General features: G+C 36.8%; 2 protein-coding genes across 2 annotated transcripts; one reads left to right on the top strand and one right to left on the bottom strand.

Moving 5' to 3' along the window:
* Positions 1-13,146: 13,146 nt before the first annotated feature.
* ahr1a (aryl hydrocarbon receptor 1a) lies at positions 13,147-36,007 on the bottom strand. The gene is made up of 11 exons (XM_067402329.1): positions 35,536-36,007; positions 33,536-33,720; positions 25,478-25,566; positions 25,245-25,334; positions 23,834-23,957; positions 22,919-23,049; positions 20,893-21,095; positions 20,551-20,660; positions 19,796-19,937; positions 18,207-19,524; positions 13,147-15,912 (listed from the first exon to the last, which is right to left on the bottom strand). Exons 1-11 carry the CDS (start codon positions 35,589-35,591, stop codon positions 15,787-15,789), a joined length of 2,574 nt encoding a protein of 857 aa, XP_067258430.1. The 5' UTR covers positions 35,592-36,007; the 3' UTR covers positions 13,147-15,786.
* Positions 36,008-38,232: 2,225 nt separating this feature from the next.
* Positions 38,233-68,217, top strand: ankrd28b (ankyrin repeat domain 28b). The gene is made up of 28 exons (XM_067402316.1): positions 38,233-38,442; positions 44,575-44,658; positions 44,761-44,839; positions 44,991-45,061; positions 48,221-48,421; positions 48,568-48,655; positions 48,766-48,908; positions 52,244-52,456; positions 52,588-52,666; positions 52,749-52,863; positions 53,067-53,149; positions 53,253-53,316; positions 55,735-55,803; positions 55,899-56,039; positions 56,126-56,237; positions 56,315-56,341; positions 56,435-56,509; positions 56,625-56,826; positions 59,579-59,666; positions 59,754-59,871; positions 59,984-60,203; positions 62,120-62,207; positions 62,298-62,381; positions 62,813-62,958; positions 63,065-63,147; positions 63,306-63,388; positions 63,477-63,568; positions 66,113-68,217. The coding sequence occupies exons 1-28, from the start codon at positions 38,416-38,418 to the stop codon at positions 66,394-66,396; spliced, it is 3,159 nt and encodes a 1,052-aa protein (XP_067258417.1). The 5' UTR covers positions 38,233-38,415; the 3' UTR covers positions 66,397-68,217.
* Positions 68,218-72,089: the final 3,872 nt, after the last annotated feature.

Below are 72,089 nucleotides of genomic sequence, written 5' to 3'. Positions count from 1 at the left end.
ATCACAACATTACAAACTTGATTTAAAGCAAAAAAAAAAAAAGTATATGAAAATCAGACAAAAAGACAAAGTTGCAAGACTTAACAGCATTAGTGAGAGAAAGAACTACAATCCCAATTTCTATACACTACATATATATATATATATATATAGAGAGAGAGAGAGAGAGAATATATATAGAGCTGGGTAGTAACGGATTACATGTAATCTGGATTATGTAGTCAGATTCCAAAAGTACTTTTAAAATACTGGTAATCAGACCACAGTTACTTTTTATGGATTACATGAGTACATATTATTTACACAATGGCAGTAAGTTGTTCACAATTTATTGATTCTCATAATGTTTCATTTTTTTAACATTTATATATTTTTTTCATAATAAACCTGCTTCTCATATGTACGTTCTTCGAGTTTTTCCGGCACTGAGGGTGAAATATATATATATATATATATATATATTAAAATCATAAGATGTGATATTGTTTTATTCAGTGTTACAATCAGCAAACACTAACAGGTACATAGTATTTTGAAGTATTAACTGTCCATGCACTTTAAAAGAATCTGTTGAGGCTCTTGTTGGTGAATAGAATATATTTTTTGGAATATATTTTTTCTTTGTATCTATCAAAATAGTACAAGATTGTCCTACAATATATGTGACGTCAAATAAGGGTTAGCACAAGAGTTATCTAAATGTAATCCAAAAGTAGTCAGATTACGTTACTCTAAATGTGTAATCTAAGAGATTATATTACTGATTACAAATTTTGTCATGTAATTTGTAATCAGTAACTGATTACAATTCATAAGTAATCTACCCAGATCTGTATGTATAATATGTACACACACTAAAGTGTTTTGTGTCTTTTTAGTTTCGATTCTCAGATTTTCAGAGATTTCTCAGCAGAGATTTTTCAGATTTTTTTACTGCTGAGCATGGTTATTAAAAAAATAATAACCTTAAATAAAGTGGACTGATGGCTTCAACAGAGGCATATAACATTTATTAAAGGTGCAGTGTGTAAATTTTAAATATAAAGTTGTATAAGTTATTATTAAAAATGTGGGATTTTTCCAACTGTTGCAAACGTTTCACACTTTTCAAACTATTTCTGCAAGTTATATTGTTCAGACAGTAGGTGCTGGCAAATGACCATCTTTATGAATTAGGAACTGAATCATTTACTCAAGCAATTCATTCAAAACACTGATTTATTCAGGAACGAAATGAAACTGTTGCTTAGAAGTCCGTGACGGGAGATTTTTTTTAAGTTGTAAGCTACATGTGATGCACAGTTTGAACCAGTAATGTAAATCTCAGCATTGTCATGAAATGGAAAAGTACGTTGTTGCTACTCTGAAAGCTTTCAGTTCTCGCTTCTTCACAGAGAAATACCTTCAAGTAATAATAAGGAATACCCAAGAATGAAAATGAATCAACATACTCCCCCATGTCATTTCCAAATCCTTTTTTTTATTCTGTAGAACACAAAATATTTTTTAAAGAATCTCATTGCAGCTCTTTGACATAGAACAACAGTTCCCTGTCCACATTTACCACATTAAGTGCTGTTATAAATAGCACTTATGTTTTGACATTCTGATACACAATCGTAAGAATGAGTCATTTGAATTGCCATTGTATATCCAAAGAAAATTCTAGACTTGCTGGAATATGTTGTTCTTACATTTCCAACTCACGCAAATCTGTGGTGAGAATGATCCTGGGTTCACAAGGACTTTAGTTGGCAGTATGGCGATGACACTGCCCCCTCAAGCCATCTGACTGGAGAATCATACACCTGCTGGGCTTCAACAGGCAAAAGCTGCTCTATGCCGGGCACGCTACACATTGTACAGAAAATGTTATGTTTAATGAGAGTCAACAGAACCACAGACCTTCTGACTATGTATGCATTAGCGGTATTAAAATACACTACCCAGGGAAATTTTTAGCCATATGTCTCACCTGTTTTAGTCATCCGTCCCACTGAGCTGTCCCTGTGATATCTTTTAGTTACCAATAATTTCTTGACTTTCATCACACGTTCTGTCAGAACTGCTGAAACATGATTAATTATCATCCAAACACTATGAGTGTGACTATGTCGATCTGGGGACCGAAAGTGTGAGATTTTTTTTTTTTTTTTTTTTTTACAAAAAAATGTACTTCTTACTCATCTCTTAACAAATTTGACAAGCTGTAATGCTTTTCATTTAAATATATGCATTTACTGAGGTTTTTAATGTGATCCAACATAACTAATTAGACTTTATTCATAGATGTGAATTGCTGTATATGCATTTATAATATAGTTAATCACAGGACAAACTTCAACCAAAGAGTAGCTAACTACAGTAAAACCAAAATTTATTCAGACACCTTGAACATTTCATTCATTAATTCAGTTTATTCACTATAGTTTAAAAAAATAATGGTAATAAAATTTGACAAGATCTCAGAGTTAAACTGTGTCAGAAAAAAATAATCTTAATTATGTCAGATAACACATGGTCAGGTCAAAGTTTTACTGGTAGTCCACTCTATGAAGAATTTTTTGGGTATAATATTTCACAGTTTACTTTATTTTGCTATTCTCACTTACATAAATGAACTATAGTGTCCTGCACCCACTAGTAAAAAAAAATATAAAAAATTATATCTAGTTTCTGAATAATTTTTGGTTTGACTGTATATTGGAGTAATTAAGGCTTAAAAGCAAATTAATAATTTAATCAGAACAGCAGCTATTTTCATTGGTATAAAAAAAAAAAAAAAATACAATGAAGGGTTTTGAATAAATGAACAAACTCTGACAGTTGGCCTTTCTATGTAAGCTTTTTTCTGCCATGGGATAAAAAAAAGTAATAAACTTCAGAATTGTGAGTTATGAACTCACAATTGTGAGAAATAAATTCAGAACTGAGAGTTTATATCTCACAGTTACAGTAAATAAAGTCAGGCTGGCAAGTTTATTTCTAACAGTTACAAAAAATAAAGTCAGAATTGCAACTAGCAGTTGTGAGACATAAACTCACAATTCTGACTTTATTTCTTGTGAGATACAAGCTTGCAGTTGCTTGTTATAAAGCCAGAAATGCAAGATATAAACTTTTTCCTCAGAATTACAAGCAATAAAGTTTATATCTCACAGTTGCAACTCACAATTCTGACTTTATTTCTCGTAATTGTGAGATATTAATTGCGAGGGAAAAAGTCATAATTGTGAGATAAAAAGTCTTACTTTAAGTCTTAAAAAGTATTACTTTTTTTTATTCAGTGGTAGAAACAAGCTTCCATATCTTTCAAACTTGAACAGATAAATTCCTTGTACAACTACAAACTTTGTTTACATATAGCCAAGTCAAAAACATATGAATTTGATTTGTGAATCATATGTTTAATCAGTTCATTTACATGAACCAATTCACGAATGAATCAGACTTTCCAATACTAAACATGAGAAAGGACTGTTTAGGACAGGGGTGTCCAAACCTAGTCCTGGAGGGCCACTGTCCTGCAGAATTCAGCTCCAAAACACACCTGAACCAGCTAATCAGGGTCTACAGACTCCCTAGAAACTTCCAGGCAAGTGTGTTGGAGCTGGATGGAGCTAAACTCTGCAGGACGTTGGCCCTGCAGGAGCAGGATTGGACACCCCTGGTTTAGCTGTACGAAAGAGGAAACCGTTTAGAGTAGACAAACCAATTCACAATAATGAATTGGGTTTTCCAATGCTAGACATAAGAGAGAACCATTTAGAACAAACCAATTACGATGATAAAAAATTCCAGTGCTACATAATGAGAGAGAGGGCGGGTGCTAATTAATGCAGTTTTTATTTTTTACATAATTTTAAAATTGATTATTAAAATCTATCTGCGTACACATATTAAGAAAGCAAGAGAGAATGAGAATAAATAAAGGTGTGTGTTTGTGTGTCGTTAAGTCAAATGTGTGTGTGCATGGATGGGTGTGGGGGATATGGGTGAAAAGAAATCTGATTGTCTAGTTTAGTTTCATCGCTTTTTCCCAAGCATGCCACACGAGTCCTGAAAAGTGAAGCCAAAGCGTCTCGATCATCCCCAGGTGGGTGGAAGCAGTATAGGTCATACACTTCATCCTCTCCTTGTATTCCAATGGGACGTGAGACAACTAAACAATTAAATTACATTTCAAATATTTTTTTTAAAGACTGTGGCGACCAGGGCAGGCAAGAGCCGCGAGGGAACGGCGCAAGGCCGGTGACGCGAGGGTTAACGAGCTCCACCTGTGAGGCGCACCGGCCTTGAGTCTCTCACGGAGGAGCTCCGGGAGCATAAAAGGAGGAGCGACGACAGTGAAGGACGAGAGAGGACCGGGCCTGGACTTTATTTTATGTTTTATTATGTTTGTGTGGCCGGCAGACATCCGCGAAGGTCTGCCGGCATTACTTTCATTTTGTATTTGTTTATTTTGAATTAAAGTTTTGTTGAACGTTCGCCAGTTCCCACCTCCTTCTTCCCATACTTACGAACAGTGTTACATTGGTGACCGAAACCCGGGAGGGAGGAGGGACATGCTGTCGGAGAGCCCTCGCTGCTGAGGGGGATCGCGGTGCTGCGGAGTTCGGCTGCCCGAGGCGGTGGTGCAGGAGCCTTGTGACATGTGGTACTGAGACCCCGTTGCCGTGCTCCTGGGACAAGGTGGGGTGGCTGCCATCCAGGAGGGAGCGGAAGAGTTGCCGTGGGCCGGAGCCTGCTACCGTCCGCTGTGAAGGGGAGGAGCAGGGAACGGCAGACTTGCTGCCAGCTGCCCTCAGCCGGAAGAGCCATCGCCGCCTGCCAGGAGGCGGTCGAGGATCGGGCCGTCCACCGAGCGTCCAGTGCCATCACATGGCACCGTGAGGAAGCAGGCTGTGGACCGAGCGGCAGTGTGTCTGGGAAATAGACCAAGAATTTTTTTTTTCCTCTTTTTCCTCTCTCCCCTCTCTCGTTCTGTCGCTCTCCTTGCTTCTGTCTCCTTTCTCTCGTCTCGTCTGTCCTTACCCCCAGGTGCTGCGGCCGCCAAGACAGGCCTTGGGGGAGAGTAGAGCGCAGTCTCGGGAGTACCCCCGGCCTGCGAGGGGCGATGGGGGTATGTGGCGAGCAGGGCGGGCGAGAGCTGTGAGGGAATGGCGCGAGGCCGGTCATGCGAGAGTTAACGAGCTCCACCTGTGAGGCACACCGGCCTTGAGTCTCTCACGGATTAGCTCCGGAAGCATAAAAGGAGGACCGACGACAGCGAAGGACGAGAGAGGACCAGGCCTGGACTTTATTTTATGTTTTATTATGTTTGTGTGTTTTTGTCTGCCGGCATTACTTTTGTTTTGTATTTGTTTATTTTGAATTAAAGTTTTGCCATTTCCCGCCTCCTTCTTCCCATACTTATGAACAGTGTTACAAAGACAATTTCTTTTTATCACGATGGTGTTAGTTCAAGTGTTTGTTCTTTAAAAAAAACATTTAGTTTTAGTTAGTTATTCAATGCTATAAAAATGGGGGTGTGACGTCATGATTGACAGCTGAGATTGACAGCTTTTCTGATTGAAGTAGTCACTGAGGTGCCAACAGATTGTTTTTCAGGACCTTTGTAAGGGGAATGGAGCTTTAACTTTAATTTCTACATTTCTATAACTGTTTATTTCATACTGACACACTGCCACATCAGAGCCTGTTCATAACATGAACGCCACGTCAGAGCCTCCAGCTGTCATGGATGCCACGCCAGACACATCTTAACACATCTTAATACTGGGGGGTATTACAGAAAGCAAGGTTAACTTACCGTCACATATACCCTGAACTCTCGGTTGATTAACCCAAACCTTGCTTACTCGAGGTATGCTGGTTCCAAAAACACGTCCGGGAGTAAGTTCAGCCAACCCAGAGTATGTTCCCAGTTAACACACAAGACATTCTCAACAGAGACGAATCAATGATTCACCATGAAAACAGATGCTAAGAAGTAGTGCCATTCTACTTCCTTCTTCTTCTTTTGTTTAATGGCGATTTATATAACCTACTTAGTGCACATCGCCACATATTTGGTGGTTGTACAATCATTTTTTCAATCTTTTCATTTAATTAATGAATTCTGGAGCAGGTTATGTTCAGACCCCAGTTGCCTCAGTTTTTGGAACCAAAAGTTGAGGTTATACACTTACTTACTCTTAAACATACCCAGGTACGCACAAGTCACCTCTCGATGCATCCTCGATTAAGGGGTAGTCAATGGGGCTCATCAACTGTTTGGTTACCCAAATTCTTCAAAATATCTTCTTTTGTCTTCAGCAGAAGAAAGAATTTCTTACAAGAAAATTAAGACAGAATTAATACACTATTCCTTTAAGTTAGAAGTCACTCTTTGTAGTTACTCTCTAACACTGATGATAAGCAGGTTAATGCAAAGACCTCAAAATAACAGCTTATGGTTGAGTTATTTTCGTACAGGAGCATCTTGTAAAATTATAGAGCAGTGCTTTTTTTTTTTTTTTTGAGCTTGCTTCTCCATTTGCACTGTTCTCTGTTCTTCTTTCAAAAACAAGTTTTATGTTCTTATGGCCTTGTTTGACGGAATTTCTGGCCTAGTGTATCTAGCGCAGGTGTCGAATTAATACGTGTGTTAGATTTATTCTGGTGTGTAACCTCAAGTGTTGGTCTCCAGCCAGGAGCACTGCGCTGATTCACGTGTCAACATGACATTACATTTTCTCAAGCTGAGAGGTTTTTCCCCCTGCTACCTTTGTAAATCCATCATCACGTTTGTTTGCAGGCCTTGCACATCAACAGAAATCCTAAATCTCCCAGGATCCATCTACACATATTCCCAATTCCATCTTCTCTCCCTACTTTTGTCTGATGATGAAGAGATGCAGTGGGGAGTTTCTCTGTGATGGATGACGTAGTTTATTGTGCTGCAGACGAGTGTTTGCGGTATGAGGGAGAAAGAGCTGGTTTGTGCAGGTGTACGGCTGCCACAGTAGTGTTTATCCTGGCTCTGTATTGTGTCTGGGAACGGGGGCTCTGACGGAGGTTAAATGTCCCCTGCGGCCTCAAAAACACTCTAGAACATGAGGCAAAGGAGGAGTCCAAGAAGGGAGAAGCTTAGCTGGTCCTCTCTTAGAGTGTTTCTTGTGAACGTGTGCAGGTCTTTTTTTAAGGAACTTTGCTTTTAAAAATGTTTGATATTTGAGCTCAGTTAAACAACAAGTGTTGTCTACAGTCTAAAAAAATTAAGTTCTTTATTGCCATTGATGGGTCCATGAAGAACATTTAAAGGGTTAGTTCACCCAAAAATGAAAATTCTGTCATTTATTACTCACCTTCATGCCGTTCCACATCCGTAAGACTTTTGTTAATCTTCGGAACGCAAATTAAGATATTTTTGTTGAAATCCGATGGCTCAGTGAGGCCTTCATAGGGAGCAATGACATTTCCTCTCTCAAAATCCATAAAGGTACTAAAAACATATTTAAATCAATTGATGTGAGTACAGTGGTTCAATATTAATATTATAAAGCGACAAGAATATTTTTGGTGCGCCCAAAAAACAAAATAACGACATATATAGTGATGGCCGATTTCAAGCTCTATGAATCAGCGTGTCGAATCAGCGGTTTCGGAGCGCCAAAGTCACGCGATTTTAGCAGTTTGGTGGTTTGACACGCGATCCGAATCATGATTCGGCACAGAAGAATCATAATACTCCGAAGCTTCCTGAAGCAGTGTTTTGAAATCAGTCATCACTAAATAAGTCGTTATTTTGTTTTTTTGGCGCACCAAAAATATTCTCGTCGCTTTATAATATTAATATTGAACCACTGTACTCACATGAACTGATTTAAATATGTTTTAGTACATTAATGGACCCTAAGAGAGGAAATGTCATTGCTAGCTATGCAGGCCTCACTGAGCCATCGGATTTCAACAAAAAAATCTTAATTTGTGTTCTGAAGATGAACGAATGTCCTTCTTGTGTAAATCTCATTTGTTTAAAAGACCTCCGAAGAACAGGCGAATCTCAATATGTTACGTAACAGTCGGGATCATTAATATGTACGCCCCCAATATTTGCATGTGCCAGCCCATGTTCAAGCATTAGACAAGGGCAGAATGTCTGGATGTGCACAGCTGAATCATCAGACTAGGTAAGCAAGCAAGAACAATAGCGAAAAATGGCAGATGGAGCAATAATAACTGACATGATCCATGATATCATGATATTTTTGTGATATTTGTAAATTGTCTTTATAAATGTTAAATGTCGTTAGCATGTTGCTAATGTACTGTTAAATGTGGTTAAAGTTACCATTGTTTCTTACTGTATTCACGGAGACAAGACTGTCGTTATTTTCATTTTTTAAACACTTGCTGTCTGTATAATTCATAAACACAACTTCATTCTTTATAAATCTCTCCAACAGTGTGTAATGTTAGCTTTAGCCACGGAGCACTATCAAACTCATTCAGAATCAAATGTAAACATCCAAATAAATACTATACTTACGCGATTAGACATGTTGCATGATGAACACTTTGTAAAGATCCATTTTGAGGGTTATACTAGCTGTGTGAACTTTGTTTATGCACTGTTTAAGGCAGTCGCGAGCTCCGTGGGTGGGGAGCGTGAGCATTTAAAGGGGCCGTGGCCTAAATCGGCTCATATTTAATGATGCCCCAAAATAGGCAGTTAAAAAAATTAATTTAAAATAAAATCTATGGGGTATTTTGAGCTGAAACTTCACAGACACATTCAGGGGACACCTTAGACTTATATTACATCTTTTAAAAAGACATTCTACGGCACTTTTAAACTGGATATTTTAAACGTTCAGAAAACATTCAGAAATAATGTTTTCATAACTTGACGGGAATGTTACAGAATATCTAAAATGCATCTGATAGGATTTTTTTATTATTGTTTTTTAAAAGGTGTCATTAATGTGAAATGATAAATGAATGAAATTCTGTGTAAATATATGTTGACAAATAATACATTTGAATAATTAAATAATGACAATCCCACTCAATGAGATACATTTGAATTAGTATATTTCTATGAATTATATACAATACTTTTAACTGAAGTGATATCATAATAGCATTAGACTCAATTCATATACAATTCTGCTCAACTGGCCTATGGGTTATAATGAATAATGAAGGTGTTTAAAATGTATTTAAATGTAATTCATGCAATTATTAAACCTCTCAATGAATTATAATAATTATTAATTATATATATATATATATATATATATATATATATATATATATATATATATATATATATATATATATATATATATATATATATATATATATCTTAACTAGTTAACTGTTCCCTTACTAGTCTAAAGTAAAATATTGTTAAATACAATTTTTTGCAAGTAAAAAAAAAAAAAAAAAAATATATATATATATATATATATATATATATATATATATATATATATATATATATATATATATATTATTATTATTATTATTATTATTATTATTATTATTTATAACTAAATAAATAAATATACATCTTCAGGAAGTACTCTGTCCCCCATTATATTGAAACATTTTTTTTTAAATTAATGCCATGGCTTGAATTTTCTTATTTAATGCAGTGACACTCATACATTTTTACATGTGGCTTCGGAGTTCAAATAATTTTGGAGCATGTTTATTATGTCTGACATAGTGGGAAGTTCATTCTGCACAGAAGTATTTAGGCTATACACCTGCTGCTTTTCTTTCTCTACGATTTGAGGAAGAGGAAGACTGCCACCTTCTGACAATAACTGAACATTAACCTGTAAAAAAAAACTTCTGTATGATTTCAGAGTCTGCAGCCAGTATGACTTTAAAGACATGAATGATCAGTTATGCCTCATAACACGAAGGTCTTTCCCACTCCTACCGTCTGTCACTGATGACTGTTGGGAACGCAGTAGGACAGGGACCCTTTCATCCCTCCTGAGGATGGGTGGAGGATGCGATTAGCACCGATTATGTACAGATTTGTCATCGTCATAAATCCACAGCTGCCAGGGGATTCACATTTTTACATGTCACTTCAAACGCATTCCTGTCTGTCTCCGCCTGCTTTACAGCTTCTGTCCAACTACTGACTGCTGCAGAGGAGGGTCAACCTTCTCCTGCACTTCTCCACCGAGATGTCACGTTTCACGTCATGCTGCCTGAATGCTTGTTATAGGAGCAAATTGGAAGGCCAGCAGTCCTCCGTACAAGGTGTTGTCTGAACCTTTTTCATCCCTCAGAATAGGACTATCCCTCTTCTTCTAGTGTTCATATCCTTTCTCCACGTCAAGCAGCTGGATATGTGAGAGTGTTTGTGTATTTGTGTGTGTGTGTGTGGTACAGGAATACCCTATGATGGGGATAAAATGTCCCGACAGAGATTGAGCAACTAGAGCAACAAATATCCGAAATCCTTGTCCTTGTTGGTCCCCCAGAGCAAAACAGCTTATAAATCATACAGAATTATGTTTTTTGAAAAAATAAAAATGCAGAAAGTCTTCTGTGATGGGTAGGTTAAGGAGATAGAATATACAGTTTGTACTGCATAAAAATCATTATGTCTACAGAAAGTCCCCATAAAATGTGTGCGTGTGTGTGTGTGTGTGTCCTCTTAGCAGCTGTTGGCTATTCCTCATGCTGACTGCCTGGGAGTCTCCCTTGACCCAGTGTCCCCATCCTTTCACAGATCTGCCTTGAGCTGCACTAATGAGACAATATTAATTTATTCACAATAGCTACATTAACAGGCATTTTATTACACATATTATACTGACTGTAAAAATATATTCATTTTACCTGTAAAAGACTGTAAAAATGCTATACAGTAAAAAAAACTCTTAACTAGTTAACTGTTCCCTTACTAGCCTAAAGTAAAATATTGTTAAATAAAAATTTTTGCAAGTAAAAAAGAACAAATTTACAGAAAAATGTAAATGGACATTCCCAGTGTGTTATACTTTGGTTGTTCTGTAAATATGTTTACATTTGTTACTGTATTTTTACAGTATTATTTCGGTAACCACAGCTGCCAGTTGTGTTGTTGTTGTTTCTGTAAAAACGACATTGTTCGGTTCAGGCAGCCTATTCATTCTTTATTACTTTTTTTCCACATTTTAAAGCGATGGTAAAGTTCTAAAACATAACAAAAATAACACAAATGTATGTATTAGAATTATGTAAGCATGGGTAGTGCCCAATTTTTTTTTATTCTTCACCCTTTGACTAGATAAGTATTGTCACAGCCATATAAAAGGATACAAAAGACCTGCCTGTTCTGTAATCTAAGTGAGACCCTTTTGTTTTAGACAAAGATGGTAATGATGATCACACATGTTCATCACCACAATGAACCAAACCTCACGGGAAGTGTAAAGTTCAAAGGTCAGCAGGTCTCAAACAGGACTGGAATACAGTGGCAGATCAGGGGCAGAGTGGGCTTGACCTGCCCTGTGCCCTCTGACCTCCCTTAGCTGACTGTCTACTAATTCAATTTGTGGGAACCTTCAGCCAAATTCCATCTGGTGTTAGTGGGGTATTATGGGGCTTAAGGAGCCCAATCCATTGGGATTATCCTGCTCTGAGTGGGTTGGTCCCACCAGCTATGACACTATAAGCTGTAAAACAAAACATACATATATACACACTCATTGGTACACCTTGCTAGTATTGGGTTGGACCACCTTTTGCCTTCAGAATTGCCTTAATTCTTCATGTTTCAACAAGGTGCTGGAAACATTCCTCAGAGATTTTGGTCCATATTGACATGATATCATCAGGCAGTTGCTGCAGATTTGTCGGCTGCACATCCATGATTCCACGTTCGAACACACCCTAAAGGTGCTATTGGACTGAGATCTGATGACTGTGGAAGCCATTTGAGTTTGAGTTTAGTGAACTCTTGAGCTTTGTGACATGGCACGTTATATGCTGCTGGAAGTAGCCATCAGAAGATAGGTACACTGAAGGGATAGAGAGCAACAATATAAATATATTTGGGCACTACATAACACTATATTTACACTTAATAATACTTTATATTTTCATTTAATATAAATATTTATCTAATATAATAGACATTAAAATAAGCATTTTATGTATAATAAGTATTTCTATGGAATATATATTCTATTATATGTCAATATCAATATAATTGGTTTAATAGAAAAATATGATAATAAAAAAAGTTTTATTATAGGCTAATTTTCAAATCGCCAACGTTACCAATACTGTTTCAAACAACAGAGGGCACTATTGCACAATCAGAGAATAGAAAAACAACGGGGAAAAGTACTGAACTACAGGAAATGTCCGATACAGACTCAGTAATTAAATCTTAAAAATAACAAAATAATTATAATTCATGTATTTCATGCAAAAATCCCACCAGGATGCCACATTCATAGTCATTTGTTGATCCAAAAAGCTGAAATGATCCAATCAGATCATTGCATTGTAAAAGCTTTATTGAACTGTTCATTACACAAAAAAAGGTGCTATATAGCACTAAAAGTGGTTCTTGGCTCGTAATCATAGGGGAACCACTTTTGGTGATATGTAGCACCATATCTTTAAAGGTGCTCTACAGTTGGGATGGGATGTAGAACCCATAAGAGGTGCCATATCGCATTTTATTTCTTCAACAAAAATGGTGCTAAACAGCACAAGCAGTGGTTGTTTGGCTTATAAAGAACCTTTAAAGGGGCTTAACAGGTTCTTTGTACTGCAGTGGTGCTATATAGCACCTTAACCACCCCAAAGAACCACTGAAGAACCATACAGGGCCTTAACAGGTTCTGTATATGGTAGCGGTGCTATATAGCACCTCAGTCATCCCAAAGAACCGGTGAAGAACTGCTGAAGAACCACTGAAGCACCAAGATTTGGTGCTATACAGCACTTAAAGTGGTTTCCCTATGATTATGAGCCAAAGAACCACTTTTAGTACCATATAGCACCATTTTTTTGTTAGAGTGTAGAGAAGTTCAGAACAAGTGCTGTTTACCCATGTTGCTCTAAATGAGTGGAATCCATTCATTTACAAGTTCTGAATTCAAGCTGTTATTTCAGTTGATTGTGATCAAGAAAATCAAGACTCAAGTGAAAAACGAATCTATCCAGTAATTGTTTTTTATTTTTTTATATAAATTTCCATTTAAACTGACAAGCCAAAACATTATGACCAGTCACAGATAAAGGGAATATTGTTGATCATCTCTAAACACTGCAACATATTAAGGTCTGGGTAGATTAGATGTTAAGCAAGCAATCAGATCTTATAATTCTCGTAACGTGTTGGATGCAGTAGAAATGGGCATGAAAAAAGACTTTGACAAGGGACAAATTGATATGGCGAGGCGATTGGGTCAGATTATCTCTGAAACGGCAAGGGTTGTAGGTTGCTCCCAGTCAGCAGTGGTGAGCATTTACCAACAGTGGTCCAACTCAAGAATGTACAAACCACAAACCAGTGACAGGGTGTCGGGCGCCCAAGGCTGATTGATGCACGAGGGCAACAAATGCCTGCATAGCTGTTGACCAATCAGAGTGCCTATAATGACCCCTGTCCAGCTTCTAAAGCACCTTTTGGGCAAGAAAGAGTCAGAACTGGAACTTGAAGCAGTGGTTGAAGAAGGTTGCATGGTCCGATGAGTCGGATTTTCTTTTACATCATGTGGACCGCCATGAACATGTTTGCCACCTGGGGAATTGATGGCACCAGGATGCACTGTGGGACAACGACAAGCCAGGGAGTGTGATGCTTTGGGCAAGGTTCTGCTGGGAAACCCTGGCTCAAGACATTCATGTTGAATGATCTGGAACCTACCTAAACATTGTTTCAGACCAGGTACACCCCTTCATGACAATGAAATGTGTTCCCTGGTGGAATGGTTTGAGGAACATGATGAAGAGTTCAAGGTGTTGTTCTCGCCTCCGAATTCCCCAGATCTCAATCCAGTTGAGCATCTGCAAAATATGCTGGACCAACAAGTTCAATCCACAGCGGCTCCAACTCGCAAATTACAGGACTTAGGATCTGCTGCTAATGTCTTGGTGTCAGATATTGTACCACAGGACACCTTCAGGACTCTTGTAGAGTCCATGCCACAGTGAGTCCAAAACAGATCCACCGATATCTAAATATACATTTTATGAAAGTAGGTATTTACACTGATGTCCAAAAGCTTGGACAAATTTATTCAGCAAGGGTGGATTTATTCAAAATTTATGTGACAGATTTCTGTATCAAGATGAATGCAGTTTTGTGCTTTCAATTAATCCAAGAATCTTATACAAATGTATCACGGTTTCCACAATCTTTTTTAAGCAGCACATCATTTCAACATTGATAATAAGAAATGTTTCTTGAGCACCAAATCAGCATAGAATATCATATCACTGAAGACTTCAATAATGATGCTGAAAATGCGGCTTTTCCATCACAGGAATGTGTTACATTTTAAAAAATATTTTAAAAAGAAAAAAGTTATTTTAAATTGTAATAATATTTCACAATATAACTATTTTACTGTATTTTTGATCAATTAAATACAGCCTTGTTGAGCATAAAAGTCCACTTAAAAAAAGTGGACTCTTTCTTCTTCTTCTTTTTTTTTTCTCTCCAGAAGCATTAAGAAACAAGTTTGTTCATCTGTCACATTATCTTGCCTGCTCATTTAACAATAGTGCTTTATAAATACAATATTCCTGCAACCAAACATTGCTTGATTTACAGTTTGGTCAAAGTTTATATCTCATGTAAAGGAGCTGAATTAATCTATTCACAAGTGCTACATATGCCTGATTGATTTTAACAGCTTTCCCCCAAAAATAAAAACAACAACAACAACAAATAAAGATAAATTACTATGCAAATGACAGTCCAGACAGAGAGACCCATGAAGGTACCCTGATTACCCATCTCCAGAACATTACAAATCTACAAAAAAAAATTTGAACAAAATTAAGTATCTTCCATTTAATGAATTCAATTATTCAAAAAAGTGAAGAGAAGAAAAATAACAAAATGTTGAAGAAATTCTCAGCTTAACTGAAAATACTATGTAGAGTAAATCACCCAAATAAATCATATACTGTACAATATTTGTCTTTTGACTTCGGTTTAAAGAGGAAACAAGTAGCTAGCATGTGAAGAACTGCAAATTATACAGCTATGTCGTCCTACTTTATAAATGTTATTACATATTTGGAAAACCAAGGCTTGTTTGGCATTTGCTGGAGGCTATTTACAGTTAGTTCACACTGTATATATTGCTTTGGGACACGTTTTTGACAGACCAATAGATTCTCATGTTTCTCGTGAGAAACATTTAAAGAGACATTTATTAAAGCACAGTGACAGCACTGTTCATATTACAGGGAAGTCACAGATGAACGATTTTATCCAAGCGGGCTGGTTCTTCATTTATCTTACATGTCATGCTGAGCCACAAGACAGTTGTACATTTCTTTGTCCATTTTCAGCCCTCTTCACCCCCATTTTTTTGATTCTTCTTCCTCCTCATCCTGCATTCTACTGGTGCTCCTTTTTGACCCAGGCATTATGGGTTCGTATGACCACAGCTGCCAACTCAAGACAGCCAATGATCATCACAGCTCAGAGCCTGGTGACCACTGATAGGTAAGAACTAAGCTCCACCTTATTTTGTTTTGTTGTTGTTTGTTTGTTTGTTTTTTGCTTTATTTTTTTCATGATTGTCGGCTGCACAGTCAAACGTATCCTCCTAAAGACAGGTTTGGATGGGGTCTGTTCTTGTTCTGGCGCTGGTCGGGATGTTGTGCCAGATGTGCTGTGTTACTCTCCATTGCATAGTTTGTGTGGCCTCCATTCTGAAACTGATTAGAGATGATTTTAGAATGATTACTTGTCTTAAGCCCTATTCAGACAGGATTAGTTTTACAAGGGTAGACAGAGAAATGTAATTTTTATCACAGGATGTCTGTAATATTAATGACCAATTCGCACGGGAAAGGAAATCTCAGTATAACTACCAGAAGTAGGAGGGGTAAATCGATTTACGAAGCGCCGCCACCAGGGTTGCCAGGTTTTCCCAACAAAACCCGTACAAAAACTAGTACAATTCACATTGCAGACTCTAATATTATGTTATGTGGGGTCACTTCAACCCGTGGACATGAAAAACGACCCGCGGCAACGGTGTAAATGTAGCCCTTTGCAACACTGGCCGTCACCTCCTGTTGTCATGTGCGTATTATGTATAACATAAACGGTTAGGCCCAGTCAAATGAATTATTAATTAAAGGTCCGGTGAAGTGTCTTAGAACGTGCAGCATTCTTCAATGTGTTGACGTAATGTCAACTGAAACAGGAAGACAGGGCGATATATCGAGCAGCCCCGCCCCTTTTTTAAATAGCCAATAGCGTTTCGTTTATGTTACAGCTCAGCCAGAGCCGTTAGACTCTGTAAAACCTTTTTCCTTCTAATCTCTAACCATTTATCCTCCTAATGTCCTTTATTTCGCTTTAAAATACAGCATTATGTTCAGAATTTGAATGGGTCCGATACCTTTTGTGTTCTGAGCCGACCACAAAAGGTGAACCAATGGAAAGGTGTCCACAATGGAAAACATATTTACACTGTCTGAATCGTTCCCTATTCTCTATATAGTGTACTAAATGCAATTCACCATGTAGAAACTAGTAAATGTGTGAACAAATGAATGATTTCAGCTGCAGCTTCAGTGTCTGTTGATAGTGTTGGAGGGGGCAGGACTTCAGATTCTAGAGAGCATTTGATTGGACAGAAGATTTGATGAGAAACTGAAGTGTGATGTGATTTCATGAAAAAGTGAGAGACTGTAGGTTTTGAATGCTTAGCTCTCCTAAATGCTAATTTTGTCATTGTTTTGGAACACATCAGCTTATTCATAACCTCAAGGCTAATATATTCATAGTAAAAGCTAAAAAATTTTAAATTTGATTTCAGGGGGACTTATTATAAACTAATTAAATTCTGATTGGATTCTGTTGGTAAAAGGCACTTACCTAAAGCTAAAAGAAGCTTTGTGCCTCTAGCAAGAGCTTTCAGTCTTCTTTTTGATCTAAATGGTCTGCGGAAAATTACTTGAGGTTTGCCATAGACTTGTCCCACCGCCTAGAACACAACTGAATGCTTTTTCAAGCACCTCCATACTTGAAAAAACGTGGAAAACATCTTTAAACAGGGAATGATGAAACATTTATGTACATATTTACAGCTGGTCGATTGCGCGGGATTAGCATTACCTGAGGAAATTTTCCAGACCTTATTACAGAAGATAAAATTTGCCATAATCTTTACTGACATTGTCCATAATAATTACTGAGAAGGCACATTTGGACAGTATTAAAATCACAGAGAAGCTCTGGTAATAATTACTTTACCCCACCTCTTCATGTAAAACGAATCGCATCCAAAGAAGGCTCTATTCAAAAATCCTAAGATCAATCTTTTCCAGTACTGATTTTATAGGCCCACAGCAAAAGAGTTTACAGTTTGAATTGAATGGGCTTCAAACTATAACATACAGTGTGGCCAATGTAGTCTAATTCATGAACAAATGCCTCTTATGTTCTTTTTAGTGAATCAAAAACAGCGTAGTCCAAATAATGAGCAAATGATACTTTATAATGAACCATTCCAAAAGATTTACAGTCAGTCTGATGAATCCACTTACTAAATCTGTCAGATTGGTCACTGAATCATAAGTTATCATTATTTACTGTGATGGAATATTTCACTTATACAGTACAGTGAAATTCAGATATGGTAATGGGCATTTTGTTTCTGATACACGCTGTGAGCGGTAGACCAATCACGACAGACTAGGCTGACTCATCTGACCAATCAGAGCAGAGCAGGCTCTCTGAAAGGAGAGGTTTAGAGAGACCAAATCCTTTATCACTTTCAGACAATGTGAGAAAAGAGGTGATGCTGCAATGCATTAGCAAAAATGAAAGTATATTTGAATCATATAAAGAACCCTTTTTCCATTATAAAAAACCTTTTGCGCTATTGAAAGGATCCATGAATGTAAAAGGGTCCTCATGTAACCATAGATGCCAATTTAGAACCTTTATTGTTAAGAGTGAATGAAGGTAAACCACACATGAACAGTTTGGTTCTTACCTGGCCTATGTAAGCTTGTTGATCCAGGCTTGGTCCAACACCTACTCTTTCATCCTGTCCTGAGTGTTTCCTTCTCTCCATATCACCATCCAGGCCATTGAGCAGCTCCTCGAGGTCCTGAGCAGTGAACTCTCTCAAACCTGTGTCACTTGCAGTGATATAAGGTGAAGAGAGCTGCTGGGAGCAGCTGATGGACACAGTGCTTAGTTGGTTTCTGAAATTGTGCTTCAGATCCAGAGGGGGTGTCTCCAGGTAAAAGCATCCAGGCTGTTGGAGCTCTGGCTGGAAGAGGGGAGGAACCTGCTGCATGTCGCTGGCAAGAACTTCAGTGAGGTTCCCACAAACCTGAGCATTTTTGAGTGTTTTACATACCTGCTGATGGAGAGGTGGAAGGTATGAGCACTGTGATTGTTGGCTTGTCGTCTGAACCTGGTGTTTTTGGATTGTAATCTGTGAAATTTTGCATTGTGTGATTCCTGTCCCTTTGTATGGTTGAGACATTGTGTGTTGCTGTCCTTGAGGACAGTTTTGGAGATCTGCAGTAGCCTGCAGTTCATCGTGAGTCTGTATTCGTGAGGAGTGTTCTGACTTTGGTTGAGTATGTTCAATTGTAAAAGTCATCTGTTGTTCCTGAGGTATAAATGTGAGATGATCACATGAATCCTGTGGGATTAGCACAGGAGCTTGCTGTGGAGGTGTGAAGGTCTGCGTAGGCTTCCTGAGAAGACACTTCTCCTTCACTTTTTCCTGGACATCATCTATACAGTCCGTCTTCGTCCTGAGAGACTGTTGCACATAGGACAAGATGCCGTCTGTGAGGTCTGGCACGTCATTCCCACCATCAAGGTCAATCCCGCGGAACAGTTCGTCTTGTTGTAGGAACTTCAGGTCTTCTGGGCTGATGCCTAAACTCCCCATGAAGTTCAGTATCTCACAGTTATCGTCTCCTCCAGAGCCAACAATTGGTTCTTGTTTGAACTGAGAGCTTTCAGAGAGTGAATAAACACTTCCTTGCCAGTTACTGGAGAAGATCCCACCGAGATCCTCATCCCCTAAGCCCTGTACCGACGCAGAGCGCTCATCCGCAGAACCCAAATATATTGACTCATCCTGCTTCAGCATGGAGCCCAGTAGCGAGTCAGGGTCTACAGTTCCAGTGGTTCTGATGGTATTGGTGTCTGGAGCAGTTGGATCACAAGGTGTTGTGTTACCCAGAGATCTGGGCAGGTTTGTGTCATAGAGAACAGCCTCTCCTGTTGTAAAGCTGAAGGGAAGCATCATAGCACGTTTTTTCAGGTTCTCCTCCCCCTCCTCGTCCCTACATAGGAAGAAATGACTCATTCTCAAGCAAGACTATAGAAACAATATTAAATTCTACTACCAAAAAACAATATTAATACTAGATCTGAATTAAACAGAAGTGCTTGCAACACAGCAAAAGTAAGCACAGGGTTTTTGTTTTGCTGCTTTGCCGGTTATCTACTGTTTCATAATACGGTTTCATAAAAAAAAAAAAAAACATAAGAAAACATATACAGGCTGTACAATATGGAAAAGAGACAACTTCACAAAGACAAATAAAGGCATACGTGATGACTCTCTGAGAGGCAATGATGCAATCTGGTTGCCCATTTTTGTAGACAAGTCTTGCATTTGACTGTATCCAAATCCAGAGGTTCTGTTTAGTCAACAGTCTGAAAACAGTCAACCCACTTTCACCAGTCCTCATCACTGCAGGGGAGAGAAATGATTAATTAATTTAAATAATCAGCATGTTTCTACCATTAATAATAAAAAGTAAATGCTTATGATAGCAGTCCTCTTTTAAAAGATTCATTTCAGACCTATGTATATGGTATATGTAGATTTGTCATTGGTTCATGCGGTTCAAGCAAACACATTTGAGCTTCCGTTTGCCAGCATTTGATGTGCTCTATGTTTGTGCGTTTGTCAATGCTTATAAGCAAATAAAAGCCTAAATTAAATCTGTTCATCATATAAAGTGATCACATCTCTTCAGAAGTCTTGGATTAAACTGCTCGATTCATATGGTTGACTTTTGACTTTTTAAGTGTGAAAATTTTGGTTGCGTGGGATAAAAATGATGTGAGAATATTAAAAATATCTTAATTTGTGTTTTAAATATGAATGGAAGTCTTATGGGTTTGGAATAATTGATTTTAAATGATTTTTTCATTTTCATTTTTAGGTGAACTATCACTATTGGAGCAACACAATTATTTTCACAACAGTTAGATCTCTACCCTCTGACACTTCAATGTTGAAACCCAGCAGCAGGAGCGAGTGAGGTTAGTGTGTTTTTTGTGATAAAAGGGAGACTTACTCCGCATGTGGTTCTCAGCGCAGTACAGCATGTCAGCTGCATGGATGAACTGATAGCCTGAACCGCGGTAACACAGTTCTGCCTCTGTGTAGCCGAGAACAATCTTCCCTCTGTGGAGGAGCAAAAGAACACATGGCTTTGAAGAGCAGAGAGGAATACTGCACCAAATTAAGAGCCCATTTTTGTTTACAAAAAAGTTTTTTTTTAAGTGGTACAGTAAATCATTTTTAACAAATCCAAAAGAGATAAAGTTGACCCTACAAGTCAACTGAAACAAACTAAAATGAACAGAGAACAAATCCATAAGCTTTTTCACACATGTTAGGAGCTTATATGTCTTACTTTGTGTCACATGCGGTGGGAGTGAAATCCAGCTTATGCTTGGTTTTAAACATGAAGCTCTTGGTGCGGATTTCCAGTATGGAAGGTGGCTGCAGAGGGCTGACCAGGGCAAACAGGGCCAGCTGAGGAGGGATGGGTTTCCCATCTGCTCTCCTCTCATTCTGCCCATACAGGAACTTCAAACGCCCCTGAAAGTTCATGGCCTATAAAAGTACAAGCCATCTATTTAACACATTTGACCATATGTAGATACATTCCACAGCCTCAGCTAATTTTCCCGAACCTCTCTTTGACATCAGTATGGAGAAATGATGCAATTTTTTTTTTTTATGAATTGCCATTTGAGCTACAAGAAAATCCAATAATTTTACATTCAAAAGCTAATTATACAACATGATTGATTAAAGTGCTAATCTTTCAAGGTGCAATGTGTAAAATTAAGAAATGCAGAAATGCAATATGATATAACTATGTTTTCAGTGGTGTATAAAGAACTTACATAATGAACCGTTATGTTTTTACTACCTTAGAATGAGCCATTTATATCTCATACATCGCAGGTTCCCTACATGTTAAGTCGTATTTTGCACCAGCATGTTTCTACAGTAGCCGTAAATGGACAAATTACTTTACAGAGCGTGTTTCATCACTATGTTGTTCTTCTTCTAAATCGTTCGTGTTTTTAGAGACAGCTTGCATAGGCACTAAGTTGAATACGCACGAAGAAGAAGTAGCAGAAGTAGTCGTCTGGTTTATTAGAAGAAGAAACCTCATTGCTTGACTGGCTAGCGTAGTCTCTACTGTCTCAGACAACAACATCTTTGTCTTGTGTCGGCCAGACGGCCACCGTAGCTTCGCTACGTGCTTCGAAAGGGAGGGGTGAGTGCCGTTGGTTGCAGATCGCAACCTCACAGCTAGATGCCACTAAAGATTGCACTCTGCACCTTTAAAGCGCTAACTGGTGCTTAATGTTGTGACTGAATGGAAGTAGTGACATCTTTTCTTCCGTATTGTGACGTACATCTGATGTACTCTAAATCAAGAAGATCACAAAAGGAAAATATGAACTTGAGTTTGAAGGGACAGGGGTTTAATCAGTCTAAATGATTCGAGAAGCCCTGCATGTCACTGAAAGGTGAAAATAAAAAATGTATAAACAAGTGCACAGATTAATTTTTCACAATAAGACCTATAACATGCATTTAGAAAATTGGTATTATGAATTTTCATTTCATGCTGACTTTAATGCTACTTGAAAAGTCTGATAACAGTTGCTTTCAGTTAATAAGCTTACAAATGATCCAGAAGAGACAGTCTGAGAATCTTCTCAAGATGCTGAGTCATAACTCCAAGCTGTGTGAAAGTCATGGACCAAAAATGAACTCAGCTGACCCAAATATGATCTTAACATTATAACAGATGCATCAGTATAGTCTTACCACCATAGAGCATCTTAATATTAGTTCAAACAATGCTAACAAAGCACCTTTTGTTACGTTTGGAACACTCTGTAAGTAGAGGCACAAGATGTCACCCCTCGGTCTGGATTTTTACATTGTCATTGGCACTGCTCAAAACAGCAACATACAATAGGGTTATTAACAACAAAAAAACTTTAATTACAGGGTTTTCTAGGTGAGCACTGTTTTGAAATTCCTCACACTTCATTTTATTCTTATTTCTCTTTAACACAATTTTCTGCTCAGTGAATGAACTCCATTTAAACTTTGTTTGTAGACTGTTTTTAGCCTTCAGCCAGAAGAGCTCTGACTCTCTCTAGACTCCCAATGACACACTTTTTTCGATTTTAAAATCTACTTATACTAAACCTGTCCTTAGCCTTACCCATATCCCACCTCAATTGCAGCAAAAGTGTTTTGCAATACAACATGAACACACAATAAGTACATTGTACCTAACATTTTTTTTTATGTAAATGCATAGTTGTTAAAGACACCTAATATAAAGTGTGAATAAAAAAGCTTATTTGATTTTTTATTTATGATAATTTTTCTTGACAACTTACAAGAAAGCCAGATGAGTTGTCCATGAGACATCTTAACCGGCAAACAAAATTTCTCTCCAGAAAGGCGGAGTTCTCTGGTGGCAACTGCTCTGGATTGTAGTACGTCTGAGGCAGTGGTGAATGGTGGGAAACTTGACAAACACAAAACAAGTGCATTTAAACTTGTATTTAGAGAAAAGCATAATTAAATACCAAACTCTCTAAGATTATATAACATAAAACAGGATAATAATGCACTGGTGGCAAAATGTTGGCCTCTGCACTGTAAGTGTTTATATAACTCATTGTACTGTAGGTAGTGTCCTTGCTGACAGCTGGATGTGCTGTGTGTGTGCGTGTGTGTGTGGGGCACAGGTGTCATGTGTATATAGCTCAAACAATGACAGGCCTTCCAAATTGCCAAACATTAGATCTAATGAAAACTGATTCCAATCTGAGCCTAATCTGAAACCAGAGCAAACTGGCATAGCCTTTGAACACCAGCTATTAGAGGTAGTTACACAATGAACCTGAATCCTTAGAGCATTTATAAAGGAAAAGCATCTTGGGAAATATTCAGATTGTCTGAGATCAAGTGAGCTGTTGGTTAAAAACATGGTCCATTACAAACAAAAAACCATTTGGATACCTTAACAAATCATTAGCCATCTGAACAATGATAATGTTTAAGAAGTGAAGAAGTTAATAGAAATGTTTTAAAATCATGTTCTTCGTAGATTTATTTCTTGAAGATTGTAAACTAAGATGTTTTGTCTCTCATAACAGAACTTTGTCAAACTTTGTTTGCAGACAAATGCAATCCATCTTATTTGACTCTTTGTGTTGATGGAATGGGGACAGAATGTTTCAGTTGTCCAGGCACAATGCCTAGGTCTGCTCATGGTCTGTCTGGAGAGATGTTTAGTTATTTTCTACCTTGCACTAGCTGTCCGGCGTCCAGAGTGCAGCTGGGGTTGAGTGCCCAGTGGAGCTGCTTCTGAAACTCAGCCCGGTCTTCAGTGTGAATGAGATCGTAAACACTCTGATGGATGAGATCCGACTGTAAACAAAACACATTGCTTTTACTGCAAGTAGTTTCACAGCTGCTCATCACAGCTGGTATCAAATTTAATGAAGAAATCTGAATCTAAATGCTGAAAAAAACATGTAAATGTCTTAGCAATTAACGTGTTTTTATCTAAATTTGTTCACAGCCTGCTTTGTCTGGCAAAACAATCCCATTAAAGTTGGCATTTGTTCACAGCTTGATTTCCGATTTGTAGGAAGAAGCTGGAATTTCATACACAATAAATTAAAAAACTGCTATGAAGCATTTTAAAAGACATAAATTAAGATTTCTTTCCAGTAGTATTTCATAACAACAATAGCTAGGTTAAATTTGGATAAAATCACGTCCATAATGCTTAATGTAATGAACCTTAAAAAGGTTTCTGAGTGAGTAGATTCATTAAACGGAGAAGTACATGTCAATTCATCTCAAGGAAAAAAATACACTTGTTAAAATTAATTGATTTGTATACAAACATTTAAATTGCACATAAGGCAGTTTTTATAGTAACATTTTAATATCTATTCAATTACATAATTATGTTTCTACTCCAAATTTTTTTTTGTATTTTGTTTCAATATAAACATTTAAACGGTGGCTGTTTTATTCAGATTTATTTAAACATATATTAAATATTGAAGAACAGGTTAAGTAAAAATATAACAAATATGTAATATAGTGCATATATTTAACAAAATGCTCCTGTATAGTGTTTATTTTTCTACCTACCTATCAAGCAATGGTTATTGAATTTAGGTGAGGCATTTTCTGAGGTAAATTGTTACATGACATTGTTTACAAGCTTTTATTTTTATTTTTTTCTGCACTTGACATGAGACATGATGCATTTCAGTAGTTGTACCGTTTCTTTGAACACCTGATGTTATTTTTTTGTTTATTTCATGTTTATGCTATAACTAGTAGTAAAGAGGAAGAGAAGATTGGTTTATGTGCTGCTTGAACTACAGCGATCTGTCATGTTTCATTAAAAAGCAAAAGTCAAAAGTAAAGCACAAAGCTTGTTGTGATTTATTGGATGGGAGGCATGCTACAAATAATGTTTGGAGAAGTTTTTTTCAGGCATAAACTAAAAGATTGATTTCTGGGATATAAGGATCAATTTTGGTTGATCAGAATCGAACAACTGATATTTTTAACACAGCCCTATTCTTTTTTTGAACAGAAGGTGCTAGAATACCAATCGGTCCAATTTAGCCTCTACAAATAAACCCTGACATTTTTTCCATCCCCACAGTACATATGCAAACCAGTACAAACCTGATGGAACCCCAAGTAGTTCTCAATGGTGGAGGAAGCATAGAAGATTGTGCCACTGGAGGTGACCACCAACACAAAGCCATTTATAACCTATAAAAAAAAATAATAAAACGTAGGTATATTAAGTTATTCTGCTAATAAATAGCATTCTAAATCAATTTGATTTTGTTTTTGTCTAGATCTATGTGGTTAAATTCAAATATTTATGTTTCACAGCACACATTTGAGCTCACCTGTAGCAAAAAGTCTCCCTCTGGAAGTTCCTGAATGTGTGGTTTAGTGTTATTTGCTAGTTGTCTGGAGTTGTTTGAGTTCAGGGACACTGCAACAGCAAACAAGCATTTAAAAACGAAGCTCTGCACAATAGATAAAACAGATAATACTAATTCTTCAACAACGACATGATGAGAAAATTATGAACTTTACTTGAACTTCCTGCATTAATAATAATAGTGAGAGAGAAACATGAAATATTGTATAACAATGGCAACTTAAAGGAAGAGTTCACCCAAAAATGAAAATTATCCCATGATTTATTCACCCTCAAGCCATCCTTGTGTATGGTGTATAAAGGTAGTGAATGTTGCTCACAATTTTGAAGCCCAAAAAAGTGCATCCATCCATCTTAAAAGTAATCCACACAGCTCCGGGGGTTAATAAAGGCTTTCTGATGCAAAGCAATGGGTTTTTGTAAGCAAAATTTTTATTTTTGAAACTTTATAAACTATAATATCTAGCTTCTGGCAAACGGCCGTACACTTCGAGTTATGGTGAAAGAGTGACCTCTGATGAGAGGTATTACTTAGGATGTAGGAGTAGGTGAGAGTACATACCTCTCGCGGTTCAAACAAATAGGGCTGGGCAACAAACTCAAAGCTCCAACATTTCTATTTAAAAATTCTCGTTTTAGACTTCTAATTCGTGACCGGTGTTTTGTTTTGCTCTCTCCTCTGCGCTTCTGCGTTCGTCAATACATCATGCGTTGCGTCAGAAGTTACGTTTCCACCGTAAGTCGACTTGCGTACAGATGTTTGCCAGAAGCTGATTATTATAGTTTATAAAGTTGTAAATATGGGATCATTTTCATTTTTGGGTGAACTATCCCTTTAAATCATGGAGCTGTTGGCATCTGAACAACCAAAAAGTGAAAGCAAATTATAATGCCCAGAGGTTTAACAATACACAGTCATGGTTGGAAAAATACTTGTGCTCAAGTTGGCAGACATCACATGAAATGTTTGCTCACTGAGTGGTTTATGACATGCAAGGGAAATGAGAGGTAACATTATAAACAGACACTGGATCAATAACAAATAAGAGTGCCCATGTTAAAGCAAAGAAAAAAATCTTTTAAAATCTAGTTTAAAAAGCATGTGCCAAGTTCTTAAAATGATCTCTTTGTATTCATATTGGTTTCATATGATTTATATATGTGTGTGTGTGTGTGTGTGTGTGTGTGTGTGTGTGTGTGTGTGTTGAAAACATGCTCATCATAGAAGAGCTGTATTGAAGCCACTGTATGAATAAATTGCATTTTATAATAATTTCTAATAAATTAAAAAATACATGAAAAAAATGTTTTGTGTCACTGACCCAACTATGTAATTAACTAATTCATTGTTTTAAAATGTATCAGTTGGGAACATCAATTCTTCAAGCTTATATACTCTACATAACTTCACAATAAAACACTGGCAAGAAGACACAAAAATGTACTCTTGACTCTGCCAGGCAAACTCATTTCTATTGAGAACAATGATCTTTCCACAGTCTTCACTTACTATGCCATAACTGGATAAAGGTGACTATTAGTCACTGTATCAACAAACCCCTGGATTTGGAAGAGTGTGCCAGCAAAACTGAGATCACATCTCAACTGGTGTTCCTGCTCTCTTCTCATGCAATGTCTGTCAACGTCTGGCCCTAAAGATCCCCAAACACTGGTTCACATCAAACCTTGGCAGGATCTTTGATGCTACACAGCAACTCGGGTCAAAGTTTGCTGCTGTCGCCAATGACTATCAAATATTTCGTAACTCTTTTCACTAAAGTCAAAAGGTCAACAAGTCTGTTTCAATTACTCACGCAAACCCAGACCCTCCCCTGCATAGCCTCCAGACAGTTGGAGAAATTACACACAAAAACACGCACAACAATCAGTACTCCTGTTTAGCCTGTTTCTCATGGAATCCCTTCAATGCTGACCACACCTCTGAACTGGCCAGGATAATTGGATGAGCATAAGCTAGGGGAAATCTGGTGTGAATGTCGATTCATTCAGGCACTTTTTTCATGCTGGCCAATTCCCTAAATAATGATTGAGTAACTTCCCTGGAAAATGGCTCTAGGTATTTGTTTCATGACAGTTTCTTGCTTAACAAAACTTGGACCGTTGCCTTTATAAATCTCAAAAAGAGATGTACAAATGCACTCATGAGAGCATAATTGTGTAAGGCTCATTTGAAACACATGCATACAATACATAAACTGTGATATTAAACTCAATAAAAGTCTATTCTCGGACTGTCGTTAAACGAGCTAATTATTACATTTGAAATATATTTTTATGATCAGGGCAGTAGTTCAGATTTGTACTTTTCGCAATTTTACATTTTTTTACATTTTACAATATAAAACATTTAGTTAAATGTATTAGTCAAATAATACACACACACACACACACACACACACACATAAATGCATACATAGTTTATATATACAGTTATTAGACTCGACAGTCTTAAAAATAATTTATTTTTGTTATGTTTGAATAAAGACTATTTAGTTGTTTCTGTTTGTTATTTTTCAGTTATTGTTATTCTATTTATATATCTATCTATCTACACACACACACACAAACACACACACACACACTGTACCGTTTAATGTTTGGGGTCAGTAAATAAGCTTTTTTTTTATGAAATTAACACTTTTATTCAGCAAGAGTGCTTTAAATTGATCAAAGTGACAATATATGATATGATACTATACATAATGTTATAATATTATTATAATATATTACAAAAGATTTCTATTTTAAATAAAAATAAGTTTTTGAAATTGTCATTCATCAAAGTATGCTGAAAAAATGCATCATGGTTTTCAGAAAAAAATAAAAAATAAACATTTCCTTTTACATTTAAATGTTAAAATGTAATGTACATTTTAACATTTAAATGTAAAAGGAAATGTTTATTTTAAATTAGAACAATATTTTACAAGATTACTGTTTATACTGTGTTTATCAAATAAATGCAGGGAGCAAAAGAGACTTCTTTCAAAAACATTAAAACTTTATCTTAGCGACCCCAAACTTTTGAAATTAATCTATATTAATTTAACATTTACTTCATAAAAACAAACTTTTATTAATAAATTCTATATTAAGATTTTAATTTACAATAATAGCTGGAAATTGTATACATATAATGTAACAAAAATCTATGAATTCACATATGCACTTCATTCACACAGTGACATATGGTGCAAAACATTACTGATCTGTTTGAAGCTTTTCAAAACCAAACAGATTAAATAATCAGAATTCAACAACAATGTTCAGGGCTGTTCCCGCCCGGGCCATTCTTACAGTTGAGCCCTGCAGGCATTATATACTGTAACTCTATGTCGCTATATAACCTATTTTCAAGTACAAACATTGTACAATCTGTGCTTTGTCTGTTGTGATTCATACACACATTAAAATTTGTGGACAACTGCAAGAAAAATGTACAAACCCGATTCCAAAGAAGTAGGGACACTGTACAAATTGTGAATAAAAAAAGGAATGCAATCATTTACAAATCTCATAAACTTATATTTTATTCACAATAGAATATAGATAACATATCAAATGTTGAAAGTGAGACATTTTGAAATGTCACGCCAAATATTGGCTCATTTTGGATTTCATGAGAGCTACACATTCCAAAAAAGTTGGGACAGGTAGCAATAAGATGCCGGAAAATTTAAATGTACATATAAGGAACAGCTTGAAGAACCAATTTGCACCAATTATTAGGTCAATTGGCAACATTATTGGGTATAAAAAGAGCCTCTCAGAGTGGCAGTGTCTCTCAGAAGTCAAGATGGGCAGAGGATCACCAATTCCCCCAATGCTGCGGCGAAAAATAGTGGAGCAATATCAGAAAGGAGTTTCTCAGAGAAAAATTGCAAAGAGTTTGAAGTTATCATCATCTACAGTGCATAATATCATCCAAAGAATCTGGAACAATCTCTGTGCATAAGGGTCAAGGCCGGAAAACCATACTGGATGCCCATGATCTTCGGGCCCTTAGACGGCACTGCATCACATACAGGAATGCTACTGTAATGGAAATCACAACATGGGCTCAGGAATACTTCCAGAAAACATCGTCGGTGAACACAATCCACCGTGCCATTCGCCGTTGCCGGCTAAAACTCTATAGGTCAAAAAAGAAGCCATATCTAAACATGCTCCCATCCAGACGTCGTCTCTTTCAGGGAAGACCTTGCATTTTCCAACATGACAATGCCAGTCCACATACTGCATCAATTACAACATCATGGCTGTGTAGAAGAAGGATCTGGATACTGAAATGGCCAGTCTGCAGTCCAGATCTTTCACCCATAGAAAACATTTGGCGCATTGTAAAGAGGAAGATGCGACAAAGAAGATCTAAGACAGTTGAGCAACTAGAAGCCTGTATTAGACAAGAATGGGACAACATTCCTATTCCTAAACTTGAGCAACTTGTCTCCTCAGTCCCCAGATGTTTGCAGACTGTTATAAAAAGAAGAGGGGATGCCACACAGTGGTAAACATGGCCTTGTCCCAACTTTTTTGAGATGTGTTGATGCCATGAAATTTAAAATCAACTTATTTTCCCCTTAAAATTATACATTTTCTCACTTGATATGTCATCTTTGTTGTATTCTGAATAAAATATTGAAATTTGAAACTTCCACATCATTGCATTCTGTTTTTATTCACAATTTGTACAGTGTCCCAACTTTTTTGGAATCGGGTTTGCATCTGTCCCAACAGAAGAAATAACTTCCAGACCATTATTATAACATTAAAAAGCATATTTTGCATATTCCTTGTGTTATCCAAATATGGGTCATCCTGAGATAAAACTGCTGAGAGACCGGGATGTCCTGTGATACACAATCTATCACAAAGAAACGGAGGAACACCATGCGCTGCTCTGTCCAACTTCCATATCTTAATGCCGAGGGCAAAATCCTCCTGCCTAATGCCAGGTAAACTTCTTGGGTTAATGTTTTCAGAAACATATTCTGGTATTACAGAAACAACCAGCTTTGGGTGATCATTAAGAGAATTTACTTGTCAAAACAACTGCATTTTCTGCTCTTGAAAGAAAATGCTATTGTTGTAGTTCTCATCAGACTTCCGCTGCAAGAGTATGCATATGATTACAAATTTATATTTTATTTTCTGCAGGATCTCACACACCCCAGGTGGCATCCTGTTATTTGAAAGAGCTCCCCCTACTTTCTCTCTGAGGGGGTTAGACTGCAATTAGCCTAGAGATGTGGCAGACCCTCATAGGAGGAAACAAGCATGTAAGTATAGAGGTACATTAGACTTTGGGGCTGGTTTCCTAACTACTTAAAATGATCTTTCACACTGGGCAATGTTTGCTGCAATCCTATTCCAGTGCCCCCGGCTAGTGTTGGGGAAAGTTACTTTTAAAAGTACTGCATTACAACAATGCGTTACTCCCTAAAAAGGTAACTAATTGCATTACTTAGTTACTTTTTATGAAAAGGAATCATATCATACACCCGGCGCAATGTGGCACTAGGCACAACGCAAGTGTTCTTTGCTAGTTTCAGCCCGACACAGTTATCATTTTCATGTCCTTCGCCACATTGTTTAAATAGAAAATGCATTTGTACTCATTTGTGCGCCCATGGGTGTGCTGGTCTGAAAACGATGTGTGTTCAGGTGCATTGTTGGCGCATTGTGTTACATGTGCATGTGTGTGCATTTATTTATTTAATTATTTGTCTGTACTCTAGGGGCAGGAAAAGCAATTACCTGTGGTTTGTGTGTAATTGAGCAGATTCCTCACAGTTGTGAACCACTGGCGTGTGTTTAAAAGAAGCCAAGTTGCCACATTTTAGCGACGGGACTTGAGCAGCTGTCCAAACACGGAGTTGCGCTTTTTTGTTATTTAAAAAGCTTGTTAGTAATATGCGCCTATGCGCAGCAGCACACAAACATGCCAAATATTAAAAATAAAAGGATTACAATGTAAAAGATTATTATTGTGTGCATAAAGATAAACATGCTTCGGTGGAATCTAGCTTGTCCTGTCGATGGTCGCACACTTTATCCTCGCGCACGAGCGGATCCGTTTCCTCGCAAGAGAAGCGTTCAGTTTTTCCGCTTGCAAATTCCGCCATGTAAATAGCGAATCCTTCATGGCGCGAGCATAACTGGCTTTAATGGGAATGAGAGATGAGACTCTGGTTGGTTTATTTCACACTACGGCCAAAACAGACCCATTACCCATTAAGATAATAGGGATAACCCTTTTAGACCATGTGCCGGGCACACCGACCATTTTTTTCCATAATAGTAATATGGCTGAATTGGATCATTGAAGTTCAGAAACAAAGACATTGGTTAATAAGATGAGATTAAATACATAAAGTATATTTGTGTAATTTAATATAGTTAATTATTACAGGTTTGCATAAAATTCTGAGATTTCATTTCACTGAAAAATGTATTCATTTTGAGGAATACTGAATGTTTTCATGTAGGGCTGCAACGATTAATCGCGATTAATCGTTTGCAAAATAAAAGTTTGTGTTTACATAATATATATGTGTGTGTTCTTTGTATAATAATTATGTATATATAAATACACACACATTCATGTATATATTTAAGAAAAATGTAATATTTATATATAAAATATATGTAATATAAAATATATATATATATATTTATAATACATGCATATATTACTAAACTTTATACCTGTATTTGTGTGTATTTATATATACATAATTATTATACACAGAACACACACATATATATTACGTAAACACAAACTTTTATTTTGCAAACGATTAATCGCGATTAATCGTTGCAGCCCTATTTTCATGCAAGTGAGATGAGTAAATGTCTGTCGTTTAATAAACCTGAAAAAGTAACTTATGTTACTTATTTGAAAAAGTAACTTAGATATTTTATTGTAAATTGAAAACTAGTTACTCTAGTTATTTGAATGTAATCTGATTACATAACTCAAGTTACTTGTAATGCACTGGTTTCACTCTCACTTGATTCCATCGAACCCTGCTGCGTTTTTGTTCATCGCAAAGGTGAACAGCGCATGACAGAAAACAGAACGCGGGTGAATATATTGTGGTTTATGGTTTTTAATTAATTTGGTACTATTATGCGCAGCGAAGTGAATGACACTTGCATTTACTGTGTGTGCTTCGCATGAAGGCTTGCAAACAGACTCTTTTGAGCAGAAAGCTGATTGCGAGTCATTAATTCGCCGATCTGATTGCACTCACTCTTGCTCGTGTCCAGAATAAATCATCAAACTGTCATACCCTGAATGTGTTTTGTTAATGACGTTGTCATTGGATAAAATGCATATGCAGGTTACTATACTTCCTGAAACAAGGAGTATGCTCCCAAGTCCAAATTGCTTTCACATTCACATAAATTGAGCCATAGTTCCAGTGCAACCAAACTCAGATCACCTCCTACAGGTAGCCTCGGGTTCTGTACCCTGGGTTGGCATGACAGCTTTCACATTACCAGTTTTTTATGCGAACTGCACCCTGTTTCAAACTAAACTGCCATTGTGAAAGCACCCTTATTCATTTTAATCATTCACAATGGAGAAAAAGTGTTGCCTTTGGATGTAGTCCACAAGATACTAAACTATGGCAGAATTTTATACATCAAAATACATCAAAATAATAAACAATTATCTTTCAAATTTGCATAAAGTGGATGGGACTATTATAGGGGTGTCCAGTCCTACTCCAGGAGGGCCACTGTCCTGCAGAATTTGGCTCAAACTCCAATTAAACACACCTGAACTGAGGTAATCAAGCTCTTCAAGATTACTAGAATCTTCCAGCCAGGTATTTTGGGAGAAGTTGGAGCTAAACTCTGCAGGACATTGGTCCTCTAGGACCAGGATTGGACCCCCCAGGACTATTGCATCCATAAATTTAAATACTGTCAGAAATTGTACAACAATTTACACGATACATGATACAAGCTTCCGTTCGTCATGTATTACCATTGAAGTGACTTTTGGCCCGCAGGTAGCTCACACTTAGCCTCAGTATGGTGAGTTTGTCCAGCTTGGATATGACCTCCTGTGGGAAGGGGAGCTGGCTGGCCAACCTGTCTAACTCTCCATTCAGCCGGTCCCGATGTCGTTTAGATGGGTTCGATGTGACGCATTCAGCAGACTGCTTCTCACTAAAAAAGAAAAACATTTGGCTTTACTCTAACTTTCAGATTAGTATATGGCAGGATAGCCAATCACAAAATCAAGAGTTTAGACTCTATTTAGGCCCAAATTTTGTTAAGGGAAATGCAAATATGAACAGAAAATAAAGTTAAACACCTATATTCAATGACCATTTGCTGAAAAGAATATTTGTTGTTAATGCTTAATTTCAGCAACCTGGAATAGGTTGTTTATTAGATATAATTAATCACAAAATCAGGGTTTTATTCCATATTTAAACATTTCCCACAATTTGGTAGCAAGACCAAAAAAAAAAATCTTGTAAAATATAAATATAAAAGGCAAGCATACATCTACACCTATATTCAATGGCCATTTGTTGAAAAAAAAAAATGATAGGCTATATAATGCATCATTCCTAAGGTCTCTTTTGAATGGTATTTGTACCATGGGTGGTACAGTGAAACACTAACAGGATATTAAACAAATGGCATTTATACTGAACTTGAAGTTTTTGTTCAATGAACAAATCTTTTTTTGGAATCATTCATTTGAGTGGAGATAAAATGTTATATTTTCAATAGTCAAAATCACCGAACATGTTCACATACTCAATTTTTTTGATCATTTCTAATATTCCGAATTAAGAAAATCATTATAATGTAGCGAAATATAAATTATGGAAAGCAAAAATTATTAGTTCACCTCCTGATCCTTGATTGTTTATTTGTCACATGACAGACGCAATGAATAAATTGTTCATGAATGACCACTGGCTGCATCCAAAATCACATACTCTTGAGTAGATACTTATTTTGAATAAGTAATTACTTCACAACCGCTAAAAAAGTACGTTCTGCATAGTATGTGTAGTATGAATGTAATTCGGACACTCATCTGCCATGCTGTCATTATCATGTGACCAACCAGCATCAGTTACATCACTTCACTGACATTCACAAATCCTCTCCCGTGGCCTCATGGAATAGTAAAGTGTCCATCATATGCATACTTCTGCATCTGAAAACTTAGGTGACTTGTTGCCTTGCTAGGCAATGGCTCTGCAGGCAGCGTTTGTGCACGAAGGTACCTCACAAAACTGATTTCGAAGAGACTTCTGAGGCAGGGTAAACCGAGCTTTGATGAGAACTAAACAAATATTTAATTAGTAATTTCTCCGCAACTTTCAGACGCCATCTTTCTTTTCCTAGCGCAACTGTCACCGAATGGAACACATAGGATTGTGGGATTATGGGATATCAAAGGCAGTGAAGGATATATCTATTCTTCCTTCAAAAAACAATCAGATGAAGGTATCTCAGACAGGAAGTGAAGCTAACATTTGATTAGTGCCTTCTTGATGCCTTCCTACCTTGGAATGAGTGCTCCGAAGGCAAAAAATTCAAGTTTTCGAATGCAGCCAGAATCTCGCCGAAAGTAGTAGGTCATCCGGGTACTTTTTGCCTACTCTTTTATGTGTACTGTGCATTTTTGTCACATACTGTTTTTCGCCTACTACTACATAGTAGGAAAGTATGCGATTTAGGATGCAGCCACAGTATGAAAATGTCCACGCACAAAAAAACACGAAATGACGTCCAAAGTTTGGCAAACATGCCATAACATAATTCCACTAACAAATATGAGTCAAATTGAATAAATATTCAGATAACTATATAAAGAGACACTACAAAAAACTATATAGAAGTATTAGCTATGCAATGATAGTCAGTTGTCTGCTTTATATTGACTGACAGTATAAGCTGAGTAACATTATATAGGTTTAATTAAGCAGCCTTATTAAGAAAAAAATGATTTATTACCTTTTCTGGACAGGTTTCTTCCGTTTGCGACTTGCGTAACGATTACTGGTGCTCATAATTCCCACAGAAAGATTCGTGGTTAGGGTGCTAGCAGGCTAACCTTAATCTGCCTTGGGTTAGAGGTTAGCGTTCTGCTCAAATAAACAAACCTTAGAAACTAATAATTTCCCGGCAGTGCTCTTTAAAACTGAAGCATTCACCTGTTTTAGTCCACAGTTAAAGCCCAGTGGTTGACAGAGCGGAATAAACACATCCATGTCATGGCTAAGCTAAAATGACAAGCTTTCAATCTAACATTAGCTAAGTTTTGTCTAACTTTCTAAAGCTCTGCTACCACTCAACCAAACGTACATTTTGCTCTCCAGAAATGTTTGTATTCAGCTATCATATACTAATAGTCCTGGGCTTGCTAACTTATAGTTAGTTTGACAGCGCTGCTGTAACTCAGTCTCCGTGCAGTGACAGACCAATGTTTGGTTTTGACAGTCTGATCAGAGCCACTCCCTCACCCACTAACCACCTGCTAACCACTTCCTGCAATTCCTTTCAGTCATGTAGTGAACCAGCACTTTTCCAAGTACCCCAAATCCCACAAAACTTACCATTATAAGGAGCAAATTATCATAGTTAATGTTAAACCATAAGTCCAATATACTGTATGAAAACTGTAAAATAATACTAAGTTACCACATTTTTAGTATTGTAGGGTAACAAAAACACCATTGCACTTTTGTTGAGCTTACAATGGATACTTCTGTAGCATATTTAAACAATAAATGTTTGCAAATATCACATTTTGTCTGTATTATCATTCTCATTGAAAACCTGCTTAATTCTTTCTTGTTTTTCCAATATCTTTTGAATCATGTAGAAATGTTATTTCTATTAAGGGCTCTTCAATTAAGAAATCCTAATAAGTTTATAAGAGGATTTAGGGCAGGAGTGCCCAACCCCGCTCCTGAAGATCCTGCAGATTTCCAAGGAATGCTTTCATAGGGTTGTCATATGGGGTATACAAAAATTAGTGAATCTTCAATGTGAATACTTAATGCTAATAGAAGTTTTCGAGTATAAGGGCCCAATATTCTTTGTTATGATGTAAAAAGAAAAAAGTTATTGTAATATGCAAGTTATTATTATATAACATTTTTTACATACTACACATTCTAAATGAGTTGATGATGTGCCTCTACCAAGCCTAACTAAATATATTAATATATTAATATAAAACTGGCCTCTTCAAATAGGCAAATTTTTACATCTTGTGCTATGACAATTAAATGAGCACTTTGGCTGATGAATCATAATCTGCATATGCTAACTTGTAAAAGATTTGTAAATTTAAATGTATTTAAACTGTTTTAACTCATACATGTTTAGACAGTAGTGGGTATTGCGTAAGGGCATTAAAGAGTAAATCATGTCAGTTTCTGTCCCAGGTTGCGGTGCATTACAACAGCCACTGAGATGTAGGTTGTTATTTGTAAAGTCTTATAAATACACCTTTAGCGTCATCTGGTGCACAATGTTAAAATATAATGCTTGTGCTGAGTTTATTTAAATGAATGTATTCTCTCTGTGTTCTCATAAAAACTAAAGTTGTCAAGTTTTTATATTATTATGGAGACAAGCTGTCAGTGTGATTTATGATTTATAATCTGACTATGTTTATATATATATATATATATATATATATATATATATATATATATATATATATATATATATAATCTAACACAACTTTCATTTACTCTACCAGCTATCATCTGATGAGCTGTTCCTTTTAGGGAACAATACAAGGAACCGGTTTCATTGTTTTCCTATGAAAACATGTATTTCCTGTAACAAAGTGAAGACCCATTAAAGAAAATAGGTAAAATAGGATTTTTCATTTTGCTACAATTTTATCATTTAGTTACATATGATAGAATATTAATCCTCACTTTAATCCTTCACTTTACACTGAAATGTACCACTTTTAAACTTGTTCAAGTACATGTATTTCCTTAAAGGACTGACTATATATATATATATATATATATATATATATATATATATATATATATATATATATACAGCATAGTCCAAAAGTTTGGAACCACTAAGATTTTTAATGTTTTTAAAAGAAATTTTGTCTGCTCACCAAGGCTACATTTATTTAATTAAAAATACAGTAAAAAACAGTAATATTGTGAAATATTATTACAATTTAAAATAACTGTGTACTATTTAAATACATTTGACAAAGTAATTTATTCCTGTGATGGCAAAGCTGAATTTTCAGTATCGTTACTCCAGTCTTCAGTGTCACATGATCCTTCAGAAATCATTCTAATATGCTGATGGACTGTACTATATATATATATATATATATATATATATATATATATATATATATATATATATATATATATAGGATATGTGTAACCATTATATAAGTCTCAATCCACTTTTTTGTATTCATTGTAGGCTAATGCATTTTGTTAAAAAGTGAAGCGGAAGTCACTTTGTGATAGAGAAACACGCACTTCTTCCTTTACTTCTCTGAAATAATCTGCAGCACACACACACACGCACACGCACGCACACACACACACACACCGTTCCACAAGCAAGCAGCTCCCATCCTGTTTTTAACCAATCATCGTTCCTTTTACTCTCGCTCAAACCGTTGTCTAGCCAATCATTGTTTCCGTTCTTTGTGAGGCAGCAGTGGCGGTAATGTTATGGAGTTTTCTCCCCTGCTCATCAGTGGCACATAGGAAACCCCAGGCCTACTGGAAGCGCTAGATTTACCGACAATATAACATCAGCATTCAAGTGGTGGTAGTAAATAATATCCGTTTAGTTCTGCATGAGAGCCAAAGAGAGCATCGAAACATGGTGGTTCTCAAAATTAGAGACCAGGTGAGTGATGTCTGATACAGCTAGCCGAGTTAGCCTAATAAGTGCTAACACGCTAGTGAACTACACAGAAACATCACATACGATTAGACTGTACAAAGTTATTTAACTAAAACCGTTTAAGAGAATGAAGAAGTGATACACTGAACTATATGCGCGAAACGTAATTTTTAGGTATTTGTCAGTCGTCTCGTGCAGTAGGAATGTAGCTAATAGTTGCTAAGCTAAACGTGCGCGAGCCACGATATTAGTATAACGGATCTTGACTGATGAAGTGTACACTTTGTCTTCAGCAATCTACTATATGTAATTCTTAAATCTCTTTTCGGTTTAATAGTTTTCTTAAAGCTAAGTCAACAGTTGGTCTCCTGAGGTTAGATGGTTGACATCTCGTACTGCTGGCTGTGAAATGCACAGACATATCATTGATTATATTGTGGTTTGATTTATATAGGTTTATTTATAATTTGATAATACGTTGAAGGTCATATAAAGATCGATAATTTTAACGTTATTCAGTGTTGGTTGACAACTTTGCAGGGTGCATGACAGGTGTATGTTCGCCTATCAGTGATGCACCGCAGTTATAAAAATAATCATTCAGATTGGGTGATTTGGGGTTTGCAGTTGATATTTTATACCTAATGTGATCTTCATTCGTTTTAAATGTGGGATGTATCTAGTTTAGAGCACATTCAAATGTAGGCAGAGATGTTGAATATTTTGCACATTTGATTTGACCTTTGTAGTGATGGCTTTGCCAAAGAGGCTTTATTTAATTACTGACGTCATAAATTTCACCTTTCACATTACTTTCTCCTGCAGGATATATATCTATTTCTACATTTTATGTACTCAGTGAATGTGTAGCAATGCTCCATGCTAAGGATTTTTGCTATTGGCCCTGCCACAAAATAAAATAAATCAAAAAGTAAATAAACCTTGTAAAACCTTATATTCTAATAAATAAGTTGTTACAACAACTTTTTGGATACCTGTGAAATTTCACAATTCTCTATTCCAATTTCGATACCACAGCAAAAACTACTAGCCTTATGTAATGTTATAAAATTCAATTATTAAGTTGTATAGCAAATCTGATTTCTTTCTCCACTGTTTGTTCATTTAAGACATAACCAGCCGTTTACAGAGATACTCGCCAACAGTGTTGGGGAAAGTTACTTTTAAAAGTTATACATTACAATAATGTGTTACTCCCTAAAAAAAGTAACTAATTGTGCTACTTAGTTATTTTTATGGAAAGTAATGCATTACATTACTTTTGCATTAGTTTTTCTCACCTGGGTTCTTTCTTGTTTGTTTTTTAATAATAACAAAAAAGTTATTTTTTTGGCAAATGTAAAGGCCCTTTCACACCAAAAGTGAAATTAATCTGCTTTAGGCTAATCACAAATGTGATGTTAATCTATAGTCATTTTTGCTTATTAGTATGTTTGAATTGGATCATCGAAGGTCAGCAGCAAAGACATTGGTTAATAAAGTGAGATTAAATACATAAAGTATATTTGTTTAATTTATTACCTTTTAATTATTGCAGGTTTTTGCAATATTTTGAGATTGCATTTCACTGTTTTTATTCATTTTGAGGAATACTGACTCTGTTTATGTACAAGGGAGATGAGCGAATGCTCACATTTAGTCTAGAACTACAATAACCATCATGTTTACACCACGCACACAACATTTACTTACGATTTCTCTCAACATGGGGATAGGAGAGCAGTCAGTCAATAAATGGGACAACAAAGTAACTTGTGTTACTTATTTGGAAAAAGTAACTCAGATATTTAGTTGTAAATTTAAAAGTAATGCGTTACTAGACTACTTACTTGAAAAAGTAATCTGATTACATAACTCGTTACTTGTTATGCTTTGCCCCCAACACTGCTCGCCAAGACTTGCATTTTAATAATTTTGTGTGTATTTCTCTGTTCAAGCATAAGACTAAAAAGAAAACCCATTTTGTGTACTGATTTGATTTCTCTTTGTCACCTGAATGGCTTGAAATTGCTTGTTTGATTATTAAAATTGGCGAGACTTAGCGTGTGCAAATACATTTTCATGACAAATCCGTCAGCTGGCCATCAGGCAGTTCTTATTGTTGAGCCCTTCTTATGCACTTACAGTGAATTCCAGGTGTTCTCTTGGAGTCGAACCAATGACCTTGGCATTATTAGTCCCGGCTGACCTCCAGGAACGAAAGGAGATTTCAGTATTGATTTGTTAGTGTTTGTACATGTGTTTCTCCATTTAGAGAGGATGTGGAGATACCGAAAAGCTCATCTCCATGGTGATGGCATTAACTAGAGGAGCTCGTTAAAGGAGACAGAACACGATCGCAGTGCTTGAATAGAAGTTTAAAACCCCGTATGCATGCAGTAGAGCGCAGGCCACATGTGACAAATAGAGCCTTGTCTCAGCTTAGGGCCACTAAAGGAGGCTTTTCAAATGAAGCTTTCTTCAAGCACAAGTGCTTGCTTGTTATGTTCTCACGACTCTGTGTGAGCCTGTCCTTCCAGTGACAACCTGAACTGAGACTAACTGGATTTAGATGAGTCAGTAAAGATAAGGGGAAAATGAACTCTACATATTGAGATGCTCAACCTGTATATTGCTAATATAAAGAACACGTTAATGTTAATTTGAACGCCTTGCCTACGCTGTTATTCTCAAAAGTTGTGCATGGTGTGAAACCCGAGGCAAATTAACACTTTGCTGTTATCAGAATTTTCTGTCCCATTTCACAACTCTCAAGAATGTGTGGCTGAACACTTCCTGTAACTCAGGCATAGTGCACATACTTCCCATGAGTCACAGCAAGCCTGCACTGAGAGATGCGGAAGATATGTGCATTGTTCTGAACTCCCTTTTTTTTATTTTTGAAAGTGATGATAAAAGAGTATGGAATACTTATGGCCACGTACACACTGCAGCTATATTTGGTTGTCAGTTCTCCTTTTAGTGCTTGGTCCCATTCTGTACACACACGGTTCAGTAATTTACGGGAATGATAACTGCATTCTACAACCAAATTAACTCCCGGAAAATGCAGGTAGTGACAACTGCATTTACAAAAATTCTACACAGTGTGAACTGAACTGAACTGAACAACTAGTTGTTGAGGACGTATTTTAGCATGCATCAGAAATGTTTCTCTCTTCTGTATGCAAGAAATCACAGGGAAAGCGGTATAAGCCTTGACTTGTGTTGCCAGATCTTGCTAGAAAAACAGCGAACAAGAACAAGCCCATAAAAAGGAAATAAATCGAACTGCTTTATGCTGAAAACAATACCAAAATATCATGACCCGCACCTGCTCACTTCAATAATTCCATAAACCCTTTTAGTTTTATGAGCCGAGCTTAAATAAGTCCAAAAACGCTTAGAAGTAGTAGACATGGCAACACACTGCAAGAGCGTGCTCTGTGAAGAAGCCCCCGTCGACTGTGCTTAAGTTAAAGTTGTTGAACATAATGAATCTTTTGTCGCTGTAATATTACTTTGGTCAGAATAACGGATTCTAAACGTGAGACGCTAGAACGTTGCTATGGTTACCATGATGTCAATCATCACTGTTGAGTGAGTCGTGTTCCATACATACATGGAACGATAATTTAGGGGTACTCACTCCCACGTTTAAATGCTGATATCAGTCCAGAAACTTTACAGTGTTACATGGACTGTGTGGCAGAGATGGAGATGAGTCTTTGCAGAGGATGGGGGAAGGGCTCGTGGTGTCATCCCTTTCACAGCGCATTTGGCTCCTCCGTCACCTGTTGGTTGGCACTGACATTTTTTATTTGTTGTTTGTAAAAGCTGGATAAATATTTATTGATAAACACTAAATTAGATATCAGTGTCCTTTTATAAACCAGTAATGCAAGCTTCGATGCTAGGAAGAACAGTTGTGTCCAGCATCAACAGTCTTGCTGGTTTGGAGCAGATTTGCCTTGTCTGCACCATCTGCTCTCTTCACGCTCAACCCTCTATGGACAAACTGAAGCTTGAGTCACTATTGGCTGGTAAATTTGTTTTATTCGCCAGACTTTTTACATGGAATGCAAGAACAAATATACATTTCAAACACTAAAGTCAATTAAACAGTCTGTAATAAGATAGGGTCAAATAATCAAACTACAAGCAATAGCACAAATAAACACAATAGAAAAGATGCCAATTAAATAAACAGCTTTTCGGGTAGATCGAACAGTATATAGGTAAGGTACAGAAATTTAATAAAGTAATCAAATGCAAAGTAGTCTTCACTGTATAAATTAAAGGGCTAGTTCAGCCAAAAATGAAAATAATGTAATTTATTACTCACCCTCATGCCGTTCCACACCTGTAAGACCTTCATTCATCTTCGGAAAACAAATTAAGATATTTTTGTTGAAATTCGATGACTCAGCGAGGCCTGCATAGACAGCAATGACATTTCCTCTCTCAAGATCCATTAATATACTGAAAACATATTTAAATCAATTCATGTGAGTACAGTGGTTCAATATTAATATTATAAAGTGACTAGAATATTTTTGGTGCCCCCAAAAAAAAAAAAACGACTTATATAGTGATGGCCGATTTCAAAACACTGCTTCAGTAAGCTTTGGAGCGTTATGAATCATGATTCGGATGGCGTGTCAAACCGCCAAACTGCTGAGATCACGTGACTTTGGTGCTTTGATCCGCTAATTTGACACATTGATTCATAACGCTCCGAAGCTCAGCAGGCAATTAAATTATATCTGTGTTAAACATATATTTTTTGCTTATAAATCAATTACAGGCAACTGTAAATGTACAATATACTAGACATTGGCTACTTAAAGTCATTTTTTAGTCACACCTTGAAATTTGTATGTATGTATGACTGATTTGCTCTCAGTGTAGATCTGGTGACGCTGATGGTGACCATCATATTTTGCATCAGTCGTTTTTTTAATGTATCTTTTGAGGTTCCTCACTGGTTGGGATTCACTGCTGGTGTTTAACCTCATTTAACTAATATTAGGGTGTTTTTTCCCAATACGGTGGATGCTTGACTGCTTAATCTTGAAAAATTAAGCTTCTTCAAACTGTTTCATCCATTGTACCATATTTTTGGAATAAAGATCTGATCGTGGTTTTGATTAACCTTCAAGTTGATTTTGGTTCAATGTGTTAACTAAGGTGTGGATTTTAAATATATTGTGTGTGTGTGTGTGTGTGTGTGTGTGTGTGTGTGTGTGTGTGTGTGTGTGTGTGTGTGTGTGTGTGTGTGTGTGTGTGATGGCAATTCTCAGTTTTTGAAGTTTTGACTGTTCTTGACACCTAATAGAGCAAAGCTACTCTCATGTCATGATTTAAAAGTAGTCAAATGAATTACATTTCTGGTTTTCAATGTGTCATTCTATGGTTCTGGCAGAGATGTGTTCTTATATTACAGATGTTTGTCAACCAAATTTACATTTATGCATTTAGCAGACGCTTTTGTTGAAAGCAACTTTCAAAAGAAGAACAAAAGTGGAAATTCTTCTTTAAAAAATTAAAATCATACTTATTCAAATATTACACAATTAAAAAAAAAAAAAAAAAAATTCTTCAGATATTTGTTATAATGGCAAAGTTAAGTCCGCATAGGGACAAGCTCCAAATTGTGAAATTCTATGAGGAAATATTAATTAGTTAGACAAGGTTCGATGCTATTATAATCTATCCTTTAAAGCTTGAATGTTTGTCAACTAGAATGAAAGCCTGTTTTCTTTAAAATCATTGTAAGGGGAAAGAAAATTGACACCCATTAGTGTCAATTTGCACTGCAGCTCAAAAAGACGAGGTGAAGATGCAGAGGCTGCTTTTATTTAGAATCACTCTGGCCCTTGAGGATGCACTTACATAAGCAATACACATGCTGTCTCATGACAACACTACCTCAAGATGTTGTTGCTTCAGTTTGCTGTCGGAATTCTTTGGGGAAGAGATGCAACCATGCTTACTCAGTTATTGCAAACATAATCTCAGACTCTGCATTTGAGTTCACCCCTCAGGACAAAGATAAAATGTCACAATTCAGACTTGGCCATGTTTCTCGCTGTCAGTTGTGTGACTTGATTTTTCTTGGTCTCTGTCTTTCAGCCTGCCCTGCTAAAAGCTATTTTCAATGTTGATCCGGATGAAGTACGCTCTCTCATTTTCAAGAAAGAGGATGTGAATGTACAAGTAAGATTTTAAACTGTTTAAAAAATTGTCATGGTCAGATTTTTTATATTTTTTTTTCCAATTGACTCAGTTGTGATTAAGAATTGTCTTTGTTTTTTTGAGGACAATGAGAAAAGGACACCACTGCACGCAGCTGCTTACCTAGGAGATGCTGAGATTATAGAGCTCTTAATTTTATCGGGTAAATGCACCTGAAATATTCATCATGATGAAATAAATTCTCTGAAGCATCTAGTATCTTCTCCCTTTGATTCCAGGTGTTTTCAGTTGTGGCTTTGATGTATTGTTATACTGTTATTCATGAATCTCTTGATGTTGTGATTGTGATGTAGGGGCGAGGGTCAATGCCAAAGACAACAAATGGCTGACTCCCCTTCACCGCGCAGTGGCATCCTGCAGTGAGGTACTACAATCACAGAGCCTTACGACAACCTTTACACATAGACACACTTGTGTCCTGTAGGTTTTGCCTAAACTCTACTTTCTGAAGAGTAGGACTGTCACAATACTAAAATTTCAGTAGTGAACACCAGGGTTATTAGTTAACTGTAACTAAAAAAAAAAAATTGTTGTTCGAATTAAATTTTAAAGTGCCCCTATTTTCCCTTTTAAGGTTCCTAATATTGTTTTGGGAGTCTCCTACAACAGGTTTACATGCATGCAAGGTCAAAAAACACTTTTGTTTTCTCATACTCTACATTTAATTTCATCTCAGTTTGTAAATGATTTGTTAGAAGCAGTTTGAAGAATCAGTCTCTCTAAACCCCTCCTTTCCGTGAGCCTACACTGCTCTGATTGGTCAGATGGCCCAATCCTTTGTGATTGGGCTACTGCGCGCACCGCGCCCCTATTGCCATAACTGAATGACAGCTATCAATTCACAAGACATTGTATACAATGTATGGACAAAAAAAGATAGCATCGATTTTACCGTATCAATTCGAGCCTGAGTCTAACAATGAAACGTCTGAAGTAGTCGATTAACCAGAAACTGATTCGCAATCACGACTGGAGTAGGAAGTTTCTCTATGGCAAGTGTCACCTTAGTTATTTATTGGATGTGATAGCAACGTCACTGTTATACTTTTTGTAGGTGCACCAGTGGGAACTGTATCAGAATGCCAAGCGAAGCTGAAAACCTCTAACATAAGATAAGCATTTAGGCCAGATGTGTACACAGACTTTTTCGTCATAACTATTAACGAAGTAAAAAATGTCTATATCATTGTTTGACATTACAATGGATGTTTACTGTTTACTGAGAGAATACTTCAACTAGTTAACGCGGACTAGCATCTTAACATCCTATTACAATACAGATAGAGCTCCATACTACTGTAATAATTAAAGCGCAGTGTAAAAAAAGTTTAATTGTTTAATTGACTCTTACTTTTGAGGGACAATAACTTTATATATGGTGCACTTTCAGATTAAACATTTTTCAGGATGTTTTCATTCAATTAGAGCAGTGGTCTCAAACTAACGGCCCGCGGGCCATTTATGGCCCGCCCTCCCCCTCTACCCGGCCCGCAACTGATCTCAAAAATAAAACATAATCCAGCCTGCTAAATAATTATTATTCCCTAGTTGCTACCTGACTGATATGCAAAGAAAAAGTCGCCGTTCTATGGGGGCATCCACATATCGCGTCACATAAGCGTTCTCCTCCGCATTGCTCCAGTGGCGTCTGTCGTTGTTATGCAACCATGAGCCGCGCTCTCAACCGCGTCGCTTCTATTATGAGCGCGCTTGCCTAAATTACAGTAAAAGCACTTGACTTTAACGCAAAACGCCGTCCGAATGCGTCCGATGCAACCATTAAACGTTACCGATGCTCAAACGGCATCTTGGACAAATGTGTCTGTGTTTGTCAAGAAACGGAAGAGTGTACAAATGTATTCAGGGATTGTATTTGTTCTGTACAGTGTTGTTCAGTGCAAGATTTAATGTTATTTAAGCTAACATGAAGTAATATGTTGTCATGAAGGAAAATACTACCACTAAATGTTAAAAACTAATGTATGTAACAATGATAGATTTTTATTTTTTGGCAAAATAAAGTTGATATATTTAGCTCCCGTTTTTTGTTTATTTCTGACCCCTCCACGCCACAAATGTTGCTGGTTTTGTTCCTAAATTACTAATTTTTTTATTCCATTCACCTTGTTGGATGTGAGAAGTTGCACCAGACTATTGCAATTAATAGTATTATATTAGTAATAGTATTATATAATTACAGTATATTACACTCTGTAATAATGAAAGCGACACTGCTGTTTACATTTAGTATGGTAAATAAAATATTTATAGTATAGGTATACAAATATTTTAGTAGGCCTAATGAAAGTAAATGAGAAATAATGCAAAGGAAAGTAAATTTTCTTAAATGTTGCGCTTTCTTGCGCTTGAATGTTAATATGGCCCTCCTATGAGGTGTCAATCACAGAAACGGCCCCCAGCCAATTTGAGTTTGAGACCCCTGAATTAGAGCTATGTTACACACTACATGAAAGGTCATTTTCAAAAATCCATAATAGTGGCACTTTAAGTTGTGAAATAAAATATATATAAAAAAAAAAACTTTGCTTATTTTATTTCAGCTATGTGAAAATAATTAAAACTAAAGCTGAAATAAAAAATAAAAACTATGTAGACATTAAAGAGAAAAGCGTATAAAAATAATGAAAACAACAAAATTACAAATACTTTAAAATTAAAATGGAAAAATTGACATCACAGTTAAAACTATTCTGAATCTATTTTGAAACTAAAAAATTTTTAAAAAAGTGAAATATTATATAAACATTTACAAATTAATTTAAAAACAATAAAATGTAGCCTACATTTGAGAAAATAAAAAAAATAGGACCAATAAATAAATAAAAACAGTAGAACAAAGATATAAGTATGGAAGCTTGTTTCCTCCACTGAATAAAAAACAAAAAATGTTATTGCAACTTACCTCAGAATTCTGACTTTTTCCCCACAATTGAACAAAAGTTTACAAAGGTCAGAAAGAGAAAAAGTTGCAATTACCTTTTTTTTAATTATTGATTTTTATTAATTATTTAAAAAAAAATAATTATGTCAGAATTGCAAGATATAAACTCACAATTCTTTTTTTTTTTTTTTTTTTTTTTTTTTCTCGCAATTGCTAGTTTATATCTCGCAATTCTGACATTATATACCGCAATCGTGTGAAGAAAATTCAGAATTTTGAGATAAAAAGTTGCAGTTACCTTTTATTTTTAATTCAGTGGTGGAAACAAGCTTCTATATGTAAGTGAAGTAAACACTGCTGTAAGATATCTGAAACGTCAAGCACTAAATATTGAAAAATATACAAAAAGATTTATTTTGACATGTCCAGTCTGTTTTTTTTTTATGTTAATGTTTTTATTTTTGCTGTGCAAAAATACCAGTATTTTTGACTTGAACTCATGCATGTAAATTGACAAATTGTGACTCAGTTGGAATTGTAAAAGTAATTTAAAAAAAAAAAAAAAAAGAGTAATGTTTCAGATTATTGATCTGCCACTTCGTGTGACCTTGTGTTTTGCAGGAGGCAGTGCAGGTTTTGTTGAAGCACTCTGCTGATGTAAATGCTCGAGATAAGAACTGGCAGACCCCTCTACATGTGGCCGCTGCTAACAAGGCAGTTCGCTGCGCTGAGGCTTTGGTGCCACTGCTTAGCAACGTTAATGTATCCGATCGGGCTGGACGAACAGCTCTGCACCATGCTGCCTTCAGTGGCCACCTAGAGGTCAGTGAAGAAGCATTTGCACATGTGTGGGTTTGATGAAATTAAGGTTCAGAATTCATAAAGTGCTTTGAGGTACACGCTTCAGATGTATTGTTTAATAATTAATGTTCTCCCTGTGTAAAGTATGCATGTTTTTCTTTTGTCAGATGGTGCGGTTACTGCTATCCAGGGGAGCTAATATAAATGCGTTTGATAAAAAGGACAGAAGGGCAATCCACTGGGCGGCATACATGGGTGAGACGGAGCAATGTTTGTTTTGTAGTTCTTTTACACAACCATATGTGGGATCTATAAATTCAAAACTCATTTAAATCCTCAACTTTCCCCCCTTTTTTCTATCTTAGGTCACATGGAAGTGGTAAAACTGCTGGTGTCTCACGGCGCTGAGGTGACGTGTAAGGATAAGAAAGCTTACACACCCCTCCACGCTGCAGCGTCCAGCGGGATGATCAGTGTAGTGAAATATCTGCTGGATTTGGGAGTGGACGTGAGTGTTAACCTTTAACAAAAATAATATTGTCTTAAAATAAATGTTTATTAGGACTGGATAATATTGAATTTGTACAATGTATCTGCAATGATTTTGCTGCCATTATTAAAAACAAGCAACACAGTAGTGGTTGAGGCAGGGTGACCGATGGCGGATATTTATAACACCATTTAGATTTATTTATAGAAAAATGCTGCAATTAAATATATTTTCAAATTTAAATTTATATCAGAAAGCTGCTTCAATTCGTGCCGCATTCAGTTCTCTTTCACACTTGAACGGACAAAAACACACAAGTATACCAAAATGGCCACTTTGACGAGGATCCTCGTAAGCACAGTCTTAAATGAGTTAGATCCGCATCTTGTGCATCAGATCTTAAAGTGACAGCAGCCTAATAAACCTGCTGCTTTGATGTCTGTCATTAGTGTTAATCAAAGAACAAAAGATAGAAACAAACACTGCTCTTGACTGAATAACTTTTGTAGCCTTAATAATGATTAATCTATATTTAATATTTAATATATGCAAATATTTAAAATGTACTGTCTTTGTTATTTCTACATTAATCTGGAGATTAACTGTGAAATTACAATTTAAAAATATATTAAACTTTAATGTCAGGTGCGATTAATCACAATTAATTACAGACAAATGTGCAATTAATTATTTAAATTTAAACAATTGACGGCACAAATATTTACATTCGCTCCAATTAAAAATAATTTTAAAACATTTAATGATAAAAATAATTTAACTTGAAACTACAACAACAACAAAAAAACTGTTAAATAAAAGGATTTATACTTTAGATAGTTCTTGGCTTTGTGATCCTAGTATTTTCACAAATAAATAAATTGTAAAAAAGACTAATAAGGAAGTAAATACTGTATCGAACTGTACTCAGTCTGGAAAGTCTGTGGACTGGGAATTATATTTTCCTCAAAGACTAGGTAACGCTTATTTTACATACAGTTCACAGTAACTATGATATAAATGCATATTAGCTAAATGATGACCATGTGTCGTCATGTGTCATTATGCTATTAAAGCATTTGACTTCTTATTACTAATGCATTAGCCGACCACTAAAACATAGTAAAGCCGTAAAGGACATGAATTTTCAGAAAGAGTGTGTCATGTCACTAGTTTCACTGTCAATCCTTGTTTTGTTACTTGTGCATATTAGAGACAAACGTAATCAAGTGCCAAAAATGGCTCGTTTAGCATTATCTGTGACATCACAGAGGCAAGATATAAAATAATAGTTATACATTATCGAACCATAGGCCCTGCCCACGGGCGTTCAGTCATTTGACCCCTTTAAACTACCCCTTTAAATTTCTGTGAATCATTTCTTTTACAGTTTTATAAATTATTTTGTCAGTGTGCAATTTTATTTTATTTTTGATTTTCATTTGTCCAGTCAAAAGTGGCCAAGACCATAATAAATTGCACAATGTGGTTTGCTTTCATTTGTACTCTTAAGGGTGGTTTGGTCTAGGCATCATGCTAACCTTTTCATGCAGAGAACCACTTTAAAGGCGCTAAGAAGGTAGACTGCTGTGCATTTAAAAAACTTGTATAGCTAATTGGGTCACACCACAATGCTTAAATTGGTTGCACACCTATGTTCAATCTCATTCAGTCGCATATTCTATTAGGCAGCTTTGCAATTAAACTCTTCTGAAACCTGTGCAGTGTGAAGGGCTGTTATGATGCATTGGCGTAATGGATGACGTTGATTTGCACCAACGCGTCTTACTGTATGTTCACACAAAACAAGACTCCTTTACTCACAGAGACAGAGAAATGATTTGCACCGACTGCAGCTCCTGTGGATCTTAAGATACGGCACAAGCATACTCTCTACACTTGATTAAAAAAAACATTTAAAATATCTGATGGATGAACTCATGACTTAATTGGTGTTATGGTCATTGGCATTATTGATACTGTTGCTATGGTTACCTGAGTTAGAATGTGGTTTTGACTTCAGCTGTTTGTTCATGTAGATGTAATTTAGCTAGTGTTGTAATTTAGCTAGTGTTGGGCGATATGTTTAATTTTCATGTTTACATCAGCCTCTGCGATCGGCGATACTCAATATTACTGTGTCAGGGGGGTGAGAACATAGCCTAATCATTTGTGTCTGAGTATTCCATTTATTATGTCTGTTGTGATGTAAATAATAAAGCTTTAAAAACTGAAGAGTATTCTAACTTGTAAGCGGGGAATTTACGGACACATGCTGTTACAGATGCAGCGTTTTGACTGTATTTCTGCATGAGATGAGAACACATTTTTATAATTTCTTGTGTCAAGAAAGTTTAAAGTCAGGTTAAAGGGTTAGTTCACCCAAAAATTCAATTTCTGTCAATAATTACTCACCATCATGTGGTTCCAAACCAAGACATTCGTTCATCTTTAGAACACAAATGTATTTTTTTTTATTTTTTTTTTATCCCTCATTGAAAAAATGACCACATTCAAGGTCCTGAAAAGGTATTCTCATCACTTAATGGCATTAAGGTTGAACCACTGTAGTCACATCATGGACTGTTTTAACGATGTCTTTACTACTTAGCTGGACCTTTTAATTGTGGTAATTTTATTGCTTTCTATGGGAGATTAAAAAAACAATTGAACCATACACTAATGACAGTGAAAAAATTAGAAGAATCAATATTCTTGTTAAACAGGTTTTTTAAATTTGGTGTTTGAAGCTGCTTTTAATTTTCACAGAAGACTTATTTGTGCTGTGTTTCGACCTAAAAACTGATAGCTAATTTATATAATTTTAGTGATATTATTATTATTATTATTATATTATTACTAATAATATAATAATAGCCTTATATTAAACATAATTTAATATATTCAATGGTAAAACAAGCCTATTACCGTCTAGATATCTTCAGAGGCATCAGCCAAATTGATATGTCCGTCTATTGGCACAACCCAAATTGAAGCATCTACCTTAATCTGCTGAATAAACAAAATGTTTCAAGACTCACAACTGTAAGCAAATACTGTTGACAATCTCAAACAGTGACTGAATGCAGCCATCATGGACATTTGAATTACTGATTGATGCCTTTTCGTTCTTGGCACTTTATTTTTATGAGAATGTTTTAATGAAACATTGACAATTTTATGTTAAAGTTATCATTGGTATGTTAACTAAAGGAATAATCAACTAATCAGATTAATAATTAATATATTAACCAGAAAAACAATCAATAGATTATCGATTATCAAAATAATTGTTTGTTACAGCCCTAGTGTGAATGTTGTGTATCTGAAAATTTGAACTGTGAACCTGCTTTCAGATGAATGAGCCAAATGCGTATGGGAACACTCCGCTGCATGTGGCATGCTACAATGGTCAGGATGTGGTGGTGAACGAGCTGATTGAGTGTGGCGCAAACGTGAACCAGGTTAACGAGAAGGGCTTCGCACCCCTGCACTTCACTGCCGCCTCACGGCACGGAGCGCTCTGCCTTGAGCTGCTCGTGGGCAATGGAGCTGATGTCAATATCAAGGTAGGGCCTCTATTAGAGCTTCACATGTATAAAACAAAAATCACCACTGAATTAGATCAGATTAATAGAGGTGCAGAAAAAAATCTAAACAGGTTTGCTTGGTTATTCATCATTGTTTTGTCCTTGTACAGAGTAAGGACGGTAAGACCCCTCTACATATGACCGCAATCCACGGGAGGTTCTCAAGATCTCAGGCGATTATTCAAAATGGTGAGTCTTGATTTTTCAGTGTTCATTATTGAAACCTGCAATATCTGACTGCGTGTTGTTTGTCCATTACGTGTACGTGTAGGTGCTGAGATAGACTGTGAAGATAAGAACGGGAACACTCCTCTGCACATCGCAGCTCGATACGGGCACGAGCTTCTCATCAACACACTGATCACCAATGGAGCTGATACAGCCAAGTACGAATTCACATTCTCATGCGCTTTTAAATTACTGAACATAACAGCTTTGGTTTTGTTTGTGCAATAACTGTTGACATAGATGTAGACAGGAATTCATCATACCTTCTTTGAAAACCCAAGAATGTTGTAATTGATCCCACATGCATACACAGTGAGATGCTCCTTTCTGTCTAATTGTAACATTGGCTCATTTCATTTAGGAGGGGAGTTCATGGCATGTTTCCACTGCATTTGGCTGCTCTCAGCGGCTTCTCAGACTGCTGCCGTAAGCTGCTGTCATCTGGTAAGATAGTCAGTGCACTTACTGTGCATGGATTACAAAATAATAGTCTGCTAGTCTGCTCTTTTCCATATAAAGATAAACTGAATGGGTCTCTGTCTTCCAGGCTTTGATATAGACACCCCTGATGACTTTGGAAGGACCTGTTTACATGCTGCTGCTGCTGGCGGGTGGGTTTCTTTTTGATTTTGTACTCAATGACATGATGCAATTTTTTTCCTTGGCCCAAATCTAATTAGTTTGGCTTTTTTTTTTTTTTTATTGTTACTAAAAAAAATTGAACAAATAATATTTATAACACAAAATAATATTTTAAAATCCATGTTGTGCGACTAACATGGAGAAAAACGTAAATCATAAAATAATATCACAGACCCTCATGACTGTGTGCCAAGTCAAGGTTATTATAGTTTTGCACTTTTTAAAATTATTATTATTATTTTTTATTTTTTTTTTTTTTTTTATTATTATATCTTTTTCAAATTTTGTATAAATTTCAGTGTAGTTTTAGTTAGTTTCATTAATGGTTTTGTAGTTTTTATTTTGTGAACACATTTCTATTTAGTTTTTATATATTTAGTTTCTTTTAGTAATTATAGTTTGGCAGAGTTAACAAAACACTTCCAGTGCAAGACATTTAATTTCAGCAAAGTTTAATTTTTGCACAGTTTGTGCAAACCTCTTATTAATAAAAAATAAGATAATTATTTGAGATTGAAAAAGAACCAAACAAATGTAACTTAAAAGTAAAAATTACTCATTCATACTCATTCATATTACAGATGTAATCTTGTTAAACATGCCTAGTTTACTTTTTTTTTCCAGCTGTACAATGTAGCAATGTACAATGTAAGTGATCTACAGCAAACACAACCTGCTGTAAAGCCAATGTGATTTGATTAATGAAGTGTAAATGCAGCGTGTTTGTGTGTGAGGGGGGAGGGGTGTCCTCGTATTCCCTACGTTGTGGAGAAATGTCTCACATGGATAATAATTTTACTAATGTTTTGTAAAAACAAAGACAATAACAGCACTTTTGCGGCCTGTCACTATCTTGCAAACATTACATCTCAAACACAGTAGTAGGTCTTGAAAGATTTTTGCATTGTGCTGCTTTTCAATTGTTTTTCTACGTAAAAATGCACTTGACGGGTGTGTTTGGCTGTTGTACCCGCGTCTCTCGCATGAAACCGCATTCTAAAAACGCAGCACTATAGTTATAAAAAGTTTAACTTGTGTGTTGCGTCTCATAACCTTGCATTATTTCCCATTCCATTGCCGTATCTTTTTTTAGTTTTTTTTAGTTTTTCAGTAACTGTTGTTAGAAATTTCAAAATAAATGAAAAAACTAAATGAAACTATTTTATTTCAGTTTATGAAAATGTTTTTTGACCAATAGTTTTAGTCTTAATTTCAGTTTTTATTTATGAAAATAGCTTTGTGCTAAAGTCAGTACGTTACTTAAAATACCAGACAATTTTACCTTTTTATGGTCGGGCAAGGTTAGTTCAGTTTGTAAAATGCCAGGTGGTGTGACTCCCCAAAAAAGTTATGGTATTTATGAATTCCCTATTTGTGATATTTGTATAAAATATAAGCATTTTGATGTGTATTAATGAATTTTAAATTTTTTTGAAAATAATTAAAATTTGTACACACACAAGGTACAAGGGAAATATTATTAAAATATAAATAAAATTAATTTTAATGAAGGCTACACCACTCAATTAAATTTAAAGCATTAAATCATTGGCATTAAATTGAAACATTTCTTGAAAATGATATAAACTAGACTAAAATTTCTCTTTGTGATTTTTGTTGTTGTGATTAACCAACCTAGTGCAACCCATTTAAAGGGTTATTTTACTTAAATTCTGTCATTAAGTACTCACTCTCATGTCATCCCAAACCTGTAAGACCTTTGTTCATCTTCGGAACACAAATTAAGTTATTTTTGATAAAATCCAAGGGTTTCTGAACCACACATAGGTAGCAATGTCATTGCAACTTTTGAGGTCCATAAAGGTATTAAAGACATCCTTAAAATAGTCCATGTGACTACAGTGGTTCAACCTTAATGTTATGAAGCGACGAGAATACTGTTTGTGCTCAAAAGCAAAACAAAAATAACAAACAAAAATTGTCATACACAGTTGATATAGTGAACGCAGTGCAGGGCTTCCGTGTTTACATTCGAACGCCGCCTCTGTATTGGCCAACGCTTTTCATGTGAGCAGCATGACGCACACGTGTGATGCTGACACAGGAGCCAGCCAACAATGAGCTGGCGTTCTGATGTAGAACCAAAAGCGCTGCTCTGTGTTCGCTGCGTCAACTGTGTATGACGACAGTTCAAATTGTTAAATAAAGTTTGACCTTCCTGGACCTCAAAAGGTGCAATGACGTTGCTCGGATTTCATCAAAAATATCTTAATTTGTGTTCTGAAGATCTTACTGTTTTGGGAGAACATAAGGGTGAGTAATTAATGACAGAAATTTCATTTTTGGGTGAACTAACCCTTTAATGTTTCATTCACACAGTTTGAACATGTATTACAGTATCTAATGAAACATCTTTTCCACCACAGAAACCTTGAGTGTCTGAATCTTCTCCTCAACACGGGGGCAGATTTCAACAGGAAGGACAGTTTTGGAAGGTGTGTTTACCTGTACAGTCCCAAAATCATCCATCATGCTAATGGATTTATGATATTTTTGATTGTGAGACTTGAGAAAATATCATCTTCTTTAGGACACCTTTGCACTACGCAGCTGCAAACTGCAACTACCAGTGCCTGTTTGCTTTGGTGGGTTCAGGAGCCAATGTCAATGAGCTGGACAAGAGGGGCTGCACCCCCCTCCACTACGCCGCTGCTTCTGATGCAGATGGAAAGTGAGTAACCATATGGACTATGATTGATTTTGGATGGGTAATTTTGAAGCAAATTAATTCACCAGTCTCTCTCATTCCCTACCTAGGTGCCTGGAGTATTTGCTGAGGAATGATGCCAACCCAGGGATCCGAGACAATCAGGGCTACAATGCAGTGCATTATGCCTCTGCTTATGGGCACCGCCTGTGTCTGGAGCTGGTGAGATGACTCAAAATCATGTGATTGTCTATGCTTTTAATATTTTCAGCTTACTGTATTTCTGTCCTCTTCATCAGATTGCGAGTGAAACTCCTTTAGATGTGGTAAGTGCTATGACACTCAACGCAAACACCTTTAAGATCGTCACTCCCCTTGAGTTATCAGACCTAATTAGATCTGTTGTTCTTGTCTTGAAGTTAATGGAAACCTCAGGGACAGACATCCTAAATGACTCTGATGTACGTGCTCCTGTGAGCCCACTTCACTTGGCTGTGAGTAGAGTCTCCATCTGTTTGTTCAAGAAATGTTGGGAAATGACATTTTGACACCCTTTAATTCTCTCCTGGCTGGGGTTCATGTCATATTAAATGTAATTATTTTCCTCAGGCATATCATGGACATCACCAGGCACTTGAGGTGTTGGTTCAGTCTCTACTGGACCTGGATGTAAGAACAGCACAAGGACACACGCCGCTGGACCTGGCTGCCTTCAAAGGCCATGTTGAATGTGTGGATGTGCTCATCAACCAGGGGGCTTCCATCCTGGTGAAAGACTACACACTCAAACGCACCCCCATCCATGCCGCTGGTATGCTGTACAAAGACTAATGAGATAACATGAAGTTCGGTTATCCGCTAGGTATGCTGTGGTAGTCGGTGTAACACAGTGTTCGGCCGTGCATTCGATTCCGTTACTTGCCCACCATGGCACTGTCGTTTAGTTTGTTATAAACTGAAAGTGACTGCTCTGCTCCATGCAGCATGAGCTGCAGAGTCGCAGCAGTCAGATTTCACTTATTACATGATGAGAGTAAAAAGATATGACTGACTGAAGTTGATTGTGTTGGATTTGGTGATCATGTGGTCAGTACCATCACACCCTGTATACAGTACGAGTGATAGTGAACTCAAAAGCGAAAGTGAAAAGCAAGTGCAATTTCCATCCATGGCATACCTATTATCTGCATGATTTGTGACTGTTTACCAAACACCAATCAATTATTAATCTTAATTGTTAATTTTATTGGTTAATTATAATGAAAAAACATATTTTGGGATAAATCTCTAATAAATCTGTCCTGTGGCTGATCAATATGGATTTTCCAATGGCAGTACCGGTAACTAGGGAGCAGTGTTGGGCACGTTACTTTAAAAAAGTAATTAGTTATAGTTACTAGTTACTTCTCACAAATAGTAAGGGAGTTAGTAACTGAGTTACATCATTATAAAAGTAACTAATTACCAGGGAAAGTAACTATTGCGTTACTTAAAAAAAATAAATAAAATAAAAATATATATATATATATATGTCCAATAACTTGAATGCCCCCAAAATTAAATATAAGTCTAAGAATAAATTATTCTTGTCCGACTCGTGACTCATGATCCGCTCTTGCTTATGAAATTTCTCTTTACTGTACAATACGTGTTGGTAGCCATTAAAGAAAATTTAGTTTCATATATTTGTTTTAATAGTCCTATGTTATGTTTTAAATTAATTTACTTGATTATGAAAAGTGAACAGCATGAGTAAGATGCATCATTAGATGCGAGATATATCGGGAGTCATGGAGTGGCTCATACATGATTTTGACAACTTCATTAAGTTTTGTAGAAAGCATTTTTTTAAAGTGAATTTCGATTTGTAAAAATTGTATCTTAATTTTAATCAGTGTTTCATCAACCAATTGCCTGGATTTAATAAATAAGAAGCAAATATAGCAGACAATCTAATCATTGAGGCGCCGGCGCGATCACTGACGCGTAAACTGGAGCGCGACATATAGGCTAACCGAACCGAAACTCAGCATATAGGCTGCTTGCCTCACAGACATGAGAAATACATCTATAGAAAGCTTGAAATATCTAAAAATGAAAAGAAATAGGCTACTCTGATTATGTAGCCTAATCCGAATGAAATGTGCATTCTCTCTCTAGGCGCGTCCAGTATAAGCAGATGATGAGAGTCAGCAATGTCAACTTCATCTTTACAGCCGACACTGATTCAGAAAACATTTCTTTATTAATAAACATTTAAAATGTCTCCTTGCTGTTTTGGTCACATTCATAATTATTACTTTTGCCGGTTCTTTATGGCAAACGTTATGCGTGCGTTTGAGTGCTATATAGCCTATATCACATAAACGCTCATTATTATGGATTATTCTCTCCAGTATTTAAGAAATTAAATTAATATAAATGTGATTAGTCAACTAATGGCTTAAATGAATAACTATTAGTCGACTAGAAAAACTTATTTCACATATTTTCAATCCAGCGTGTCACAAAGGGTATTCTGGTTTGAGCTCGCGTTCTGCTCGCATGCTCAGAGACACACACACCGAGCATCATTCATTATTATCAGTTTAAAATGAGCCTATATTTGTGTAGGCTATGTCTAACTGCAGCCCACACCAGAGAAAAATCTTTGTAGGTCCTATGGCTGAGAGACCGCTACTCGGATATAAAAACCGCTTCAGTGAGCTCAAATATAGTAACACAGCTTTTTTTGCCAGTAACTGTAACGGCGTTGTAACGGGAGAAAAAGTAATTCGTTTGATTATTCGTTACTGAAAAAAGTAACAGCGTTAGTAACGCCGTTTATTTATAACGCCGTTATTCCCATCACTGCTAGGGAGTAATGTGGCTGATTTTGATTTTTATATGATCTTTTTTTTTTTTTTTTAAATGAATTGATGTATTTTATTTTAATAATTACTCCAAGGATGAAGATGAATGCATATATGCTAAAAATTTTATATTTTTAAATTATTATTTTTAAAATATTAGTATTTTTATTCAAACAGTAGTGCATTTACTGAGCAGTTGATATGAATATAAGCTGAAAAAAAAAAAAAGTTTGAGACATTGAACAATCACAGTTAATATGAACGCATATATGCTGGAAATTGTACTTTTGTATTCATTACTTTTTATAATTTTATTATCAATAATATCTTATTACAAATATCATTTCTTTTTTTAAATATGTATTTACTCAATGGTTTAAGGCATTTAATGATAGAAATTAATATGATTGCTTATATACTGTAATTTCTTTTTTTTGTCATCTTATTTTTTTTTTAAATACATTTTTATATTTACTCACTTCACTAAAAATATTTGAAAACAGAAAATGTGCAGATCCATTGACAAAGCTATTTATAGATTCCTGACAAATGGCAGTGCTAACACTTCTGTTGTTAATCAGCCAAGCAAACACAATGTCGATTCTGTCGACAGATTTATTATCCTGGGTGATATATATTGATCCATCATTAACCTCAGAGGAATTTAACATTCATGTAGCCTGTATTTGTGCTTGTTCTCTTGCCTTGCAGCCACAAATGGTCACTCTGAATGTCTCCGTTTGCTCATCGGAAATGCCGACCTGCAGAGTGCAGTGGACATCCAGGATGGTATTGGCCAGTAAGTACATGACACAAAAAAAAACTAATTTTCATGTTCCTTCATGTCAATGGAAATTACAGATATATTCATATATGTGATTCTCAGGACTCCTCTGATGCTGTCAGTGCTGGGCGGACACACAGACTGCGTTTACTCTCTTATTAATAAAGGAGCCAATGTCGATGCCAAAGACAAGTGGGGCCGCACTGCTCTGCACAGAGGGGTAAATCACAACTAATTTCCCATGGCACTAGAAGAATTACAAGTGTCACTTGCTCTCATCTGTGCTAGTGCTTCCTGTCGTGGCTCATGGATGTGTGTGTTGTTCCATCCAGGCGGTGACTGGCCATGAGGAGTGCGTGGAGGCTCTGCTGCAGCACAGTGCCAGTTTCATGGTACGGGACTGTAGGGGGCGCTCTCCGGTGCACCTTGCGGCCGCCTGTGGCCACGTTGGGGTTCTGGGGGGCCTTCTGCATGCTGCCCAGTCAGTAGAGACCATTCCTGTCATCACTGACCACCAGGGCTACACGCCCCTTCACTGGGCCTGTTACAACGGTGAATAAACGCACTTGCCAGTCACAGATCGATACACCATACCTGTCTAAAGGCCTGCTCACACCAAGTCTGATAAAACTAAATGCAGGGTTCCCACTGTCATTTCCAAACCTAGAAAAGTCTGTAGTAATTGTCAGTTAAAGGGTTAGTTCACCCAAAAATGTCGTTCCTAACCCGTAAGACCTTCATTCATCTTTGGAACACAAATTAAGATCTTTTTGATGAAATCCGAGAGCTCTCTGGCATCCGATAGACTGCTAAGTTATTACCACTTTCAAGGCCCAGAAAGGTAGTAAAGTCATCTTTAAAATAGTCCAGGTGACTACAATGGTTCCACCTTAATGTTATGAAGCGACAAGAATACTGAAGAATACAGAATATTTCTTCTCTTCCATTTCAGTCTCCTGCGCTGTTGATGTTGTACACGCATGCGTCGTGCTGCTCATGTGAACAACATCAGCCAATAATGAGCCATTCTTCTGATGTAGAACCCGGAAGCACTGCACTGTTTACAGTGACAACAGCGTAGAAGAATGACAGGGAAGAGAAGATATTGTTGAATAAAGTCATTATTTTGTTAGTTATTTTTGTGCACAATGTATTTTCGTCCCTTCATAACATTAAGGTTGAACCACTGCAGTCACATGGACTACCATTCTGGGCCTTGATTATGTTAGTAACGTTGCTCTCTGTCGGAGGCCAGAAAGCTCATGGATTTCATCCAAAATATCTTAATTTGTTTTCCGAAGATGAACAAAAGTCTTACTGGTTTGCAATGACATAAGGGTGAGTAATTAATGACAGAATTTTCATTTTTGGGTGAATTAACTGCTTTAAATATTTCTGTTCATCATCTGTTTGGAGGCTCAGGAAGCTGAATCATCTTTTGAGCTACATTCAGCTTTCAGGCTGTTTGCCATTTTAGAGACTTTCATACACAGATAAGCATAATTATTGAAATGTCATTTTAAGGAAAACAACCTGGCATACAAATGAAATCTTCTTTAGCAATCTCTATATAATAATAATAAAAATATGTAGTAATTATCTACTGGACAGGTCATGGAAATTAATTGGTTTAAATGGGTGGGAACCCTGTAAATGGCACTATGGGGTCTCTTTTTTTTTTTTTTTTTTTTTTTTTTTTCTCTGCAAAAGTTAAAATTTGAATGAAAGCATGAAACATGTTATGAAACAGTTTTCATTTGCATTAATCTGAAAGAATCCTTTTTATAATCTGGAGGGGAAAAAGTTAAGATTAATCTCAATGGTCTGATTTGTTGTGACTAGATTCGAAAAAAGGTCAAACCAGCTCAATCACAAAATATCGATGCATCGCAAATCGAGAAATGATTATGGATCGATTCTGATATTTTCCTTATGTATCTCGATTCTCCCTTGAATCGATTCTGAGCTTAGTTTTCAACAGCAGATTGCACTGCGTGCTTTAGAAACAGCCATACTCTGCTTCCTTCTAATTCCTTACACACACCACTTGAACCTATAAATAATAATATAATATATAAGAATAATAATCTTATAAAAACCTTAAAATAATCATTCATAAAGTTCAAAAAGGTTAAAGCAAATTACAAGGGTGTAAAAAAAAAGCATTCTGAGGCGCAAATACATTCTAAGACTCAGCCGAACACGAGCGCTCTTCTTCGTGAGCATTTGAGCGTGCAGTTAAAAAATAGCCTAGAGTGCCATCTGCTGTTAAAAATTAAGCTCAGAATCGATTTGCGATGCATTTGGAAAATATCAGAAACAATCCACAAATCGTGACATATCGATATATTGTCCCAGCCCTATATCACACGTTCGCTAGCCAGACTCTGTCATTGAGGGATTTCTTTGATCACGAGTCGGGAAGCTTTTTAGATAAACTGTTGTTACATCAGATTCTCTCTCTGCAGGTCATGACACTTGTGTTGAAGTGTTGCTGGAGCAGGAGTTATTTCATAAGACTGAAGGGAACACTTTTAGCCCCCTTCACTGCGCTGTGTAAGTGGATTTGGGTTGGTTTTGTGTGTGTATAAAAAGGGCAAGAGTATTGAAGTTGTTTTTTTTTTTTTGTTTTTTTTTGACCTTCAGTATAAATGACAATGAAGGAGCAGCTGAGATGTTGATAGACACGCTTAGTCCTGCTATCGTCAATTCGACTGATTCCAAAAACAGGTACCATTCATACTTCTCTTTATTCATTCAAGAACCATATGGCTTATGATGATAGTTTCATTTATTTATTTATTTATTTTTTTTAATCAAGTTTGTTTGAATATTTTTTTTTTAATTTAAATAAAGCTTAAATAAAATTAATATATTATATTAAAAAAAAAAATTAAATTAGAAATGTTGCCTATTAACTGAGTAGTTTACTGAAAAAAGTTTTTAGTTGAAGTACTAAAATTACTAAAACTGAAAAATCAATTAAAGCTACATAATATTGAAAAAAACAATAAAAATAAGCTTATAACTGAAAATATAAAAAAAAGATATATATATATATATATATAATATTAAAATATTAAAATATTTCCTAAACATGTAGAAATAAATGTCACTTTGTCACACAGTCCAGGCTGTAATTGTTGTTCTCTCGGTAACAGGACACCTCTTCACGCTGCAGCATTCACAGATCATGTGGAGTGTCTGCAGCTCCTGCTGGGTCATAACGCACAGGTGAACTGTGTGGATGCTGGAGGCAAAACCCCACTTATGATGGCTGCTGAAAACGGCCAGACCAATGCCGTTGGTAGGAGTTTGATAGTCAAATCTCGAATGGTTTCTTTTTTGTGTGTGTGTGTGTTTACAGTTAACTGAGTTTGTGCTTGGTTTTGATGTCTGTCTGTGTTTGGCAGAGGTGTTAGTGAGCAGTGCAAAAGCAGATCTCACGCTACAGGATGCCAACAAAAACACTGCTCTCCATCTGGCCTGCAGTAAGGTAAGAAACACTCTGTTCTGTTATGTCTTTGTTTCTGCAGAAGTTGTTTTTGCAATCTGCATTGAGCTCAAGCAATGGAGCGTGATGGGACATTGCATCTCATGTAGATGTTCTCCTATCTATTACTCGCACTACTGATTTTCATTTGCTCTTTATAGGGTCATGAAACCAGTGCCTTGTTGATCTTGGAGAAGATCACTGACAGAAACCTCATCAACTCAACCAACGCAGCTTTACAAACGTACTGTCAACACATAGAAATGATGCGCTTACACTGATGTACCAAAATATATTAAAGTATAAACTAATATTAAGTTCTCATTTTCTAGGCCCCTGCATGTTGCTGCCAGGAATGGCTTGACTGTGGTTGTCCAAGAACTACTAGCTAAGGGTGCCAGTGTGCTAGCCGTGGATGAAAATGGTAAATGCTGATGATTTATAACCTTATAGAAATCATGACTTGAGTTGTTATTGTTTAATATAAATATTGTTTAGAAATGCACAATATATTAGGGATCCTTTTATATACACACATTACTGTTCAAAAGTTTGGGATAAGTATGTTTTTATTCTTTTTTTTTTTCTTTTTTTTTTTTTTTTGAAATAATACATTTATTCAGCATAGATGCATCAAGTTGATCAGAAGAGACACATTTTTTGTAACATTATAATTGTACATTATAATTTAACATTATAATTACTATTTCATATAAATAGTTCTTTTGAACTTTCCAGTCATCAAAGAATCCTGAAGAAAAAAAAAAAAAAAAAAAGTATACAGATACAGCTACAAAAAAAATATGAAGCAGCACAGCTCAACATTGATAATAAGAAGAAATGTTTCTTGCACCTGATCAGCATATTAGAATGATTTCTGAAGGATCATGTGACACTGAAGATTGGAGTAATGATGCTTAAAATTCAGCTTTGACATCACAGGAATAAATTACATTTTAAAATGTTAAAATAAAATAAAAAATAATAATTGTAATTTTGCACAATTACTGTTTTCATTGCATTTTGATCACATAAAATCTGCCTTGTTTATCATCACAAACTCCTTTCAGAAACATAAAATAATCTTGCTGAACTTAAGCTTTTGAGTGGTACTGTGTGTATGTTTATGTATATTTATTTGTATATTTGAATTTTAAAAACTTGTTGTTGTTTTTTCTCGCTGGTAGTAAACAATGAAATTTGTGAAATCATGGAAATTTTAAAATGAAATCATGGAATTTCAGTAGCAGTAGTGTGTATATTTTATATTTTTTTATATATGTATGTATGTATATATATATATATATATATATATATAATATGTAATTTTTTTTTTTTTTCATATTTTCATAATTTTGTTTATTTTTTTATTTTATTTTTATCCATGATATAGGTTATATTGGAAAATTTTCTCATGCACTGTAAACCCAAATAAGTTGCCAAACTAATTTTTAACTTAAGAAAAAGTTTAAGTAGAAATGGCAGATTTTTATTTTGTACTCATACATTTTAATTGTTCTTAACTTGAAATGTTTGAGTACACTAATTTATACATTTAATTTAAAATGTTCATGTAACCTCAATGTGAACATTTTAGTGTAAACTTGGTTATAATAAGCTAATTCAAATGCTAATTTGCAATCATGTTAACAATAGCGTGGTGTAGTACTTGCTGATTGAGTATAGCAATATAAAACATTTAACATATTTGCTCTCAAACCAAGCCGCATGCGCCACTTGATACCATAAAGGCTCCGGTATACTTCAAACAAACTTCTTTTTTATGTTCTTCGTTTAGAGGTAAAACGAAGTTCGAAATGCGTGACCAGCGATATACTGTAATCGAACATCTGACGCTGCCCACACTGTCGAAAGCGACAGTTATATGAATAATTGAAATATGTGCCTTCTCAGTAACAAAAACACAACAAAAATGAGAAAACAGCAAGCATTTATTATAGAAAGCATAAGAAAAGCATCTGATCATAACAACATGAGTATGTTAGCACGAGCTCTGCAAATTAGCACTCCAGTCACGTCACGTCTTCATGTAGCACTTTATTCAATAGATTGCTTAAAATCAAGCAGCTTTACAGTATCAAAGATGGAAAACAGTGTTAGTGCCTCTTTTTTTTTTTTTTTTTTTTTTTTTTACAAGCACAACTTCATTTTGTACTATAAAGCGGATGTCCAGTGTGTTCATGTTTTCACCCACAGAGCTCTTACCTCGACGAACTCAAACACACGAAATGATTCAAAGACTCGTTCGACGCGAGTGACCAGTGGTAGTACGAAGGTGTTTTGCAACTTTTCCTGAAAGTTCGCTTTGGCAAGCCGCTTCGAACTTCCAAAAAGAACACAAAACGAACTTTGTTTTGGCCTGATTTTGTTCGAAATGACGTCTGTCAGTTCGTTCTTCGATTTCGTTTGAAGTATACCGGAGCCTTAACTCTCCAAAAACCAACATTAACAGAAACGCTTCTAAATAAGCATAACAAAACATTACACTACTAAATCTTCCACTTAACATTAATCTTGCACAAAAAACATTATATAATGTTATGTGTTATATGTATATAATTTTAGCATTTACCCTCCCTTTTGAGCATCATTGGCAAAGCATGCTAGGAAATAGAAATCCCAGCCCAGTTTCAGTTAAACTTAAGTTCGTCTAAATTAAAAGAAATAAGTTCATAAAACTCAAAACAATGAAAATTAATTTTACTTATAGTATCAGTTCTGTGAACTTGAAAGAAATGAAAGTGCTAAATACTCATAAAAGTGTACTGAACTAATTAGTTTAAGTTTGTCCTACTCAAACCAATTAATTCATTATTTTGAGCGCTAGGGTTTACAATGTAAGGATTGGTCCAAATTTCTCCATTGTCCACTTATTCTCACATGGCGGTTTTGTTTACCATAATAGTGTAAAACCCTTCTGAAGGCTCTTCTATTGTTTCTCTGAAAGGCTACACTCCAGCCCTGGCTTGTGCTCCTAACAAAGACGTGGCAGATTGCCTGGCGCTAATCCTGGCCACCATGATGCCAGTGTCTCCCGGCGGAGGTGCGGTGCCCGGTCTCACGTTCAGTGCCATCAATCACTACACCAGCCCCACTAAAAGCGTCACGTTCGACAGTCTGCCCATGCTCCGCTCCGAACACAGCTCCTATTGCAGTTTCAACAGCATCGGTCGCCACGACGGCTTCTACAAGGACGACGAGCTAAACGACTCTGACTCAGAGACTTACTGAGGAGGAGGAAAGAAGAGGCTCACATCTTGTCTTAATTACCCAGCGGCCGGCCACTCCGCAGAGCCTTAAGAGTCTCCACACAAAAACACATGTATATGAGGCGCAGCAGGCTGGCCTTCCCAGCCCCTTTATCCATCAGCTCAACCTCTGCCAGCACATCTTGCCCTACACAAAAGTGACAGATAGGTGTGCGGACCTCCTGACATGGCAATAACAAGACAAGAATCAGCAGCCTGGGACCAACATTTGCACGGGCAGTTTGACACTGTCGTAGGGATTGGAGATTCAGCTCTTCAGATCTTGAGGGAGGATTTGAATCAGTCCCTTACAAAAGACTGGAATATTTGTGATGCTTTCAACAGTTTCAAGTCAGTGTGCACTTCTGAATCGATCATTTAAAACGGGGAAAGAAATGATTTATTTTTTAAAATACGATTTTAATACTTGTCAATTTCTCTGTCCCTCTGAGGGGGGAAAAAATAATCACAGCGTTTCAATAGTTTCAAAACCGCAAGGGCGAAATTGAGGACATGAACATCAGCGTTGTAATGCTTCTGGCCACAAGCATGAGTGATGTTTAAATGCTCACTGTCTCCATCTTCAGTTTTAGGATAAATTATTCTTTTTATCTATGGTATTTATTTTTACTTTCCATATTTCATCATCATTTTGTGCCTTCATAAATTACTGTATGGAGGGAAGGGGCAGCTTGTGAGAACAAATCTACGATGCACAAGAAGTTCAACACTACGTCTGTGAAAAGCACTGAAAATGAAGAGGCAAACGGCTCCCAGCATGCTTTGCTCCAGGATGAGGAACACTGTGTAAACCAATGGTAGAACAGCATTTGATCTCTTTGTATGTTGATATATGAATATAAATATATATTATATTTTTTCTGGCTCTTATTAACATGATGTTTTTGGGCAGGTATGCTCGCTTTGATTTAGCAAATGAAACCACTCGATCCTTCTTTGATGGCCTGTCAGAAAACCTGTGTTTGTCTCTTTTCAAGCTTTGATTTTTGGAATGATTAAACTGGAAATCTGTTCAAAACGGCTGCCTGGCTGAGAGGGGGCCAGCAGGTATCTGTTTGCTTTCCTGTCCTTTTTTCTTTTTTGTGGAAAAAGGAGAGTGATTGGTGCAGTTAATGGCCACTGCTGTCCCTCTACAAGAGATTCCTGTATATTTTATGGTTGTTTAAATAAATAAATGAGTTCAGTAATTTGAATCTTTTTTTTTTTTCTTCTCAATCATTTAAAGAGGACCTATTATGCTTTTTTATGCTTTGTTGTGTAATGTTGCTGTTTGAGCTTCTCTACATAAGTCAGGCTCAGCACTGTTTCTGAACTACCTGAGACGCCTCCGTCATGAGTTTTCTCTTAGGAACGTAAACATCACAGTATTCCACATCATGATAATTCCCACCCAAGGCATATGCCAAAAAGGAGTGTGGTCTGGCCGAGACGTGTTAGTAGTGTAATGTGAAACTTGCGGTTATGATAAGGAATGTGATATTTCCAAAAAAATGCTCAAAGTGGTTGAACGATCACTGGTACAGCCGACCAATCAGAGCACATTGCAATTTTCAGAAGGAGGGGCTACATAGAGAAAAGAACAAGACTGGGATGAGAGGTGCTGCAACAATATAACATTTTTTTGAACATTCATGCATGAAAACCTATTCTAGTAGACCCCTACAACAAAATTTTAAAAGAGCATAATATGGCCTCTTTAATAAACCATGTACAGGTCCTGGACAACCTGGAGATATTAGCAAATTGTTAAAATTGTGACTTCCAGACCAATTTTAAATAAATAATTGAAATGAATTATTTCAATAGTGAATTTTTTTTTTTTTTTTTTTGAGCTTTTTTAAGTTTTAGCTTACTTTTAAAAGGCTAGAAATGTGTTAGTGTAATACTCATGTATCCTTATGCTGTATTGGCTTGTGCTGATGAGGCTTGCTTGCTCACAATGATATCAAGAGCTGTGCTGTCAGTTTTGTATTCTGCCAGAAGGGCCTCCCAAGGCGGACAGATGTCAATTGAGGTGCCAGACTAAGAATACAGCACGTCAGCAGCAGGGTGTTGAAGTATTGGGAGGCGGATGATCAATATCTTGTTGAAAACGGCAAAGTTGTCAACTCAGTGTAATACTGTTATTGGTGTTACATGACTGTGTGGAAGAAAGGCCTGGCAATTTACTTTATTATGCTAAGAAAACTTTATGGAGATGAAAAATAAAGAAGTTCGATGTAGTGTTGCAAGATGTCTTCCCAGATTGGAAAACACTCAACAAGATACTGGGAAAGAGCCAAAAGTCAACCCGAGTATGAATGTTGCTAGTGACGTGAAGGGTATAAAGCTTTAAGGTCGTCTTGACACTATTGTTGCTAGACAGAAAGGGAAGATCAGAAGCTGCAGAGATTCAATCATGTTTGGAACATGGAATGTCAGAACAATGAATCAATCAAGGTACACTGGACATAGACAAGGCTGAACTGGACAGAGAAAAGATAGATCTGCTTGGAATCAGTGAATTCAAGTGGACACAGGCAGGACATTTCCAGTTAAATGAAGATTGCTACTCAGGAAATGACAATATATGAGGGAATGGTGTGGTGTTTATAATCAAAAAGAAGCTATAAAACTGCTTCAGAAGGTTTGATATTGGTATGTTATGATTTCCTGGTGCCTAGGACTTTGATGGCTGTTATTGCCACATCTGTTGTTGCATTGTTCTTGTAAATTTTCTTCTGGTTCATTCATTACAATTCCAACATGCCAACTTTTGGCCAGAATTTTCTTTTTGATCTCTTTAATTTTCATGCAGGCCAATCAAGATTTGGCTTTGGTGTGCTCATTTTCAATTTCAGTGCACATGTTCTGGTAATTGGTTTCTTTGTCCCTTTGCTTCGGACATCCATGGCTTTTTTCGGTTTCTTCTTTTTCCTGATGAGTGTTTTCTGTGTTTCTTCAATAATCAGGGTTTTTATATCTGCCCGTAGTTCTTCTGGCACAAAATTCCCAAGGAATGTTGTCTAAGTCAACCTTTGGTGATGTCTTTATTGATGTCGTCTTCCACAATTTGACCTTAAATGGTTAGTTTACCCAAAATTAAATTTCTGTCATTAAGTACTCACCTCACCCAAACCCGTAAGACCTTCGTTTGTCTTCGGAACACAAATTAAGATATTTTTGATAAAATCCAAGTGTAACACGGTTAGTAGATGTGGGAAGAAGGAGGCGGGAACCGGTGAACATTCAACATAACTTTAATTCAAAAATAACGAAAGTAATGCCGGCAGATCCTCGCGGACGTCTGCCGGCCACACAAACATAATAAAACATAAAATAAAGTCCAGGCCTGGTCCTCTCTCGTCCTCCACGGTCGTCGCTCCTCCTTTTATGCACCTGGAGCTCCTCCGTGAGAGATTCAAGGCCGGTGCGCCTCCCGGGTGATGCTTGTCATCACTTGCGTCACCGGCCTCGCGCCGTTCCCTCACGGCTCTCGCCCGCCCTGGTCGCCACATACCCCCATCGCCCCTCGCAGGCCGGGGGGTACTCCCGAGACTGCGCTCTACTCCCCCCCCGGGGCCTGTCTCGGCGGCCGCAGCACCTGGGGGTAAGGACAGACGAGACGAGAGAAAGGAGACGGAAGCAAGGGGAGCGACAGGACGAGAGAGGGGAGAGAGGAAAAAGAGAAAAAAAAAAAGTCTTGGTCCGGTTCCCCGACACACTGCCGCTCGGTCCTCAGCCTGCCAAGAGGCTCTTTCTCGCGGTGCCATGCGGTGGCACTGGACGCTCGGTGGACGGCCCGATCCTCGACCGCCTCCTGGCGGCCGGCGATGGCTCCTCCGACTGAGGGCAGCCGGCAGCGAGTCCCCCGTCCCCTGCTCCTCCCCTTCATGGCGGACGGCAGCAGGCTCCGGCCCACGGCAGACGGCGGCGACTCCTCCGCTCCCTCCAGGTCCAGGACGGCAGCCACCCCACCTCGTCCCAGGAGCACGGCATCCGGGTCTCCGTCCCACCTTTCACAAGGCTCCAGCACCACCGCCTCGGGCAGCCTCTCGCGGTCTTCACTTCCGCGCTGCCCGAACTCCGCAGCACCGCGATCCCCCTCAGCAGCGAGGGCTCTCCGACAGCATGTCCGTCCTTCTTCCCGGGTTTCGGCACCAATGTAACACGGTTAGTAGATGTGGGAAGAAGGAGGCGGGAACCGGCGAACATTCAACATAACTTTAATTCAAAAATAACGAAAGTAATGCCGGCACACCCTCGCGGACGTCTGCCGGCCGCACAAACATAATAAAACATAAAATAAAGTCCAGGCCTGGTCCTCTCTCGTCCTCCACGGTCGTCGCTCCTCCTTTTATGCTCCTGGAGCTCCTCCGTGAGAGATGCTTGTCATCACTTGCGTCACCGGCCTCGCGCCGTTCCCTCACGGCTCTCGCCCGCCCTGGTCGCCACACCAAGGGATTTACCTTTCTGGACCTCAAAAGGTTCAATGACGTTGCTGCTTATGTGTGGATAAGATAACCTCGGATTTCATCAAAAATATCTTCATTTGTGTTCCAAAGACAAACAAAAGTATTATGGTTTTGGGACGACATGAGGGTGAGTACTTAATGACAAAAATTTCATTTTTGGGTGAACTAACCCTTTAATCTTATACTTTAAATGTTCAAGGACAGTCCCACAATCCTTCATCCTCACTACCATTACTGATGATTTCCATCTTTGCCAACTACAGATGTAGTTGATTTGGATCTTATATTTGCCATCTGGTGATGTCCATGTGTAAAGCCTTCGCTTATGTTGTTGGAAAAAGATGTTCATAATTAATTGATTTGTTGCACAAAAAAAATCTATGAGCAATTCTCCAACACTCTCTTTGCGTTTGCAAGGCCACATATTCCAACAATATCTTGTTGCATGCCTTGTTCCACTTTTAAATCTCCCATGATTATGAGCAGATCTTGCTGTGACGTGTATGGTCAATTTCTGCTTAAAGTTGGTCATAGAGCTGATTAATGTCTTTCTCATCAGCTTCTGTTCTTGGTGCATAGACTTGAAAGAGTGTTGCATTAATTGGCGATCCTTGTAGGCGTATCGATATTACTCTGTCACTGATTGTGTTGTACTTAAAGAGAAGCCATCAACACTATCTCAGCAGATATGAAAAAAGAGGAAAATGGCCAAAAGACTTGACAAGATCCATGTTTATTCCCATACCCAAGAAAGGAGACGTCACCAACTGCAGCAATTAAACAGTTGCACTCATAACTCATGCTAGTAAGTTTGTAATGAAGATCCTTCAGTGGCGACTACAACCATATGTCAAAAGAGAACTGCCAGAAGAGCAAGTCGGTTTCAGATAAGGTAGAGGAACCCAAGACATCATAGCAGATGTAAGATGGATATAAGAAAAGGCCAAGGAATACCAGAAAATCTTCTACCTATGCTTCATTGATTACAGCAAGGCCTTCGACTGTGTGGATCACCAGAAACTCTGGGTAGATTTTAAAGAACATGGGCATTCCAAGCCATCTGACCATTCTAATGAAAAATCTTTATATCAAGCAGGAAGCAACAATTCGAACAGAACATGGAGAAACGTTGTGGCTCAAAGTTGAATGTGGCATCAGACAAGGATGCATCCTGTCATCATATTTGTTCAATTTGTACACT

The sequence above is a fragment of the Chanodichthys erythropterus genome, chromosome 2 (genome assembly GCF_024489055.1).
Source record: "Chanodichthys erythropterus isolate Z2021 chromosome 2, ASM2448905v1, whole genome shotgun sequence".
Taxonomy (NCBI): domain Eukaryota; kingdom Metazoa; phylum Chordata; class Actinopteri; order Cypriniformes; family Xenocyprididae; genus Chanodichthys; species Chanodichthys erythropterus.
This window is presented reverse-complemented; position numbering and strand designations above follow the sequence as displayed.

Coding starts and splice junctions, on each gene's coding strand:
- ankrd28b (XM_067402316.1), top strand. CDS start 38,416: ATGGTGGTTCTCAAAATTAGAGACCAG. Junction 56,827..59,578: donor CACCCCCATCCATGCCGCTG/GTATGCTGTACA, acceptor CTTGCCTTGCAG/CCACAAATGGTCACTCTGAA. Junction 63,569..66,112: donor GCTAGCCGTGGATGAAAATG/GTAAATGCTGAT, acceptor TTTCTCTGAAAG/GCTACACTCCAGCCCTGGCT.
- ahr1a (XM_067402329.1), bottom strand. CDS start 35,591: ATGAGCACCAGTAATCGTTACGCAAGTCGCAAACGGAAGAAACCTGTC. Junction 21,096..22,918: donor ACAACTCATCTGGCTTTCTT/GTAAGTTGTCAA, acceptor GTACTTTTATAG/GCCATGAACTTTCAGGGGCG. Junction 19,525..19,795: donor GCCTCTCAGAGAGTCATCAC/GTATGCCTTTAT, acceptor CTTCCTATGTAG/GGACGAGGAGGGGGAGGAGA.